Source organism: Girardinichthys multiradiatus, chromosome 18 (genome assembly GCF_021462225.1).
Source record: "Girardinichthys multiradiatus isolate DD_20200921_A chromosome 18, DD_fGirMul_XY1, whole genome shotgun sequence".
Classification (NCBI taxonomy): domain Eukaryota; kingdom Metazoa; phylum Chordata; class Actinopteri; order Cyprinodontiformes; family Goodeidae; genus Girardinichthys; species Girardinichthys multiradiatus.
In genome coordinates, this window is record NC_061810.1 from 15420760 (window position 1) to 15492848 (window position 72089).

The 72089-nt window shown below is 38.1% G+C and overlaps 1 protein-coding gene across 2 annotated transcripts; it reads right to left on the reverse strand.

The window, feature by feature from the left end:
* Nucleotides 1–12476: 12476 nt before the first annotated feature.
* kcnj5 (potassium inwardly rectifying channel subfamily J member 5) lies at nucleotides 12477–51434 on the reverse strand. 2 transcript variants are annotated; one of them, XM_047391468.1, is made up of 5 exons: nucleotides 50174–51434; nucleotides 47835–47886; nucleotides 27926–28005; nucleotides 23170–24043; nucleotides 12477–16141 (listed from the first exon to the last, which is right to left on the reverse strand). In XM_047391468.1, the coding sequence occupies exons 2-5, from the start codon at nucleotides 47860–47862 to the stop codon at nucleotides 15759–15761; spliced, it is 1365 nt and encodes a 454-aa protein (XP_047247424.1). In that variant the 5' UTR covers nucleotides 47863–47886; nucleotides 50174–51434; the 3' UTR covers nucleotides 12477–15758. The 2 variants fall into 2 exon arrangements, with proteins under 2 accessions (XP_047247424.1, XP_047247425.1); XM_047391469.1 differs by lacking the exon at nucleotides 47835–47886.
* Between the last annotated feature and the right edge of the window lie 20655 nt (nucleotides 51435–72089).

Sequence of the window (72089 nt, forward strand, 5' to 3'; positions counted from 1 at the left end):
TACCAGAACAATATCTAATAAAGAACCTTTGGGAAGAGGTGGAATGGGAAATTTGTCTAATGAAGAATTTAAGCAATGCTGAAGGCAGAATGGGGTCCACCCAGTACTAAGAGATGTACTGAAAAAATAGGCCAGTTATTGTATGTAACTCATAAAAATGTGAGCAATAAGAAATGTAAACATCTAGAGAATTTTTAAATACTAATGGAAGCAGGTAATGTGTTATAAGTGTGAAGCGGAGAATAAGAGTCAGATGTTTCCATTTGGCAGAATCACAATCAGGTGTGCGTGGGCGTCCTGTTGTTGAGGACTAGAATAATGCTCATTGACCTCTAAAAGTTTACTTATCTTTAAGAGTTTAAACTCTGTGCACCCACAGTGTCTATTACAGCCTCAGATCGGCACATAAAGAGTTCCCAAACTGACAAGAACACACTCTGTGTTGCTATTAGGTTTCCTTACAAATTCAGTTTGACTGCAGTAAAAATAATTACCTTAAACCACAGTCTTTGATAAATTCACTACTAACATGACATGTGAAAAACGTTTCCATAAAACACAATGTATCAGTGAATGACACTGTGAAATACATGAGGAAAACATTATTCACCTGTCATGCCATTCATAGAAGCAGACCTACAAGTTTTACTTTTCAAATGTACTGTTGTACAGAATCATAGAAAATGTCACTTACTGTCACAAACCATCAAGTCAAATGACATTTTCTCCTTATTCTGTCATGGTTGACACGCCTTTCATCTATGACATCTACCCAGTAGGGGATACGTGGCTTAAGATTGCCTTTAACAGGCGCCATCACTATGCATATGTCAGGAAACGCTTCTGTTGTTAAAGCCATGTGACAACATTGCCACTTCTTTTTCTTCTAATGTTTTAAATTGCTCACTTTGTATTTACTGTATCCTGAACACTGAGTCCTCTTCCTGATTTTTGAAGGAGAAGTGATTATAATGGATAAATAAATCCAATGAATAGTCATGTCTAATCTTGCAAAGCTTTCTCATTTGAAGGTCTGCCTTTGTAATAGATGGAAGACATCCATAATACAAGAAGCCATCCAAGTCTAATTCAAGACCTTTTACAGGTGGGTCTATACACAATTTATGCATATAGACACATAGGACAACAGAACAAAATTGTGACACAAACATGCAAACTCTGACAAAAACAGCAATGGCTGCCAAAATGTTTACAGACAGTGTGATGAAAACGTATTTGCCCCTGATGTTTATCTGTTTTTGCTTTTTTGCCATACTTGTCATGTCATGATAATAAAACAAATTTTAATATTAGACAGATAATCAGAATAGGGACCACAGAAGAAATTCTGGCACACTCTTTTTTGTAGAGTTTTTTCCATTCAGCTCTATTGGAAGATGTATGGAGCCCATAAAAGGACATTGAAGGGTGAATAAATAAATAAAATTTCTTTTGCACACAGGATAATTTAACATGTGCATCAGATACTTTCTCAAGTTCACTGTGTAGCTCACAGGATCTTTCAGAGTGTTTTGGACAACTGCGTTTACTAAATGTGTTAATTGTTTCAGTTTGGGCTGACGTCACTGTTTTCTTCGGAATGAAACTTAAACCAATCTTGAATTGGAGGAAGTATCTGGTGCACAAAAGAACATTATTTATTTTCCCTTCATTGTCTCTTTTTGGGCTTCGGAAAGATGCACCGCATAAATGTCCTATTTACGTTTGTGCTGGAGTCCAGACTTGATCTGTGCCAATCCAAAAATCTTAATTTTAATTTTACGTTTGAGCAATTCAGAGGTGGACTTGCTTGTGTGCTCTAGATAACTGTCTTGCAGCAAAGCCCAAGTGCACAAGTGAGCTATACAGATCACAAACTAATGACTAAAAGTTGTCTTTTTCTGGTGGTTTCATCAAGTACGAAATGTTGCCCGCCTTTGTCTTGTCAGTCCATGCAATTTCTTTTTAATTCTGCCAGATTTTGGCAAAGGTAAACCATTTGTCAGTACTCTTGTTGCTCAGCAGTGTTTTTTTTGTTGTTTTTTTTGCCTTGGAAGGTTCCCATATAACAATGTTTGCCCAGTCTATTTCACAATATTAAATCATGAACATTGAGCTTAACTGAGACAAGTAAAACCTGAAGTACTTTTAGAGAGGTTCTTGGTTCTTTTGTGACCTCATGAAGTCATTGATGTGCTTTGGAGTAACTTGAATGAGTCTCCCACTCCTTGGAAGGTTCTCCACTGTAGTTTACTGGAGTCTAAAGCCTTTAAAATGGCTTTGTGACCATTTCTAGACTAATATAATTCAATGACTTGGTTTATCAACTGGTCTTGAAATTCTTTATATCGGGGCATGATACGCTGCTTTTTGTGATCTTTTGTCCTACTTCATGCATAAATATACAGGTGGGTTAAAAGCAACCTAAATTTCAGTTATTTTGCTAACCCATTGTTGGGTCAAGTATGGACTAATCAAGCCCTGGGTTAAGGTAGCAAGAACTGGGTTACGGGTTTGACCTGGAATGCTGGGTAAGGTTTTAACAAAAAAAGAATGTTTAAAGTCACCAATGTCCACCAATTATGGCTACTAAAAAGTGGGATGAAAGGTCCAATCATTAATATTAACCAATAATTTTGTGTTGCTTTATTAAACAAGCATTTTAATCAAAATGGCAACATTACATTGACAGTGGAAGGAAAAAAGATTTTCCAGGCTATTAACATTTTGCAGGAAGCTTGAGTAAGACTTCAGCACAAAACATTTATTGTCTCCTGAGAGCCATTACTATCATGAGATTTTTGTTCTTCGCTTGATTAGGTAATGTAGAGAGTAGAAAAATGAGCTATGGTAGTTGAGGGATCATTATGCAGAAATCTGCAAACAGGGAGCTGCAGTCCTTGATGAGCCTACCTTTGCACTAATCCACTGAGTCACAAGCAAACAGCCAGAGAACCTCTGTGGACTTTTGAATTCAATTTTTTACTTCTTACATTTTTGACTGGTGTATTTATTGTACTCTATGACCATAATACTAGATTATGAAGTTCATATAATATGTCTCTAGAGTCTCTAAATAGTATAACATAAGTAAAAATGTTGAATAAAGCAATAAATTAATTTGACAAAAACACAATAAGTCCCCCTTTGCTCTTGTAAAAAATTCAACATTTGAGAGTGTACTCACCTCTAGATTACAATTTCAGACTAATTAAGGTGTTTACAATCATTACCGGAGGTTTCAAGGCTTCCTGAAGATAGCATTTGCATTGATTTGAGGAAAAACTCTATGTGTGGCTTAATTAGAAAGAGTGAACAGACTTTGTTTTGTGTTCCCCTAACCAAATCATTATCAGATTTTAATAATACTGTCTAGTTCTTTGGTTGACCTGCACCTTCGCTAACAATTTTTTGAAAAATACTGCAAAAATCAGGTCAAATATTTTTATATGAATCAAGAAGTCCCTTCCACTCCTGTGAAACTTGTTGTAAAGCCATACACTCCACTTTCGCCCACAACGAGTGGATTACATGAAGAGACATGACTTCACAGCATGATGTGGATTGTGGAATTAGCAAAAAAGGCACCCGAGTGTGAGCGTTATTCACCAGGACTGATGTATACTGATGGCATTAAGGGTAGGGGGTTGCACTTTTGAGTGAGTGCAGATATGAACGATGCATTCTTTCTCAGGAGGTTTGTTATAGCTCTTAAAAAACGAGCAGTTAAGCAGCTCATAACTTCAAGGACTCTGGTTACGCGTCTGAGTACAAATCTATGTGAACCACAGGGTTATGGAGCTCACTAACCATATTTACAAAGCAGAAGAAAGCAGAAGCAGAAAAAAACAGGGATTGTGGGCAAAGATTACGGACTTGGCAGAGCGTGTGTTGGAGGCTGTCAGATATGCCTTCCAGAAACTAGGTGCTCATTAGCATCCTTCATTCGTCTAAATATAGTGCTATTCCAATGCTGAAGGACAAACAAACACATCACAGCGTGTGATTCTGCATGTTTTATGTGGTGGCGAGGTGAGGCAGAGGTATTACTGATTTTTCAACCCTGAAATGCTTCATGATGACAAGAACATTTGCAATTTGTAAAACGATCATCAGCTGCCTAGTTGACACACAGTTTATGACCCTTTTGGAAACATTTACTATGCTGCTGCTGACAAAAAGCTGTGAAAATGACTGCAGGCCTCAGTGATGCCAGGGGATTTGGTAAAAGGTCAGAGGCAAAACTGGCTGGAGGGGAAATATGCACTGACAAGGAAGGTTCATGTGTTGAAGATGCATGAAGGCTGTGGGACCTCGAGAGTCTTTGAGACGGATTGGCTGAGTTTGCATTAAAGCAATCCAATGTAGCGAGATTTTACCCTGGAGGTAGTTTCTGACTTAAATTCTGGGAGTGTATATGAGACAATCAGTGAGTTTTGCAGTCTGCTATTAAAACAATTATGAGTAACTTAGGATGGGTGCCGTATGCATTAGGAGTAATAGTACAAAGGAGTTCACAGAAGCATGATATTGACATAACCCAAAGGTGATAGAATCTCTGGACACCAATGCTTCAGATCTAAGCAAATCAAAATGACACAGTTTAGTAAGATCCATATATGCTTAATAAATGTCTCCAATTTGCTTGAGTTTTTCAGTTTGGGGCATATACTGTATATATATATTATGTGCGTCCTTGCCCCCCTTCCTCTCTTCGGCATTCAGCTGTGTAGCCCCTCCTCGACCAACATAACTTATTCATAGTGTGGGTCTATAGTGATGTGATCTAAGCTTTACAAAATCAAAAAATGGTCTCCCTAACTACCTAAACCAAGCCTGGTTTTTTGCTGAAATCTAAATAATCTCCAAGTGGTAAAACAAATAAATATTCAAAACGTACTAATGCTTTTTTGTATTTAAAAATAAAATTAAAACTGGTTTCTATGACATACTGTCAGACCTAACAACAGTAATATAAATTGTTGGCTCAGGATTAGACATTTGATATGTACTGGTAGTAAGCAGAAATGTAAAACGCTGCACAATACTGATTGGCTTGGTTTGGTCTGGACAACATAAATGCAGAGGAGTTGTTCATAATTTATTTTTATACTTCATCAGTTGATTACAGGGATTTCTGTGTACCCAAATTTTGTTAAAATATGAGTGAAAACCCATAATATGTTACTGTGAGTGATCATTTTGCACTTGTGTCTACTCTTGTGCCCTGAACAGTGTTAGTCATACACATTCAGGTAAGAGCTGGACAGTGCTCTTTTCTGTTCTGGTGTTGTTTTGCTGCGTAGGATGAAGAAGAGTCAAAAGTGTTACCTATTTAATGAGCAAGAAAAATAGACAGAAAACAAAGGAGGGAGACAAGTATAGAGTTTGCATGAGGTAATTTTTATACACAGTTGTAAATTGCACGGTCTTCCACTTTTAGCATTTCTAAATCACTTGTTTACTTTACACACTATGGATTTTATTTGCACAACAGTCCTTTTTAAACTAGTGTTGCTGCAAAATTTCCAAGACAACTTTCAGCATCTGACAATTATTCAGTGTTCCTGTGTTTTTAACTGTGTAATAACAGTTTAAACAGCAAAATAAGAAAATATAAGCCAAGTAACATCTGTGCTGACAAGATGGTTATAACTTGGTTAACAAAAGGAAGGCTGCATAATTAGGTTTGGTATTGATTCTGACACTGCAAGCTACCGGTACTTTTTGATCAATAAACTGTTAAACTGACTTCAGGCGTTGATTGTATCTTAACTTTGCATTATCTTTTTTGCAGTTTGCAAAATGTTTGCAGTTTTTCCTAAATAGCTAAGAAACAACTTTGCTATACCTTCTGGCATGCAGAGACTGTCTTGTGCAAAAAGGTATGAACATGTGCTTCTTGATAAAAAGAAAACCCAGAAACAAATGTGAGCTTTTGTGAGAAACTATTGATTTGTCTTTACTACCACTGTGGAATAACTTACATCTTACAGACCTAATTCTGTTTCACCTGCAAGAAATGTAACGCTTTTTCACTCGGTCTTAACAAGTGCAGCTCATGTTACTTGTAACATGTTCCATACAACTATGACCAATGCATTAAAAATAGAAAGATATAGTCCATACTATATCTGTTGCTGTATGAATATTGTGCAGTTCAAAATAGTCAAAGGAAATCTTCTTTACATGTTTTACAGGTATTACTTCCTACGCCTGTTTTCATAGCAATACAATCAATTTCTTGGTCTAATAAACAAATATACAAAGAAAAAGCATGCAAGATAAGTATTTGCTGCAGTGCTCCGTGCTTCACTGGGTTGGGTCAGTTTGTAAAGTGGTTGCAGAAAACTACCACCTCACACTGTGGGGCATTTCTCTTTGCTACAGTTTTAATGTGAAAGTTATGACAGAGGCATCACTAAATAAATCGGCTCTGCATGAAAAGGCAACGACTTAATTTTCAGAAAGGAAGTTAACAATTACCAAAATTGTACCTTTAGGACTAGCTTTTCATATGAGAGATTTAATAACGTATATGTTTCTTTTTAGCTTTTAAACAACTGTACAGTATAAATGTTGATAAAAGAGCTTGCCCTAAAACAACTGTGGATTTCTTTTGTTTTATTCAAGCTTGTGTCCAACCCAAACTACTACAAAGTAAAATAGTAAAATGTTCTGTAAACCTTATTAGAATAAAGTGCGATCCTAGAGTTTACCATCAGTACCATCAGTTGCATTATTTTTGTTTACTTTTGAAAAATCTGCTGTTTCAAAAAAGCACTCTTGCCTATTTTTATAAACAGATTAAGTCTAGCCGGCTCAGTGTGAATTTGCAGCCGTTTTCTGGCCTTAAACATCCTCATCAAAGGTTGCCGTCATCCAAAAACATCAAAGAGCAAACCTCTGTCTTCTGGATGTGAAGAGGCACAACTTTATCTCACCTTGTCTCTTCCTGCTTGGTACATTCCAAGGTTAGGCGAGAACATCCTTGATCATGCTCATTACAACCTGCACGTTTTCTCCTCATACTTCTAGCCACTATATTCAATAATTTTTAAATCCACACATGATAACAGAGCATGTTTATGTGTCTTATAGTTTGCAATGTTTTCACCCTTTTCATACCTAACTGAATGCTGTGTGTTCCTGCATCACGTTCTGCAAATATCATTGCCGCTTGCAGATCTCTGACACTGTTTATCGCCCCAGCTCCAACAAATTTTCAACATGAACAAACAGCAGACTAAAACGTTGTCTGTCACTACGTGCCTCGTAATTGGTTCATTTTGCTCGGTGTGAGATGTATTACATAAGGTTTTGAAACATTATAAATGGTGGATCCTGGGGCATGTTGCTTTTGTTCTGAGGAGTGCTGCTGGGAACAGCGTCAAAGGACAGCCATCACTTCTTTGCAGCTTTCATTGAAAGACTGCAAGCTCTAATATAAAAAGGGCACATAGATTAATGACATACATAAACCTTCTGTTCTGGCAATAGCAGCTCTGAGTGAATGAGGACAGAAAAAGACTTAACAGTCTCAGGTAGGAAAATATTTCAGATCTTAATATGATGTAATTACAGCAGGGGGACCCCATTGCTAAAAAAGAGCTCAGTTGGGTTCAGAAATTTGTTTTTTGATGGCACAAATAGGACAAAAAATTACTGCGTCAGATGGCTTTTAAAACAGCAACAATTTGCAAGATAGAAATACAAGGTGGATTTACCATTGTTTTACATATATATTCCTCTTATTCAGATGTTTGTATTCTAACACAGAAAATATTGAAAGCTTACAATATTTACATCCTTGTTCATCATTTCTCATGCACAAAAGCAGCTGTCTGCCACAGGATATGCTTAAGTCTGACTCACCATTGGGATGTCCGGTTCACCCTTAGAGAACAGATGATTGAAAGTAAGTACTTGTACTCATAGTCTGCTAGAATAATACATTAGGAGACCACTTACTGTTGTTTTTTGATTCAGGGTCAAAATTGCTCCTATTTTATATAAATTCATATGAGTAACAGAAGCGGTGACAGAGGGGCAAGATACATATGATTTGTAAACACTACGAATACCTTGGGTTGTTTACTCCCAGTCACTAATAAATGTTTTAGAGATTACAGTCGACTTGAAACTAAAAGGCTATTTCACCGGTTTATATTGAGTCTGGACTGCAGTTGTGCACCTCTCGGTCAAAATCCAAAATATTTGGCGTAGTCAAACCTGTACCTGATCATTCTACAGTGAATGAGGATTTGTTATAATCCTGTTAAAATGTCCTTAACTCTTTTTGTGAAAAACAAAAGTGATTATTTTTTTATTTATGTGTTTTTTACCCTTAGGACTACCATAAATGTAAGGCAAAAAAACAACAACAAAAAAAACAAAAGGAAAGTAAAAATGCAGCACATGGACTAGTCAAACCTGCACTTGACTTTACAACACTCATTGCAGATTGTTTAAAAAGTTTGTTATCTGTGAAACCTTTTCTCTACTTTGAAAACAAAACAATTTCCATTATTAATATATGAATTAATTTATATAATACATGTATTAATATATTTATACTTCTATGAGTATTTACCTCTGTAGCACAAGGAAAATTAAACTATCAACAGCAACATATGAAAACCAATTTTTTAATACATGGATCCAAAACGGTTTGTTAATGGGTACAAAAGAAGTAGGTAGGCTTGAGTGTTACTCCATATTTTGCCTTAATTTTCCACCATTGTGTACATATGTTATAACCTTTTACAGTGACTTACTGTTTTTAGTTGACATTGACTGAACTTTTATCTGGCTAGCGTTTCATTCCTGTTTTTCTAAATATTTTGGTTTGGTTGAAAAAAAACAAAAAAAAAACAAAACAAAATTGTATCATTAGAATATGAAACAGCCTACTGTAAACACACTCACGTGTGTTCTTCATAATAACAACAATAAATAAATCTCATAGGTAACATTATTATATCTGTACTATATTATGTTATTTCATCAGCAGCAATGTAATAACTGTTTGTTTTAACATAAATTTGATTATATACTGTACATTTTTGTTTATTATTGTTTATTATTATTTTGCATTGACACTGTTATACTATGAAACTGTGGTATTTTTCTGATATCGACCCATGCCTAGTAGGGTCATTTATAAGTAAAATTGCATGTGTTCCTATTCTTTGCTCTTAACCTTATTTTTTCTAAAAACGTTTAAACTAGCAACGGAACGTTGCTAGTTTAAAGCATGAATGGATGTGATAATTCATAATATTCTCATTTGTTATTGTAGATCCATGTGAACTGTCAGGTTCAGGCTGAAATGACAAATGTATGACAAATTGTGTTTATTTACCGCCCACTTCCTGCTCTCTTTTTTTCCACTGCCCCTCATGCTCACTCAGCTACACCACCTTGATGTACCTATTTCAATGTACTGCTCGGTGGATGCGTTATATTCATCATCGTACATTATTCAGATCTGAATCACTGACTGTCATCCTACTGACGATCTAGCTCCAAAGTTTAATGGCTCGGACAAGAATAGCATCGATGGGACACTGCTGTGATTGATTGAACTTTTTTTGGCATGCTGCCTTTATGAAAGGAAAATCAAACTTCCTGTTTTTCATTGTTTGTATTGTGTTGCCACCAGACCAATATAACTGTGAGTTAATTACTAAACTGGTAATTTTAAATTCTTCCCATGTACAACCCCAGCACTGAATCTCTTTTTTTAGATGTTCTTACAAACTCTCTTCATTTATCACATTTTTAAACAGATTTTGACCAAACAGATTGTATTATGGTTGATAAAATATGTGTATCATTTGTTTCGCATCTTTCTCTGTTTTGTAAAATCAGCGGTGAATTTTCACCTGTTGAGAAATTGTTGAGCAGGTATCTCTCTGTTTATCTCTGACTCATTCTTCTGAAGATAGTGTTTACATAAGGAAGTCAAATGCATGATTTTAGGAAGTATTTGCCAAATTCTTTAAAGTGACTTGATAACATAAACATACACTCTTTGTTATAACTGCAAGCTTATAACAAGAACATTTTGTCACAGGGTTGTGGTGTGGACGGATAGGCAGAATGAACAAGCCCAATTCCATTGAAGTCAGGAAGTTGTGTAAAATGTAAACACAAACAGAATACCATGATATGCAAATCTTGTTCAACGTATGTGGAATTGCATACAATACAAAGACAAGATGTTTAATGTTCAAACTCATTAACCTTATTGTTTTGTAAACATTCACTCATTTTGAATTTGATGCTCTCAACACCTTCCAAAAAAGTTGGGACAGGATCATCAGCTGCACTACCTCCTGAGGGACCATTGTTGGTTTTTAGCCTTGCTGCCTACCTTGATGATATTATGGACTGTAAATTATGAAATCCCTAAGTTCCTTGCAATTGTACATTGAGAAATGTTCTTAAACTGACTATTTGCTCCCACAGTTGTTCACAAAGGGGTGAACCTCGCCCTATCCTTGCTTGTGAACTACTGAGCCTTTTGGGATGCTCCTTTTATATTCAATCATCACACTCACTTTCCAATTAACCTGTTCACCTGTTGGAACAGGTGTTTTTGAACATTCCTCGACTTTCCCTGTCTTCTCTTGCCCCTGTCCAAGCTTCTTTGGAACGTGTTGCAACCAATTCAAAATGAGTGAATATTTGCAAAAACATATAAAGTCAGTTTGAACATTAAATACCCTGTCTTTTTAGTGTATTCAATTGCATAAAGGTTGAACAGGATTTGCAAATTATTGTTTTGTGTTTTATTAACGTTTTACAAAACATACAAACTTCAGTGGAATTGGGGTTGTAAGCTTAGGCAAACGAGGCATAATTAGCTCAATTAGGAGGATGTGTATTATGTATATTATGTGCTTTGTCCTGTACAGTCAATGTAATGTCCAAAACCATTCCTTAAAAATGGTATCAACTTCTAAACTTGAAATGAAAATGTTTTGGTTACACAAACAATATTTATTGTGCCAAGCATATTGGTGAAAGCATTATACTATGGGGGTAAAAAAAAACCACCTTACATTTTTTTAAGCTTAAGTTGTCTGTTGTATAATCATTCTATTCTGAAAAAAACTTCACTAAAACGTTTTAAAAGGCCAAAATCAATGAAAATCTAATTCAATGAACTGTTTTAATTACAGCTTTGAGCTGGTGATAAGATCATAAGACTAAGCAGTCTCCCAAACAGATGTCTGTATTGCCAGCATGGGCACTTGATTATGTTATAAAATGGAGAAGCAAAGTGGAAAGAAAACCCCCAAAAACTAACCTATGCCCCTGGCTTCACAGATCAATAATAATAATAATAATAATAATATAATAAAACATATCACAAATGAAGAAAAATGATATATGATTCCATGTGTTTGATGTGTATCTTCTCCACAGGTGTTAATAAAAATTAGACGTAATAGTTAATACTAGCAAGTGTGTGTACATTTTCTACTGTATTTAAACTGATTTAACAATGATGAGTAAGAGAGACACAGATGAAGATCTGTTATAACACTTAAACACAAATTCAGATTGCTTTACTTTTCCTCCCCATGGCTGTCAAACTGGACAAATCATGTTTAGATTTTCAAATCACACTGTGGAAAGAGGGTGGGACTAAAATGTAGAAATTATTTTTAATATCTATTTTTAGTTTGCAAGTAAAACTATAAGAATTGTCAGACTTTATAACAAATACGGCTGTGAAAAGATAAGTTTGCTCCCCCAAATGTGGAGGAGGCAACTGCTAAATTTGCTCCAGTGTTCAGGCACTTATGGTTGCCTTTAAGAAAAACAAAAGTTAAATCCTTTAAAAAAAAGTGTAACTATTCTATCTTCCCTAGAAGGTAGGTTTTGATTTATTGGGGAACGAAATGGACAAATGTGCATGATCCAAAAGTTGTTTTACATTGTTTTGTATGGACAACAGATGTAATTGTGGTTTCCAGAAAAGTTAAATTGCAGCATATTCCTGGTAAGGCGTGCAGGTGTGCATGGATCTATGTAAATGTGGATTAAATCTTTTACACTTAAATCCTTATTAGGGATCCTGTTTAGGTCCTGAAACAGCAGTCATGCAGATCCGTGAGAAATCATTGCCTGTTTAATGTGCAACTTTAAAGAAGTATTTCATTGTCAGAACTGATGCTATCTCTCTGTAGGATGAATAAAAGCATTTTTGCCCGAAGCTTTAGCACAAGCAAAGATTGTTCTGCACTGATACAAGCGAGTCCCTTTTCATGAGACAATGCAGATCTTATCCAGTTTTCAGGTAGCTGTGTTGAAGACACAGTTGTGTTACCCATAGCCATGTGGGTTGCATAACCAGACAGCTGACAGAGTGAAGAAGGTTGCAAAGTCATGTGTCTAAAAAAGAAAACATCCACACACTTTTCCAGTTATTTATGCAAGCAAATACTGAATACAGTCTGTCCTCCTTTGGCCATATCATCGTTTATTCCCATGAGAACACACAGAAAATATATGACATGAAGGAAATGAAGATGATCCCTTGATATCAACAATTGTATTGCTCACCATTGCCAATTAACTTACATATAATAAGGTGCTTAAAAAAATCACAGTGAAAAGAAAGATATTCAATGGACATATATTTCTGTAAAAATAACACTGATTTGAGAGAAAGAATTGTATGCATCAGAAATCTCATTTTCTTTCAAAATATGATAGATATCAATACATTATGATGTAGAAATCACAGAATTTGCATGCCTAGAAAGTACCCTGTATTTATTGTAATAAATTATTTAACAGAGGAGTGATGCTTGATTTTTTCCTGCAAATCTTGTGTCTTCTAATGATAAGGAATAAGAAAACAGTTGTAGGTCATAACTGGCATGCGATTATGGTGAAAAATTGACATGCACTTGTCATTGACATGAATGTCATATTTATTTCAATGACTTCTTCAAATCGTTCCCTTCCCAGCACTGAATGATTATACAATGTCGATGATCTCTAAAAATAAGGCTTGGGTGCACAAGGGCTCCCATCCACATAGGGTCCAACTGTATTATACAGGCCCACATGTATTTAAAGTCAAGTATACATCCATACTCACTCACATTTGGAGACATTTTCCTTAGCAACTTTCACCTCCACCAAAATTTGGGATAATTCAGGTGGATATTTGACCGCCATTCTTGGCAAAATTAGCAGGAATCATTTAAATGTGTTTGTTTCTGAAGGAGAGCAGGCTTTTAAAGACAGTCCAAACATTTTTAATAGGGTTAATTCTTGGGGTAGCAAGTCTGGAAACTTAATAATAGTCTGCTTTGTCCATTTCTAAAACATTTTTGTGTGTGTTTAGCATCACTGACACACACAGTTGTGTCCAACCCTAACCAGTTGTGTTTAAACCTTTTAGGTTCTGAGTGTAGGTAAAGCTGTCTTGGGTTGTCATTGCAGCCATGCAATTTAATCCTGGTCTTGTCTGAGGCATTTGGCTTGTCCATGTGGTTAACTTTAAGTTCAAACCAAGCTTCAAGGACAGGAGCCTCCTTCTTAGGTGGCACCTTCTTAGGCTAATTTTTGGCAAATGCTGCACAAATCTGATTGTTTTGCCCATATTGCCCATATATCTGACTTTTTCATCACATTCAGCCTCCTCAAAAATCTGAATTGTGCCTTAATAAGCAGGTAAATCAGATATGTATCAGATGGCTTTGAAAGCATCCACAGTTAACCTTAAGCCTTTGGAAAGGCCTTCCGCAAGCCCAAACCCACAAATATCCTGCCAGAATAATGCCTTGAATAAAACCTTGTTGATTGTAGAGGTTCAAACTGCTAAGGGACATTTACCAAAATATTAGTATGTATAAATTATAGCCTGCCTATACAATGTGGATAACAGAAAATATACGTGTCATATTTAGCAAATAACCAAACATGAATATTTTTGGAGTGTGTGAGGCAGCAAGAGTATCAGGATGGAACCCCTTCATGTACAGCAAGAACATGCAAACTCCACACAGAAAGGTCGAAATTCAAACCCAGCACCTTACTTTTGCAAAGCAACAGTGCGTCACTGTTTATCTTAGGGAAAACTCATTAGAAATGAAAACAAACCTTGTTTTTAAGCATCATTATAACATACAGGTAATTTTGTATAGCTCATATGTTGTATAATCAATACACCCTGGAAAAAAAAGTAGTTCAAATGAACAATCTAAAGCCCATAATTTAAATTACATTCATACACATTAAGAGTGTATGCAAACGTCTGACCAGAGCAATAGCTGACATGTTATCCTCGGAATCAGGAGTCCACCATGATGTGACATAATAAGTAAAAACCCGGGAGTGATTTGTTGAACAGAACCAAAGTGCGCATTGAACCAATATGTTTAAAAATCAAGTCACAAGGCAAAAGCTAAAAGTAATCTTCAAAGGAAATTATTAATAAAAAGGCAAACAATAAGTTGTCCTTAAAGTCATCTCATTAGATGTTTGATCAGTACCATATTATTTGGGCCCTTTTTGCAGTTTTTGCAAATATAAAGATTTGATTTATAAAGATAAGCCATATAAGCCTAGTAGAAATCATAGTTTATTTTCATTTGCATGTGAAACATTTTAAATATTAATATAGTTTATTGTGTATAAAACTCAGGAAAATTTCAAACTGAAATTGGGCATAAATATTTCCCTTTCTGAAACATTATTTATGCCACTTCTAAGTAGGACTAACATGCATCAGCCAGCAACAGTAGCAGCAGCTCGGTGGTTGGTTGGGTCAGTCTGAAATCCCCTTACAGGAAATTGTGCTTTTTTGTCCTAAAAAAGGAGGCTTGGATTTAGGGATTCAGTGGGTAAAATGGCAATTACAATAACATTTTTACCCAGCCAAGTATTTGACAAAAGAGTCAATGCAGTAGCATATATAGCATTTGTCAGCTTTTGCTTGTTATTACAATTAATTTAAAACTCTAAAAGTCCATACCAAAATAAGGTACTATGAAGATTTTTTTGGGTTAACTCTCTTAGCGTCTTGAAGACATTACACGCAATGAGACAAGAGTTGAACAAACAAACAGTACCGCATTGTTTCCCAGTTGGTGTAACATTTGAGGAACTTCCAAGCTCTTCTTTTGCAAACTAGAAACGCTATATCTTCACTCTTATGTGACAGAGATGCCTTCTAACATTGACAGAAACAGGAAAAAAGTTTTCCCCCATTTTAAAACAAAACAGATACAAGCAAGATTGTATTACCACATGCAAGCTGCTGTCAGACATTTGAGCTTATTTAGGTGACTGTTTTGACAGATTTCTCAATGAGAGTGAGCAGAAGCTTAAAAAAGGCTGAGTTACAACACCTTAAAATGAGAATATTGGTTTATTCATTATAAACTCATGGTGTGCTTTCAGAGCTACCAGCTTCAGCTTACTTTAAACTAACAAAACCTGAACTGATGTGTTATAGCAGTTAGGTGATCAGTGTGATTATAAAATGCCCCAAAACTCTAAGAGTAGATATAGTTATTGTACATGTGTGCCTGTGTATGATTAACATACTTGCCTACAAAACCAATCTATACTATAGATTGATGCTCTTATGGAGAAATATTGCATGAGTTGGAGTCTGGAGACAGAAGTCATTTGACTCCCATAACTGCAGTGTAAATAAATGGCCATTGATTAAAAGAAGCATTGTCTGGTCCAGGTGTGCTGGGGTTTTGGGCTGATGCAGCCCTTTAATCAGGCAGTCCATCAGTGAGGGGAGGCTCCTCAAGAGCAGCAGCTGAGCCATTGTTCTCTCCCCTGTCACCTGAATCGCTTTCCTCCATCTTTTCATCCTGACTTAGTGGATTCAATTCTGACAGGCAGTCTAGGGGGTCAAAAGTTTGTGTTTTGGGTTTGGGGCTTAGAAGCGGGAGCTGAGGCAAAAGTGGCTCGTCACGAAGCTTTGTTATTTGCTCCTTGGCGCTGCAGGTGGGAGTGTTGGTCTCGTAGACATCATGGAAGTTGTTGTAGTCTACTTCGTAGAAGCCCTTCTCCAGAGATAAAACAGGTGTGAAGCGGTAGCCCCACAGCACCTCAGTGTCGAGGTAGGAACTCCGAGCCTGACATGTCATACCTGCCACACATATGGACAGGATGGGTGTTCATGTTGATACGCACATATGAAATATGTAGCACATACACATGGTAACAAAGTTAAGACAAGCACACATGGAGTGGACAAGACAAACATGCAAACACACACACAAAGGAAAGAGAAGAGGCACAACATCAGTTCATTGTTTATATTTTTACAGGAACTGTGACAAAAAAGCCCGGACCTGTCCAGGGTTTCCCTAATGCTTTCACTGTACTGATAAATTGCTAGCAAGAACAATTAAAGGTATTGTGCTTTTTAGTTGCACAGATCCTGGTTTATGGTCAATAGTAAGCAATGCTGTGCATGAGAAAAACATGAACAATGACAAACATAAGAAGTGCACAGTGAATCAAGAGATATTGAAAAAGTTGGAACATGTGACGTGTGAAAAAGAAATCTGGATTTGGCCTTACGTTCGAATGGCATGGTCAACTGCGAGTTGTTAAAAAGGTGATGAATGATTATTTTAAATCATGGATAATCACAATTTAGCAACTTAGTTCTTACTGCATTTAGAAATCTAAAGGATAATAGTAATGTTCTCAAAATGGTAGCGGCTTTCACCAAGGGGCTTCAACATACCCTAACGGGACTCTTAGATTTAGCCATGACAACCAAAACAGTGCTGTCCACATTAAAATATGTGCATGTCTTTATGACCCCAAAGTGTAATTGTCTGAATCTCTGTCGATATATCAAAGTATCTTTAATGTGAGTGATTTTATTTAGCTAATATAAATATTTGGATTAAGTTTTTGAATAATTACTGATTGTCCATCCAGCCATTTTCTGTACTTAATCCTTGCAGGGTCACATGATACTGTTGGCAATCTCCAGCAATCATGCACACACCCACACCTAGGTGCACTTTAGAGTGGGCAATTACCATTACCCTTTGATGCAGAGTATCCATAAAGAACCCATGTAGGGATAACATACAATAATGATATTAGTCAAAAAAACCCTTTGATCTAAAATGTGATTGCTCACAACTGAAATATTTATTTATTTGTGTTTTATCCATGACTAATATTTTGGATAAATTATGGTCTAATCAAGTATCCGTTCCATGATAAAAAAAAACAAAAAAACTACATACATTAAATACATGTACAGTTATAAATACAGCCCTATTAGCAATGCTTGCTAATAGGGCGCACTAAGGGGGCCTCCCGGATCAAAACTGCAAGACAAAAGGATGGACACAATAAATATAAATTACTAAACAAAATGTAATTATCACATCTGTCCACTCATACAATGTGTCTGACCTTGTTGTTCCTGTTTTCACATGGGATGACCTTCTAAACTATAAATAAACTCAGACTTGTCTTCTGTAAGTCCTATTTTCTTCACAAGATTTTACCATAAAATTCTCTTTCCATAAAAAACAAATAGCTTTATTAATGTGTTAAAGTATATGATTTAAAACGCATTTACTTGACTGCGGTTTCCTCTTGCAATATGGCTGACGTGCTACTGTAATGGGATGACTGTTAGTATAGCATTTTGCCTTCAATGCATATACGGTTAATTTCTGATATCCCATACGTATTGCACAAGTTACATAATATTTACATATATGAATTAAGCATTTTGTAGCAAAAAATGGCTACTTCTGTAAAACAATGGCACCATTTTTTTTTTTTTGATTACCAAGTTGTTTATGCTCCACTACATAAATCTGACCTTTTTAGTGTTGTTGCTTTCTTTGACATTTTATAATAAAGTTAAATAACTGAAAAGGATTGTCCTACAACATTTGGATTTTGCTCTAAATATGTCAATAAAACTTTCCAAAAACTTTTATGTTGTATGCACAAAGGTAAACTGAAAACGTGTATTTACATTTGTTAATAAAGAATGTCTTTTCTGTATGTCTTTTTGTTGCCATTTCTCCTGTATATTAGTTCTTGGCAGCGACACCAACTGTTAAGGAGGGGACCACATTGGGTGTACTTATTTCATGCAAAGCTATAAACAGCAATTCATAATTGATTCACAGATTGCCCTCACCATGACTCCTAACTACAGTGTGTTGCAAAACTATGCACACCCCTTTCCACTTCCCACACTTGTCTTGTAATGACCAGAAACTTCAGTGTATTTTATTACGATTATTATTTAGAGATGTAGATTGATTTTTTAGATTGATTGGCCATTCGGATGTCCGAATCCAATATATTTCCAATGAGTGAATTCCCAATATGATGCATTAGAGTTCACACTGGTTGAATTAGAGTTAAAGTTAGCCATTTCCAGTATCATTGTCATGAATAAAAGGATGTCAGAGTAACTGCTGTGATGTATGAAGCTAATTTGAAGGAAACTATATGTTACTTTGCATTTAATTCAGGCTGTGTGAGAGAGAAGATAACAGAAAGGCTAAATAGTGTATAGAAAGTTTTAGTTTAACTGATGCTAACTGCACTAATAATGCTAATTGCTCATATAAAGAATAATGCTGAAGAGAATAGAGATCGGTGACAAAGAAATGTGCATGTATAATTCTTGTGACCAACACAAAAGTGTCTGTAATTGTAAAACGAAAGGAAAATTTAGCTTGGGATCTTAGTTGACGCAGAATATCACCTTTGCCAGTCAGCATCCGCCCGCATGTACTGACACTAAGTCCTGTCGGACAAAGTTCTAACACTCCCGCCTACTTTAAAAAATAAAGTGAATCTTTGGAAATATACACAAACATCATAGCATTACTAAATCCAGTTTAATTTAATTAGCTGTTCAGACATTCCACAGTTTAGTTTATGGATTTTTCTTGTAACCAAAAACAATGTTGCTTTGGATTAATATTGAGATCATCTTTCTTTTTCATGTCAATTTATTGATGTTTATTTATATAGCACCAGCTCAGAACAAATTTCATTTGTTTTTCTTTTTGTTTTGTGGCCTTACCTGAACTCTACGACAAATCAAAACAAAAGCTAATGTTATAGTAAAAGACACAGGACCCAAAAGAAAACAAATTGTGACTTATTTTCCTGGTAATATGGCAAAGTATAATAACTTACTAAAAAAAAAGAAAACACAGTGCCTTTGTTTTCAAAACAATAGCATGGATGCTTTATGAATTCTGGGAAATGGCATTAACCAAGTTTTATCTTCTATGTCAATAATTTTGCAAGGGGCAAAAACTCAGAACCTCCATCCTAAGCTTAGAAGCATGATATAATGAAAACAAAATATTCTTGCCGACAACACTGCGACACATAACATGGCCCCTGGCAGAATGTAGTACTTCTACAACAAACTGCAGCTTAGTTACACATTTCTGGAACAAAGTGTTAGTCTCCCTGCAGCTAAAACAACTTCCTACTTTAACTTCGAAGATGACTAATACATTTTTCTTTTAAACAAATGCTGTACCATTTCTGGCTTGCTAAAACAATGAAAAACATTGGACGAAGTACACTGCTGCAGTCGATATTTATGAATCAGTTGTAGAGATTTATTGTTTTTCACTTGATTTCATTAATCGTTATCTTAATAAAACGAAAAGAGGCGTAAGGAATAAAGCTGCGGCACAATAAAACACGTGCATTCAGAAAGGAATATTTTGCTTTGAAAACAGTAACTTTTACTCTGTGAGAGAGTCTGTGAGAGCCGAAATTCTCACTGGTTGTGAGGTGATCAAATACAACAAAATTAAAAGAATTAATCAAGTAAGGAGGACATAGTTCATCCAAAATAATATGGAAAATAAAAAGTCAAATCATATTGGAAAAAGAGTTTATCACATTTATGGTTCTGTATGACTTCAAGAAAAATGTTGTGGGGCGATGAAGCCATAAGTACAGAATGGAAAAGAATGATGACATTGCTAATGTAAAGCACATTGATATTGGTTGAGTTGCATAAATATATATCAAATATGTTTTGTTTTTTTTAAAGAAAAGGAATAATAATAGCTGGGAATCTTCAAGTTCTAAGGTTTTCAGTATGAGAATATCTTGAAATGAACAATATATGATTAATGAAAGAATTACTTTTTCTTAAAATCTTGAAAATCCTAAATTGATCTTTTTGAATGTGTTCTCAATAAACAGGAACATAGAATTTGCTGGAATCCTTGAATTATTATTTTAATTTTGAGTTAATCACATTTTTCACTAATTTCCCTAAATAGCAAACAATAATGTTAAAGAGTTGCTTCTTGCATGAGTGAATTTTGGTTTCAACATTAACAGAGCTATATTATAATCTTGGTAAATAAAAATCAATTGTAGGGTTCCTCGAGGGTCCATTCTCAGGCCACTGTTGTTTAACATCTATATGATCCCCTATCTTAGATTATAGATTACTACAATATCTCTTACCACTTGTATAATGATGACACACATCTGGATATCTATGTGACCATAGTGCACAACAGTCACTGACTCAGTGTAAGCATAGTTTAATGAGAGGATGAGTAAGAATTCCATCCAGCTTCTTGTAGACAAGATAGCAGTAATTGCTATCTTAATTTATCTTATAAAGTATTCATTTTAGTTCCAAAATTGAAGGGTAGAGATCATCGCATTACTAGATGTAATGGAGCATACAAAAAACTTTGGTGTTGTTTCGGAAAAAAATCTAATTTTAACAACTACATAAAGTCTGTTATTAAATAATCTTACTATTATTTAAAATGTTACCAGAATAAAGGTTTTCCCATCAAAACGAGGCAGAAAAACAGGTGCATGCATATATTTTCAATAGGTAAGATTACTGTCTTTACTGGTCTCTATAAAAAAAATCAACCAGACAGCTTCTGATTATCCAAACTCTTGTATTTGAATTTGGATTTGAGTTGGCTTTTAAATTTGCATTTTAACATTTTTTTTCTTTTATACAGTGCTTATGCTTTATTTTCTTTTTGTCCTTGTCGATCTCATAGTACTTTGGGTTTCCTCGTGTATGAAGGGTGCTACATAAATAAACCTACCTTCCCTTGCTCATATACAACCCTAACTGCACATTTTATACATATACAGTTTACTTTCAATTGACTTTTAGAGTTTATGAAACATTTTGCGATAACTATTCCTTCTGTGGTTATGTATAGCCGTACAGGGTCATTTAAAGAGTACAAGTGTATGCAAACAAAAGAGTTTTTAAAAATGAAAAGTAGGCAAAAAACAAAAATATTGTCAAAAAGTCCTACTAAAAGTTCATGAGGGCAGCCCCTTGCTGTAATATTATGTGGGGTATTTTTAAGTTATCAAGACCTCCTAAAGATCTTTCAGTTTCTCTTTGGGCTTTCACATCTTTTGTCAATTTCTTGAACTTGACCACCTTTCAGAGAAATATTTTGCTTGCTCACCATCTTAGCACTGACACATAAACCCTTCAATACACAAACAAAAGAAGGAACTGAACTATATGTGTTTACCATTGCTGACTTTACACAAAACAAACAACTTAGCAAATGACTGAATGTTGCAAAAACATACGTTTTCAGTTTTTAAGTTAAATATGCCAAAATGTATAGATAGAAATTTTGCAGATCTAGGTGCAAAAAACTTGGTCTTCATTTAGTGCAATGCCGACTTAAAAAAAACCTAAACAACACAACATAAGTGAAAAAATGGCCTGACTGATCACTTACTATTTTCTGGAATCCATGACTGAATTCAACTCTTGATGCTGTTGGTGTACTCGTTCTGTCACATAATTATCTTAACGTAACAAATCTGGGTCTTCCCTAGCAATCCGTGTGTTTTACAAGCTTTACAATTATTTTCACACCAAAGGAGACACTGTATTGATTGCTTGTCCATGTGGGAGAAAGCAGCTGAAACACTAGTCTTTAAAAATGACCATATTAAAACGAAGTGCTAAGTTATTGAAGATTAACAACAACAATTCTTTCTACAGATTTTCTCTGCAGATCATTAACTGGAACTGAGTCAATTCATTAAAATGTCAAAACAGAGAGTGAACATTCTAGCGCCACAGCTTTGCATGAAGACATCGTAAGCAGGGCCAATTTTGAAGTTCATTAAAGGCAAGTTTTTAATAGTCGGAAAAATGTTTAGAAACAAAAGAAAAAGATTCAAGGAAATGTGTTATGAGCATATTAATGCTGCAGAAAGTTTGGGTAGGGCAAAATTCAAGCAGATATGTATTGGCTCTCAGCAGAGGCAAAATAGATTGACATTGGTGCCAAACAAAATTATCTTTAAATAAAAATACTAGTTATGGCAGAGGAACAGGATTTGAAAGCAATGTCCTCTACAAATAAGGAAGTAGCTTGCAATATCTAACATAAGAACTAGGAGATGCATGCTCATTTAACTTATTAAATTCTCCTTTATGCCAAATCTTCTGCTAATACAATTTTATTCTCCTTGTTAGCATGGAAATACAGTTTTGTACCTCCTAAATAAGATTATGTTTTGATGTTCTTTACTGCTTACAGCAACAGCAGCAGCTCCTGATAATATGTGCCCTGTAAATGTAACCAGCCAAGACCTCAGGATTTACCCAAAACAAAAACCTTGTAGTGTGGGTAGCTACACTTCATTCATTTTGAAATAAACAATATCAAAGACACAACCTTTAAGTGGCAACAATGGGGATGAGGGCTGCAGTTAGCACTGTGAAACATTTGCAATGCTTTGTAGATTTTATTTTTATGCCCCATTTAAAGAAATTGCATAAAAACCTTTAGACTGACAATTGAAGAGCAGCTGTCAGCTTATAAAATACCAAATCCTCAGCAAAAGTTTTATTGCCTCCGAACTAAATATCTTAATATCATTTATGCTTCAGTTAGAGTCAATTAGCCTTTTGTCATTTTCAAAACGTCACCATTCAAAATCTGTAGAGCTTCTTTACCTCCTCTTCATTTCCAACTATTTGTCCATCCATCCATTCATTATTAATGTCACATATTACTCTTTCCTTTATTCTGTAAATAATAAATCATTATTCATACTTGACATGCCCTCACATTCTGCTTTTCTCCTTTTATGTTTGTTTTCCCACATTATTCTTACCTGTGGCTTCAACCATGCCCTCAAGGATAACAACAATCTCGAACTCCTCTTTCTCCATTTGCGCCATGGACATTTCCCAGAAGGGGCTCTTTTCGTTGATCTCATGGGAGATGATGAGTGGTGACACCAGGAACAGCCGGTCATCCCCTGTGTCAAAGCCAATGTTTATGTCAGTCTGGTTGAGGGGGATGAACTCCCCCTCTTTGGTCTGCTGCGAGCGGATGAGCTTCGCTCTAATTGACGCCTCCACAATGTGAGAGTTCCTCAAGTCCCCCACTCGAAACATCAGGCACATCTTGTTGTCCCGCACCGATATGACAGCATTATTCGAGAACATTAGAGTCTCGGCACGGTTCTTTGGCTGTGAAATCTTGACAAACATGCACCCCACCATTATCGCATTAACAATAGATCCCAAGATGGCTTGTACCAAAAGCAGTACAATGCCTTCAGGGCATCTTTCTGTAATTACACGATAGCCATACCCAATGGTGGTTTCTGTCTCAATAGAGAAGAGAAAAGCTGAGACAAAACTGTTGAGGTTCTCTACACAAGGCGTCCAGCCCTCCTCATCACCATGCACTAGATCTCCACGGATGAGTGCAATCAGCCACCAGAGAAACCCAAAGAAAAGCCAGTTGACTACATAAACCAAGGTGAAAATTAATAGACTGAAGCGCCACCGTAGATCCACCAGAGTAGTAAATAAGTCACTGAGGTAACGATAGGTCTCTTGCACATTTCCGTGGTGAACGTTGCACTTGCCATCCTTCTGCACATACCGCTGACGTGGCTTCTTTAAAGGTTCGGAAATCAAGTGGGTTCGCTCGGTTGAGATCTGAGGTTCCCGCAGATGTTTTGGGAGTTTCTTCACCTAAGATGGAAAAAGAGAGAGAACAAACAGAGGGTCAAACAAAATAAGCATGCACAAACAGCTTGAAATAAGATATTTCTCAACACTTGTTTTTTTACTTATTTACTTTACATCCTTTGAGTTTTTGCACTAGAGCCATGGTTCTCAAACTATGCTACACGTACCATAGTTAGTACTTGTGCTGCCTATAGGGATATTCATAACTGTGATGTGAAATTAATCAGCACAAACAGCCAAAAAGAAATGTGAAGTGCTGCAGTGCTAAGTCTGAAAACCAGTGGGATTTACTAATGGAATGCTTCATGACCAGCTAACTATTATTAATGAAGTATGCATATCTTTCAAACACTGTAGTAACACATACAGTACTATGTTTGTGAAAACAGATACAAATCTTTAAAAGTTCAATTAAGCCATTTTTATGGTGGTTATCACTAACATTTCTATGTAAAGCAGCCATATTGGATTTTGAGGTCAGGGTGGGGAAAAAACGTCTGACTTTCCTACTTGGAATGATGAACATCAGGGACCTTTCTGTGAACTAACAGCAAACTTGGAACATTCAACTTCCAAGCAAAAATGAACATATAATTAAATTGGATTCCTTAAACACTCTAGCAGTCTTAGTAAATACAAATGTTTGTTGTTGTTTATGTTGTTTTAACGATACAACTCAATAAACTGAAAATATTATAGTATATATTTGAAAATGTCTCCTAAGATGGTGGCATTATTGACAAAAGTGACAAATAATTTTAGAACCATTGCACTAGAGTTGTTGATGTTAGCCTGTTTTATGTAATTTGCTCTCAGATACTTTGGGAAAACCGCACAGATCAGATCTGGCTGTCTGTCAGCAACACAAATGCAATCAAGAGCAGTATCAAGAAGTTGCCTCCTTGTTCTGGTTTCCACTGGTTGACATTGCAGGTATGCATTGTATATGACCCAAACTGAAACAGACTAAGGACAGAAGAGCACAAGGACACCAAGGTCTCTGTCTGTGCTGGCCCTGCTCCAGCAAGGCGGTCTGGCTCCACAGCTGTGTCCTGTCTCCCTCTGTGTCCCTTGTGTTCCCTCTTTTTGCACGCTAAGGGACACTAGTATGAACAGATTTTCTATCCTTCAATAACAGACACTTATGTTATCGTTAAAATAAGTTGCTTTTATAAGCATCCGTGCTTTTTTGTGGAGAAAAATTTCATTTTCCACGAGGGTTAATGAAAGTAGTACAAAAGCTTCACACTAGTGATATTTAAACAAAGGCTGACCTTATTTTGATTTTCTGTCACAGAAGCAAATAGTAGTAAACTAAAAACAAACACACACCAAGATATAGCCACTTGCACTTCTCAATCAAACCAATGACAAAGTGGAATTTCCAAACTCCAAAATGTCTAGTTATTTCAATACATCGCTGCTAATTGGACACATGTACTCTGCAGTTCTCCAGCTTTATGCTCATATCATTAGGAGACTTCCATCATGCTGTGTTCATACTGGCCTTTATGGGCTTTCCACTGTCAGCTTAGCAGGCAGTACAGTGTTCTTGAAGTGCCTTTGATTGCAGAGCCCACAGTTAAAGACTGCTAGACAGGTTTATTAAAATTAGTTTTATTGACACGTCAGGGGGAACTTTCACTGCTATCCTATGTTTAATTATGCACATTCAGTCAGGTGTGGGTGTACAGTAATAATTTTGTCCATATTGATTTGAAGTGATCCTTGTTTAAGGAACATTTTAAGGAAAAATTGAAAGACAAAGCTTATTGACCTGCAGCATTTTGATGAGATTGGATGAACTGATATTAAACCATAGGGACACTGGGTAAATGTAGTAGATTCAGAGCCAAGAGGGGGCAGGAGATATTTTGTGGCGCCATCATATGGAAACACTTTTTATAGGGTTTGTTATGAGAAAGTCTAAGCAACATTTCCTGCAGTGAACTTAGACGGCATGTTTGGCTATTTTTATATTAATTTGAATACATGAATGGGCCATGCTAATCACTGCAGAGCTATCGATGCCCTGAATAATAAGGTTTTCTTTACTGACCAGCCTGATTATCTTAATTGGGGGGTAAGTTAGAGGACAATTTTAGGTTGTAAACGTAAAATGTTTATATTAAAGACAGGCTAATTTTGGGGTTTAATACTTTCCTGTTAAACACATGTGCATTGCAATACATTTTTTTTTATATAAAACACTTATGGATACCTCAGTTACTTTTCTACTGAAATTTTATACATGACTGATGTGATTACTTCAAATAGTGTGTTAATATGTGCTACACAGAATTAGAAAAATACTATTTCAAAAAGTAGAAAACAAATTAAAATGCTACTGATTTTATTGTAATATCAATTTAATTGCTGCTCTGTAAAATGCACTTTGGCCAAATGGTATTTATCGATCATACCATGTGACGTAACTCGGGTGGACAAAACCTATCATGGCTCTGTTACATGGCTCCTTTCCCTTTCACTGTCTGTTTGTAGGTTATCTTGTCCATTGTGCTTTACTTCATACATCTGATCTATGGAATGCTCTGCCTCTTCCATTTCTTTATTTTCTTCAACTTCATTATAACCCTCCATATTATCATTAAGACTTTTCTGTTGCTTTTTCTTCTTTTTCTTCCTCCTTATGTCCTTGATCGTCTTTGCCAGCTGCCTTGTTACTGCCCTACAGCCCAAAACTTTGAGAAAAACTGAATATGCCACCCATCCTCATTAGGCACATTAACTTTAAACATACACAGTAATACTGTTAAATTTAAATGAACTGCTCATAATGATATTTAAGAATGTTTTCTGCTAAAATGTATGTTTTGCTGCTTACAATCTCTTTTAACCAGCAAGGAAAGGCAACTTTTGCTTCAAACTTTTGAAATTGAAGTTAAACTGTTAAAGTTTTGTTGCATAAAAGAGTTTTTATAATTGTTCAAGAGACATATTATGGTTTTATATCTTATCTTGACTAATATTACCTCTGAAGATAAATGGCAATATGTCATCATAACAATATCTAAGTCAATACGTTACACAGTCAGCCTGCAACTAAGGTTATATGTGCATAAATACAGCACTGTTGGTAATATTAGTAATATTATACCGTCACAGAAATTAGCCATACAGCTCCATTAACATTGTACTTCTTACATTCACTTGGCAATATAACTTATACCACTGTCCTTTTGTTACATTTACACTGCACTGCTCTGACTGCAGCGTGAGTGTTGTGTCATGTCATGCTTCATTCAAATGCAATAGAATATGAGATATTTGCTTCCCCAAATATGAGATAAATAATTTTTTTTAAGCTTCCAGCAGGTGGAGTAAGCCTTTCTTTAAGGATAGCACTGTCCATGAAAACAATGCCATTCATTTGGCTGGTCTAATTGAGTGATAGAGATAGCTGTCTCAAGCAGTACTGCCTTTTGTAGTCAGTACCTGGGGTTGATGGTCCATAAACAAATTAATTAGCAGCCTCACTATAGCAGGAGTAAGTGGAAGGTTCTTTTTTTTTCCTTGTCAAGACTTTTTGATCAGGCTTGAATAGGCACCAAAAGTTTCAGTTAGCTGAGGAATGAGTGCAGATAACAAGCACGAGTCCACCATCTGTTTTAGGCAAGCATTGGATGTCTTTTCTTTATTATCCTCAGTGCTAAGAAAACCGAATCAAGCATTGATCAGAGTATTGAGAACATTTATTACAGTTTTTCAATTGGTACTTGTTAAAAAACACACCAGTTGCATATTTAATAGCTGTTTCTAAAGTTTCTTTACAGCTGCCGGTCAGGTTTACTTTCCCGTTTTCATCATCTTATTTACTGCAGTAAATTATACCTTTCTGCAGAAAATGGTGGGTTTGCAGTTTACCTGTGCAGGTGTAGCCCCTATCTCCATGTTGTGGTCCATGAGGACTCGAGAATCTCCTGCCATCCTCAGCTGAAGCTCCCCTGAGGAAAATGAAGTAGGTTAATTCATTTAGTTGTTTTTTTTTTATTTTAGAGTGTTTGAGAGATTGAAATTACAGGAAATGTTTGTTTTTTTTACCAATTACCAGTAAAACCAACAAATAAAACAGAAAATTAGAAACTAAAGTCTTATCAAAGCATTTTTGAAATAGTTATTTTTCTATTAGACTGTTCAATCAACCAATCAACCAACCAATATTTTTCATGATTAAACTCTTGTATACTTGTATATTAATATTTGTGCCTATGCAACACAATTCAGCATTTTTTTTTAGTTTTGTAATGGGTCGACATTGTCCAGCTGATGAAAACAGAACTAAGAGACCCGCAAGAAAATATTAGCAAATTAAGTTTTATGTATTTGCATTTGTAGTGGTTATATTATTTTGTCTGCAAAGTGTATAAAAGTGTTTTTTGATACAACACACATGTAGGTAACATGGTTAGGTTGCTGTTGCCTACACTTGCAATAGACTGTAACATTAAAATATGGTCAGACAACTAAAATCAATAAAATGTTCAAAATCTATATATGTTAAAACAGTGTTTACACAAATTAATGCGTGTTTCTCTAAAACAGCAATGTATGATTGACACATGTATCATATATGCAACATGTGAAAAATTGTGGTTTTGAAACATATAATAATATGTGAAACCTGTTCAAATTCCCGTTAAAAACCTGTTGGATTACACTTCTTACTGGTGTAGGGTGTGTACAATAACAAATACCACAGACAAACCCAGTTGTAATTATTTAATCCTACCCTGTTTGATAACATGTTGAGAACCTGTTATATTTTTGTGTTTTCAAAATAATTATCATCATCTTCAAACACCTTTGAAGACTTTTCTTATGAATTAATGTCTTTTCATGGTACAAATTTAAACAAAATCATTAATAATCTCCTAAACCTTCCTGTTGGTCCTGTTCTTGTAGCATATGCTACCTTCAGCCCATTTCAAAAATAGAAATACCCAGGTTCTAAAAATACCAGCTGGGAACCAGTCTGAAGCTACAGCATCATGGTATGGGTGGATAAAATAATAAAGCATTCATATTCAATAAATTAGAATATGTGTTCCAATGAAGTATGTTTGTCAGCATAAAAGTGCCTTTTGAAAATAACAACCTTTAAGTAGGTTTTAAACATACTTTTGAGCCCACATTTCTATATTAAAAATGTTTTTTATTGGTCTTATGTAATATTCTCATCTTAAATGTTGTTTTTATTAGCTGTAAGTGAATCATAATGTAATAATTAAGAGAAATAAAGGTTTGAAAACATCAGTATTTGTGTAATTAATGTCTATGATGTGTTACATTTAGTATATAAACATGGTAGCATGAAAAACATTAACCATGAAAAGTTTCAAAAACCCAATTTTCAGCTACAGCTGGAATCATAAACTCCTGATAACATCCAGTCTACTGTCAGAACTGGCACCATCTCCATTTTACCACAGGCATGGACTGTAACTACACCTCCCAGCATTCATTGCAGCTCTGACCTCCAATCAGAAGCTATATAAGTTCCTGCTTGGAGAACGTCATTGCTTCTTGCTGCCACTCGATGAAACGGAAGTACATCTTGTCATTTGAAGTCAGTTACAACTTGCGGGAGAAGTAAACTTTCTTTCTTTCCAACAATCCTTTGAATAAGAGCTTGGCAAAGCTTGAAATCCAGCTGTCCAGCAGACAGCTAGATTTGCCATCTATCCCAATCGAAGATCTAGATTATAGCTGTTTGCATTTCAGTTGTGCAGAATCCAACTAGGGATTCTCCAAGGAGACGTCTCTGCCTCCCTGTGTTTTCGTTTTCCGGTCGACTTGCTGTTGTTCATCATATTTTCCCATCTTTGCTGAAGAAGGAGAAGCTGACTGTTTCTGATCCATTCATGAAAACATATGCTCGTAACCTCGTTTCTGACCGGGAAAAGGCGTCAATCAAGTAAATCCGTTTCTTTTGTTACTTTTCTCGTAGTGTGGGCAGGATAAAGTAGGTTAGAAGTAGGATGATCCAGGATCGTCTGTGTTTTAATTCACTGGGCTTTGAACTATATGTGACCAGCCTTTAAGCTGAATACTTCTATGCAAAGTTTTATTGAATGTTGGTGTTTTCACTATGTGGCATTTTATCTATGATTCCTTTTTTCCAGTTGTCTGCCTTTATGGTTGTAAGTTTTTATGTTGTTGTTTTCATTCTCATTACTATTAATGGCTTTGCTCACCTTAGCCAGTTGTTTTAAAGTGCTGGATGAATCAAAAGATGAATAAAATGAATAAATGAATGCACCTGCAACCATGTAAGGATTGCGTGAACATAGAAAATGGATTGATGGAATATTCATTTTACCCGAAATGTTGTTTATATTTCCAGATTACAGGTCATTCCTTTGACCCAAACCTTGGTAGCCTTATCATTAGACATGTTTATACATAAAGGTTCAAACCAATAATTTGGGTTGCATCTATTAAACATGTAAAAAATCCAGTAGTCTTTAGAATATTTTACCATATTAATCGAGTAATTGGAGATACACCTGCCATACCTGATAGAGCCAATAATTTTCCCTTTTTTTAAAGACTTTTTTGCAGCACTAGTGGCCTTCAATTTTTTACTAATTTCTCAAAGTAAGCAGACTGGAAGCGAGGTGGAGAGAGAGGGAAGACATGCAGCACACGTCAACGCGGCCAGGACTCGAAACCAAGAGAGTTGCATTGAGGACTGAATCCTCCATATATAAATCTACTGCTACGCCACACGCCACACCCCCAATCTTTTTTCTGCCAGTCTCCTACTTAAATCTACAATAATAACTTTTCCTCCCTTTTGTGTTTTAGAACTATGCACAATCACATCCAAGCCCAACTAGGATAAAAAGCATTTACACTTTAGCAACTCTTTCCGGACAAAAACAGTCACCATTGTTTTGTATATCTTTGTTCTAAAAATGAGATCTTACTATGTCTGCAGTATCAAATTACAGGTTTTTGCCTATTTTCAGAAGTTTGGACCAGTATATAGAGAGAACACCCTAAAGTTCAGGGTTTATCCTGCACGAGTGCAATCGTGTGGTCATCAATACCCCCAAACCTAAACCATTTGCCTCTAAATCCTTCTTTAATTAATAGATAGGTGAGCTCCTCATAGATATTCAAAGCTGAAATGTAGAAGCACACAAACTCATTATTCCTTTATAAGAGCATCTCTGCATGTTTAAATGGGACCTAATTTCCCTTGGAGATTGTGAAAAGTCTGTAAATAAGAAGGTTTCAACGAATCAATCTGGAAACCTAATGTTGAAACATTATTATGCTAAGCAAATTTGGTATAATGAAAAGTATGTTCACTTTTGCTCTGTTTGATATAGTGTCAAACCTTTGGCTATTTGGACCTCTTTTTCATGTTATATCCCAACTTCCTCTATCACACTTAATGTAATCAGAAGCATGGTGCACAACTGCAATAAGTACCCCCATGAAACATTTCAATGTGAAAAACGTGAACACTGCAAAGTAGGCATGACTATGCAAAAGTATTAAGGCCGAGATTTTGCCTTAAATTCTTATAATTTAAACGAAGCTATTGTGTCATTCAAAAAATTGTGTTACCCTTAACCATAAAGAGGCGTGCATTTCTTTTTTCAGTAGGTCATTAGTTATTCATGTAAACAGCATATGGAGGATAAAAGGATCCAAAGCATCTGCTGCAAGGTGTGATAAAATAATAACTGAAAAGTATTCTCCATAATGCTCATTTACCCTGACGGAGCAATTAGCAAAGTATGCTAAGCTGCTAGTCTTGTTAACGAGATTCACATACTGTCAAGTTGCAAAATGTTTACACTGTAAATGTCAAACTAATCACTGACGATTTGTTACACTTACCTACACAGAATATACTATCCTAACAAGCGCTCGCAGATTTTGTTTTTTCTATTATTTGGATGTCTCATTAGACAGGGCTTGGGCTTTCGTTACTAAATCCTAACCACACAGGGGAGAAAAAAGGGATTTACCTCACAATCTTTGTAGTAAAATACCCACACAACATGAATATAATGAACCAAAAATGTCTAAATTTGATCTCATTAGGACTATCATATCACGGTGCTCAGCATAAACCAAGCATTGCATCACATGGGAGATGACCCAGCATCCACTACTGGTTAATTTGCCAAGATGGTGAGGCAGACTCAGCTGCACTGTTTTTAATGATGTAATATTCCCAAAGAACAGGCTCCTCATTGGCAGCCTTGTCAGTCCTTTCAAGTACATGTGCCCACATGCACAGATACAGACATGGAACTCTCCACACACCTCTCACTGTGCTCCAATATGTTTCTCCACTCAGCCCAAGCGATTACTGGAGATGTAAATATAAATATTCTCTCTCACTGAGAATCCAGGTGCTTTACATTTAATGTTACATAAAAACATGAGTTTGGATATTGTCTTTGTGGTTGTTTTTAGCTCCACTGGAGCGTTGAGATAATGTGCTGACAATTTGCTCTGTAGTCAGAATATTTCTCTTTTTCTCAAAAAGAGGTATTTTTAGACATCTTTCATATGTAACAGCAGATGTAAAATGGGTCATCTCAGTCATGTGGTATTTTTAAAAGAAATGTTTGTGTTTCTGAAGGTGTCATATAAAACCCTAATTTTAGCATCTGAATGCCATCAGATGGCCCAAGGTGATCAATTTAGAAAGCCCCTGAACTCAGTGTGAAAATCATCTCCCAAATTCGCCAATCAAACAGATGGATACACGCGGCCTTGTGATGGAGTAAGCAAATAGATACTTTCATCGCTGTATCCTGACCTCAACAACTTCTGACATTTCTCTGTCATGTTTCGTTGATGTTATTCTATTTGATCACTGACAGGCGAGGAGAGTGAATGCAAAAGCTTGCAGAGGTGGGAGAAAACACGTCACAGCTGAGCTCCACACAGGAATGTAATGTTGACATTGATGGCCCAAAGCAAAGGGCAGAGCGACGTGACAAGCATCCGAGCAGGGCAGGGTCAGACAGAAAGACAAGCGGACAGCAGGGGCATAGGATGTACAAAAAGCTATCTTAAAAACTTCACTTAATACATCGCAGGGGTTGCAAAGTCTCCGATTTTGACTCATTTTAGGTCTCTTCATAAATTAAACATAGCTGCATGGGAAATTTGTGAACTTACCAACTGATATGTGTTTTCAATAAGGCTGTAATTGCCATGTCTGTTCATGAGACTCTCAACAAGCCCAAATGAGAGGTGTTCGTACAGAGATACCAGATGGGATGTTTTATCTCCCAGCTTTAAGAGGGTAACAAGCATTTATCTTGTTACCAGAAGAGTGACAGGATGCTTTAGCTGTACTGTGTTTGTGTCCTGATAACCAAAGCACTCATTGTGCTTAAAGCCAGTGGGTAGAAGCAAACCACAGAACTTGTTTCCTAAGGGATAACTTCACCACATTTCTTTCCTTATTTGCTGACACAGCATGCAGTAAGGCATCATCTGAACAGAGAACAGCACACTTCAGTAGAAAACCTTTTCTTTCTTCTAACCACTGACAAGTGCTATAATTTTTCCCTAGGGCCTGTAATGCTTCCTTGATGATGCTTCCGTGATTTAATAAAATACTTTTGCAGAACTCCAATGCTCAGTGAGCTGCTTTCTAATTAAGCCAACTCGTTTATTCCAAATTTATTTGTTTTTCTAACTACAACAACAATAAATACCAAGAAACACATTAGTTGGTTGAATTATTACTCTGCCCTCATGAGCATATATTGGAAGCAGTTTCATTCTGTGAAAAACTTTTCTTTTCTTTAAACATCCTGTTTAACATTTAATTTTTTTCTAGTCCTAATTCAAAATAAAAATAATTAAGATGCAGTTCAAATTTTAATAAAACCACTATAGGAAAGAACAGTATACTGGTCCTTCTCAAAATATTAGCATATTGTGATAAAGTTAATTATTTTCCATAATGTCATGATGAAAATTTAACATTGATATATTTTAGATTCATTTCACACTAACTGAAATATTTCAGGTCTTTTATTGTCTTAATACGGATGATTTTGGCATACAGCTCATGAAAACCCAAAATTCCTATCTCACAAAATTAGCATATTTCATCCGACCAATAAAAGAAAAGTGTTTTTAATACAAAAAACGTCAACCTTCAAATAATCATGTACAGTTATGCACTCAATACTTGGTCGGGAATCCTTTTGCAGAAATGACTGCTTCAATGCGGCGTGGCATGGAGGCAATCAGCCTGTGGCACTGCTGAGGTCTTATGGAGGCCAAGGATGCTTCGATAGCGGCATTTAGCTCATCCAGAGTGTTGGGTCTTGAGTCTCTCAACGTTCTCTTCACGATATCCCACAGATTCTCTATGGGGTTCAGGTCAGGAGAGGTGGCAGGCCAATTGAGCACAGTGATACCATGGTCAGTAAACCATTTACCAGTGGTTTTGGCACTGTGAGCAGGTGCCAAGTCATGCTGAAAAATGAAATCTTCATCTCCATAAAGCTTTTCAGCAGATGGAAGCATGAAGTGCTCCAAAATCTCCTGATAGCTAGCTGCATTGACCCTGCCCTTGATAAAACACAGTGGACCAACACCAGCAGCTGACATGGCACCCCAGACCATCACTGACTGTGGGTACTTGACACTGGACGTCTGGCATTTTGGCATTTCCTTCTCCCCAGTCTTCCTCCAGACTCTGGCACCTTGATTTCCGAATGACATGCAGAATTTGCTTTCATCCGAAAAAAGTACTTTAGACCACTGAGCAACAGTCCAGTGCTGCTTCTCTGTAGCTCAGGTCAGGCGCTTCTGCCGCTGTTTCTGGTTCAAAAGTGGCTTGACCTGGGGAATGCAGCACCTGTAGCCCATTTCTTGCACACGCCTGTGCACGGTGGTTCTGGATGTTTCTACTCCAGACTCAGTCCACTGCTTCTGCAGGTTCCCCAAGGTCTGGAATTGGCCCTTCTCCACAACCAGGCTGGGAGTTTTAAAGGCCTCAGGAATCTTTTGCAGGTGTTTAGAGTTAACTCGTTGATTCAGATGATTAGGTTCATAGCTCGTTTAGAGACCCTTTTAATGATATGCTAATTTTGTGAGATAGGAATTTTGGGTTTTCATGAGCTGTATGCCAAAATCATCCGTATTAAGACAATAAAAGACCTGAAATATTTCAGTTAGTGTGCAATGAATCTAAAATATATGAATGTTAAATTTTCATCATTACATTATGGAAAATAATTAACTTTATCACAATATGCTAATATTTTGAGAAGGACCTGTATATATTCACATTTTGTCATTTACAACAACAGCTTTAATGTACTTTTATTTGGATTTCATATGATAGACCAACACACAGTAGAACAAAGTTGCTTTAATCTAAATCTGAAAAGTATATCGTGTATGTATTCAGCCCCCCTGGGTTAATACTTTGTAGAGCTACCATTTACTGCAACCAAAGATGCAAGTCCTTTGGAGAAAGTCTCTATAAGCTTTGCACATTCAGAGATGGGACGTTTTGCCCAGTCATAGCTCAAGCTCAGACATGTTCGATGGAGAACATCTGTGACCATCAAATTTATGCAACAGATCCTCTTCTAGATTTATGTCTGAATGTTGACCACTCTAACTAATGAATATGCTTTGATTTAACCCATTTATCTGTATCTCTGGCTGTATCTTTAGCAGCATTTTATAGTGCAAGGGGGGAATCTGCCCCAGTCTCAAGTATTTTTCAAGCAGGTTTTCTGCCAGGACTGTCCTGTTTTTAGTTCCATCTATCCTCCCTTCAACTCTGATGTAGTCCTTGTTAAAGAAAAGCATCTCCACAGCATTATATGTACAGTAACATGTTCAATTGATTAATTAAACAGTGCTTTGTTATATGTTAAAAACTTTGGATATTATTTTCAAACCTAATTTATTACTTCCAAGAACTCCATAACTTCATCCTTGAACTGTTTGTTTTGATTCTTTGGTCTTTATGATGCAATTTGTCTACTAATGTTCTCTTAAAAACCCCTGAGGCCTTGACAGAACAGCTGGATTTATACTAAGGTTAAAGTACACAGAGCTGGAGTCTATTTACTAACTAGAAAATTTCGGAAGAAAGTTAGACGGGGCCTGCCTCTTGGTGCGTTTTGCTCCGACCAGAGCTTGCTATTTTTTTTTTATGTCATTGTCTATGCTATTATCAGCTTAAAATATTACTAGTAACTCTGGAAGACTGAGGCTTTTATTTTGAAATTTTCAGTAAGGCTTATTTTAAAAGGCCAACACTGGGTGAGCTCCAACATTAGTGTGAAGCCCAGTCCTGAAAAGATCTATTGTTTAAAATGCAAAGGCTTTTATTTTGTAGAACATGTTTTGTCTTATTTTGAAAGTCCAGCATGGTTGTACTTTCAGGTCTGGGTTCGTTCCATTAGTTAAGTAGAACCCGCTTGCTATTTAAAAATCATTTTCTATGCAATTGTCAGCTTACACAATTCATAGTAACTATGGAAGGTGTGGGCTTTTATTTTGGAAGTTTCAGTAAGCCTGTTTCAAAGGACCAGCATAGTCCCATTCCCATCACTGGGGGAGCTCCAACAGTAGTGTGAAGCCCACTCCTGCAAACATCTATTGTTTAAAGGCTTTTATTTTGTAGATCATGTTTTGTCTTATTTTGAAAATCAAGCATGGTCGTCCTTTCAGGTCTGGGTTATTTCTATTAGTTATATAGAACATGCTTGCTATTCTAAAACCATTCTGTATGTTATTATAAGCTTTAAATAATCATTAGTAAGCATGGAGGGTTGATGAAAGAAATTGGCCTTTAGGGTTAATCACAGTTGTGTGGATGTTGGAACAGCAGTACATGGTGTTTAAGTATCCCACAGAACATGGCCGCCATGTAGTTGCCTCCTATGAAGATGGTCAAAGGGTTAGGGGTCGGGTCAGGTTTAAGCCATAGAAATGAATGAAAATCAATTAAATTTAATGCAAAGTCCTCAGAAAGATAGTAATCCATGCAAGTGGGTGTGTGTGTGTGTGAGTGTGTGGGTGTGTGTCCCAGTGTGAGACACAGAGAGGCAGAAAGAAAGACAGAATCACATCCAGACATATACCGTAGGAGATACACAGAGCTATAAATAGAACAGTCAGGAATGAATCAGCCAATCAGCAAAGAGCGTCAGTGTAACTTGACACCTGCTGTTTCTCACTCACGCAGCACCTCACTCTGTGTCTCCCCTGGTCTAGGCATTATAACATGGAGGCGCATGCTCCCGAACGACTGGCCATAACTCGGAAACCATAGGGGCGATCGATGTCATTCTTGGACCGTTTTTATCAGAACGGACAGGGGAACATCAATATTCATCCTTTATTTTTGAAAATATAATAATAAAGGCACAACACTGGGTGAAAAGAGAGGGAAAATGGAGAAAAAGGCAAAAATTCCTGAACATGCTCCCGAACAAAGTCTAATATCTCATGGTATACATGGTATTTGAAATTTTTTTAAACTGTGGACGACAGCTATCCCTCGTCCCCAATCATGGAGATTTTCATAGCTCTATGTCATTTACAGTATAAAATAGGAGGATGGAAAGACATGGTGTCACTCATGGATTACTGTTATTGAGAATACATGGGAGAAGGCCTACAGAAATCTGCTGACTCTTGGCGATCGAGGGGGTTTTGACAGAAAACTATGAGACCTAGAACAATGTTGAAGTTATTGTGTGAAAGCAGAGGCCCGGCCCTACAAACTGACTGAAAATTGTGACTTTAGAGCGAAATCTGTGGCCGTGAGTGCCAGTTAAAAATAATTTTTTCCTGAAAAAATCCCCTTTGTACACTAGTTAAACTGCCATCTGCAGAGTGTGATTTTCTTGCAAACTTTGTGTCGCTTGGAGTGTAATTTTATAGAAACCGTAGCAGTTATCAACAAACCGTTTTCACTTCCGAAAAGCCGGCGGATTTTTCTACAAACTGAAAGTCAAACTGTGTTTCTAGGCAAAAGTATGGCGATACAGTAGAGCCTCAAAAACAGTGAATTTTGAGGATTCCTCCACCCCTGACTCCATTAATTCCTATGGGGATTTTGGGGTGGTGGTTTTTCGTTAATTACGTCGCCACGGTAACTCGAAACGCCAATAAAAGTAATAGCACACCTCCCGGGACCGAGCCGGACGTTTTGATGTATATATTGTGGGGGTGCGCGCTGCGGTTCGGGCCGCATTAACGGAGATAGGTTACTATGGCAGGCCCCAAATAGGTGACTTCTGAAAGCAAGGGGTTGCAGTGGATTTTATTTTGGGTTATTAAACTAAAAGGGCTTAATATAAATGCTCACTGTGCTTTCCACATTTTCATTTGTAAAAAATAATTTTAAACAATGCATCATTTTCCTTCACTTCTGGATTATGCACTGCTTTGTGTTGGTATATGACTTAGACTCCCAATAAAACACCTTGAAGTTTGTAGCTATAACATGGAAAAAGGTGAAAAAGTTCAAGGATTATGAGTACTTTTGTAATATGGGTGCAACCGAGAGATTTTTGTGGTTGTCAAAGGAGCAAGTGTTTTTGTAGAATCACTGTAGGAGATAAGTATCTATAGTGTTTGGGTCATTATAGCTTCTCAGTTCTTCATGTTCATGGAAGCATTAGAACTTTCTAAATCCATTCTATCCTTTCCTCCATTCCTCGCCTTGAGCCATTATTACCAGACCTGCCATGAATATTTCCCCAGCTATCTCTGCTCACTTATGACACTATGAGGTCGCTCGGTCAAAAGACTAAAATCATCCCCAGCTAGTTTGGCTTTCGGCCCAACAAACACACAATCAACTCTCATGCACCCATAGATCCACGTACACACACTCACACTTACATCACTCAACCATTTTCCTGTTATGCCTGATAGCCAGCTTAGTGTGAGGTGTGTCCTTCTCATGTGTGACCTTCTCCTGAATGACACGACACTCCATCGAGACGCTCGATTCGCAGTGGAGAAACAATCTCCCTAATGTACCTCCATGTCTCTCCTTCTCTTTCTCATGCACACATTGACATCTGTCTTTCTCACTCCTCCCTGTTTCATCTCTCTGTCTTCTAATAATAAATTTTTTATACATCAGTGGAGGTTAGGCACCACAGCTTGCAAAGGTCCTCTTCTTAAGTTATTTTCCATTGCTGCTAAAGGGGAAGGAGAATTATTAAAATCCCAACACCTACAGGAGCTAAATAACACCCTCTTCAACCACGCTGACCTGCAGTGTGAGAGACGACATAGAGATAAAAAAGACTTGTGGTGTGAAACCTAGTTGGTGCACATGCATTCCCAAACTGCATTTCACCTTGTTGTTTCTAAATCAGATTTAAATAGTTACAAGGTACACATTTTCTAGATTTTACTTCATTTTAGGTGTAGATAATTAATGCACCGCTTCTTGTTGCGAAGGACAGATGGACAGGAGAGGAGGGCAGAACAGGGAGGCCATGTATAAATCTGGCAGGATGGGGATGCTGAGTCATGTAGTATGCAGTGACTACTGGGGGACCCAAAGGTCAATTGATCCCTATTAGAATTATCTTCATGCTTCATTGTGTTTCTGTACTCGTTCCATTAAGCAACCTCGTTCTTCTTCCTTATGGCCAGCACATACCAACTAAGAATGAAATGAGATTATGACCTGTCATTTACATATTGGAAATCTTCAAGCCGCTGTATTTACCCTTGCAGCTGAGTAATCGGCACATTTTCTACTGAAGTGCGGGTGATAAACTTAAAGCTCTAAGACTGGCAGAAAAGAATAGTGTGTCAAGTTAAGCCCCCAGAATGAATGGTCAGATTTGGATGTAATTTGGTACCCATGCAGAGTGGCAATGGCTATGTCAATGTTTGATTTGCATGTATTGGCACATCTAGAACCAGAGTGCAGAAGGGGTGGCTTCATACATGAAGCAATAGTTATCAGTCAGTCGCTGAAACATCTGTCAGTCAGACAAAGCAGTTAATAATTTCACCAGGATGCACTGAAGATGAATTAGACATTGAGGTAGTTTGATAAGGTTACATTTTGGGTATGCATCATGTCGGGTGGTCATATTTTTTTTATTTCGTGCATTTGAGACATTCAGCCGTTGTTAAATATTAGGTTATGAGTACAGTATGAGTATCATAACAAGGGAAGTTTGTTGTATTGTGTGGCGAGAATCCCTATTACATCTGAACCACTTCGAAGTGAGCCCCTTTCACAAAACGTCAAGGTGATTTTAAGGCACCTTTTTGCCGTCTCTATGTGTTTTGTGAAGGAACCAATCCACTGACAATGACAGAAGTCAGCCTGCCCTAACTTACAAAGCAAGTTATTGATGTATGGTTTGGGCAACCTGCTAGCCACAGGATTTAAAAGTGTAAACAAGACTCAGATATCATTTCCAAGAAGACTAAGAAGATGACTTATATAATTGAAATTTAAAGCATTTGCTCAGCCAACAACAGGATCACTATACTTAGTTCATCTGTCATTATTGCTTTTTATTGTGAAAGGATTGGTTTGGGGGTCTTCCGCTGAAGATTTTATGTGTAAATGTGTGTATGACAGCAATAAAACATGACACCTATTGTCATCTGACACTGCTAGCTTTACTTTTAAAAACTCACATCGGCGTTTCCTCTTGTGATTTATGAATGGCCAGAGGCAGCTCAGACGCAGCTCACATGGGTTTATGACAGAAATGTTTTATGTGCACCAACTATTGAGCAAATTAGACCTTGGTTCTGGGCTTAAAGCTGCAGCAGGTAACTTTTAACAAATATGTAAAAAATATTTTTTTACAAAAGTGTCACTATGTCCTGACAGTATAATATGAGAGATTATCTGTGAAGAAAATCAAGCTCCTCTGGCTCTTCCGAGTGGTCCAACTACCATTTGCAAAAATACACTGCTCCCGGTTAGCAACAAACACTCAGAGCCAGGATGAATGTCTTAGCTGTGTCAATCACGGTCATATACGCGCTGGTCCCAAAGTTCCCCCGCAAGATTGAACATGTGCGGCAACTGTGCTAATGGTGATATGCTCATGATTTGAGGTCCAAGTTTGTAGCCAAAGTATGGGCAAGCCATATTCAATGTAAAGCATATCCTTGATTTTTCATCCCTACCAGTGAATGTGCCACAACTATTTATCTGCCATCATCGGTGGCCCTGCCTACTAGCCTGAGTGTTAACAGCAGGCTCTGCTGTGGAAGAAGGGCTGGAGCACAACAGAGACCAAGGGGGAGGGACCTGTAAGGTGAGCTTGTTCACTTTCTGGCTAAGACAACAGTTTCTAAGAACTCCCTGCTGGAGCTTAGACGTGGTGTTTAATTTCTTCTGGCAGTGAGCGCAACTTCTTTTAAATATTGAGCATTTTGTAGCATTTTATTTTTTAACTGCTAAATATTTACTTTTTAAAAAACATTTCCAGAAGGCATATCAGAACAACTTTAGAATTATGAATGGTCTGCAGATTGGGCCAAAGCTTGAAAACAACTACCTTTTCAAATGAAACTGGGGATTGTGTCTATTTTTATTTTACCTGCTATGTGAATGAACACCAAAAGGGTACAACCCAATTCCAAAACACTTGGGAAGTGTTTTATGTAAATAAAATGTTAAAATTGTGATAATTTGCAAGCTCATATTAATTAAATAAATTATTACTGTTTTTCTCAAAAGTGGTATAATTTGTATTTTATGTATTTCATGTTTACATAACCCATTGTGTCTAAACTATGGGCATTTGTGATGGCCAAATCATTGCATTCTGTTTTTTTTACCCTTTACATAACTTTCAAAGTCTTTTAAATTGGGATTGTAAGGCAATGCATTTTTATTTGAAATTTTACATTCTACAATCTGTATTATTGTTAAATAAACATTATGAGTTAATTACATTGTTTTATTTGAATTCTTTAAGACCTTTAGTTTTTTAACACAAGTAAGGTACTATCATGTTCAATAAAAGAATATTTAGTTACAGTAAAATCAAGAGCTCAGTTTGCATTTAAGATGTTTTTTTTACAAGTCTGAAAGAAGACCAGTTATGGAAGAAAAACAGCCTAGGGTATCTAAATCAGTTTGTTTTTTGTCTGTTTCTTTATGCCTCCCTTATTGATTCAGCTGCAATAGAAAAACATATTTTTGTTTAAACCCAAAGAAAGAGGAAGGGAAAATTCCCTCTATGCACTATGTGTGAGGCAGAATGTACACATTTTTAATGATGCGGATCAGAACATTTTCCCTTAAAACAAAACACAAAACAAACAAAAAAAACTTTCAAGTATGAATTGCTACAAACTGACATGTTAAGGCTGCCACTGTGTTTGTGCATAGATGTTTCAAAGCATCTATCTATTATTATTCCAGCTAGTTACAGTGAAAGGGGGGGGGGAAGTTTCATTTTTTAATAATATAAACCAAACAATGGTAAAATCTGCTTTCACTTATGAGATGATGTCTTAAGTGCATGCATGCTATGAATATAAAACATTAAGCAACACAATGATCCCAGAGGAACTGGGTGAACCTAAACATTTATCAACTCACAATGTTAGGATTTCTGACATTAGGAGGAATCAACTTTCTCATTAAATTTCACTAAGCCAGGTCCAAGAAAATAGCACTATAACCTTTTCTATTTTATTTTAGCTATCTGCAAGGTAATAAGTCATTGTCTATTTTCATAAAATACTAACCAAGGCATAACATACCTCATGTACTGAAAAGCATTTTCACAAATGTGAGTTCTGTTGTTTGGAGGATATACACTCCAAACCCAAATAAAGCAAGCACTAGTCACACTGGCATCCTCAAAAATTAAAGTTTGCTTTATGCAAGCCATTCTTGGCCAGTCAAGTTATAGCAACAGTCAGGCAGGTGGGTAGGGAGCTATGTCCTTTCGCCTAATTGTAATCCTAATTTTTGCAAAGCCTGGCATACACAATCTGATTTCAAACGTTGTGCAAGACTTTACCATGTCACACTATGCAAGGTGAATATGATAAAATCTTAAAATACAGAAGATGCCAGACTGCACTGGTTTTAGCAGAATCACATAAGACATGTCTGACAGAAATATCAGTTGGACAATGAAAAGACTGCAAGTTACAGGAGATTCTTCTTATTGCAGCTGGACTCTGAAAAGACTTAGAGGATGATGAGGACAAGCAGATAGCTATGGAAATTTGTAGGTTGTTCTTGATCAATTTTAAGTGTTCAATCAGTTGCACTTGTGACACCACGGCTCACTGATTTCAGCTCACAGATAAATAATTCTTTACAATTTATTCACAACAAACTATTTTGTCTTAGATGTATGATAATCGCAATGTGTGAGCCAGTCTTTATCTTCATGGGGGTGGTACTGAATGATAAACTGGAGAGGTCTGCCAACATAGACACAGTGTACAAGAAGAGACTGAGCTGTCACTTTCTATGACAGATACTTAAATGTCGACAGTGACATGCTGTGTAGTGTTTTATCACACTGCCAATGAAAGTTTACCGATCTATGCTGTTGTCAGCTGGGCTAGTGGCATGAGAGACAAAACTACCAGACATCTCGACAAACTGGTGGAAATGGCCAATTTTGTGATAGGCAGGGATATGGAGCTGCTTAAATAGTTGTGGAGCAGCAGTAAATGAGGTTAGTTATATTTTATAATGGAGAACAGTAAACACCCCCTGCCTGGACAGAAGAGCAACTGCAGTAAGAAGCTTATCCCCATAGCCATATGCCTTTTAACAGTAACTGCTAACATGTTTTTCTCACATTCATATTATTTAAATGTATTTTTAACTAATATAATGTACAGTGATTAGAAATATATTCATTCTGAGATGCACAGAAATTCATGGGATGAATGTAGTCTTTTCTATTGTATTCACTTGTAGGACAGTGTAAAACAAGTGATGACTGAAACTGACAAACCATCTATAGACATATGTATGGCTCAACCAAACCAACGAAGGTATGTTAATTGTAAAGGTTACATGAACTTAAAAATCATCAAAATGTCAACTTGATAAGGTTGAACTCAGTAGTTATGGTTGTGTAATACCATATTTATTTTGCTACAGTTTCTGCTGAGCATTTGTAGAATTTCTTATTTGCCACTCCTACTGTAAAAGAGAAGAACAGACAACTCCAGGAAAAGTAAAAAAGGAACTCTGTCAGGACCATTGCATGAACATACTCTCATCGAACAGGGACAAATATTTCTTCCTACAAGGTTATGTGAAGTTATGATCAGTAGTTAAACGTTCCCTTACCTATCTGAGACAGATGTTAAATTGAGCTGATTGTGTTCAAAGCAGCTTAAACAGAAAATGTTCATATCCATGGCATACCAGTCTGTATTAATGACACTGATATGGCTGTCACAGTTTTTTCAGCCGAACACCTTCTGTGGTCCTACTCCGAGGTTAAGATAGTCAATACTGCTGATTTTTAAATCCGTTTCGTCAGGTACAAATTGTTAGTCTGCTATGTGCTCGCTTAGAGTGGAGTAAACTTTGAGACTTTGCATTCATTCGCAGAATGACAATAAAGACATTACATTCTGGTGCTTGCAGGACATTATGCCAATTACTCTAATGATTAAAATTAACTGATTGGATTGATAAGTGAATCAGGTGGATTGATACAACCAACATAACATTAACAAAGTAACACATAAATTGTGCAGCTGAGTAAACGGTGACAAACTTACCAACAAGCGACTTTTGTGTTACCATGCTAAAGTTATTTTGGTTGAGTCTACTGAGATTATTCACAAAAAAACTATGAGAAACACAGAAACCTTCAATGCCACTTCAGAAATGACAATCTAACATACAGTACAGACCAAATGTTTGGACACACCTTCTCATTCAAAGAGTTGTCTTTATTTTCATGACTATGAATATAGTAGCTTCACACTGAAGGCATCAACACTATGAATTAACACATGTGGAATTATATACTGAATAAAAAAGTGTGAAACAACTGAAAATATATCTTATACTCTAGGTTCTTCAAAGTAGCCACCTTTTGTTTTGATTACTGCTCCGCACACTCTTGGCATTCTGTTGATGAGCTTCAAGAGGTAGTCACCTGAAATGGTTTTCACTTCACAGGTGTGCCCTGTCAGGTTTAATAAGTGGGATTTTAAGCCTTATAAATGGGGTTGGGACCATCAGTTGTGTTGTGCAGGAGGTGGATGCAGTACACAGCTGATAGTCCTACTGAATAGACTATTAGAATTTGTATTATGGCAAGAAAAAAGCAGCTAAGTTAAGAAAAACGAGTGGCCATCATTACTTTAAGAAATGAAGGTCAGTCAGTCCGAACAATTGGGAAAACTTTGAAAGTGTCCCCAAGTGCAGTCGCAAAAACCTTCAAGAGCTACAAAGAAACTGGATTACATGAGGACCGCCTCAGGAAAGGAAGACCAAGAGTCACCTCTGCTGCGGACGATAAGTTCATTCAAGTCACCAGCCTCAGAAATCGCAGGTTAACAGCAGTTCAGATTAGAGAACAGGTCAATGCCACACAGAGTTCTAGCAGCAGAAACATCTCTAGAACAACTGTTAAGAGGAGACTGTGTGAATCAGGCCTTCATGGTAAAATAGCTGCTAGGAAACCACTGCTGAGGACAGGCAACAAGCAGAAGAGACTTGTTTGGGCTAAAGAACACAAGGAATGGACATTAGATCAGTGGAAATCTGTGCTTTGGTCTGATGAGTCCAAGTTTGAGATATTTGGTTCCAACCACCGTGTCTTTGTGCGGCGCAGAGGAGGTGATGGGATGGACTCTACATGCCTGGTTCCCACCGTGAAGCATGGATGAGGAGGTGTGATGGTGTGGGGGTGCTTTGCTGGTGACACTGTTGGGGATTTATTCAAAATTGAAGGCATACTGAACCAGCATGGCTACCACAGCATCTTGCAGCGGCATGCTATTCCATCCGGTTTCCGTTTAGTTGGACTATCATTTATTTTTCAACAGGACAATGACCCCAAACACACCTCCAGGTTGTGTAAGGGCTATTTGACCAAGAAGGAGAGTGATGGGGTGCTGCGCCAGATGACCTGGCCTTCACAGTCACTGGACCTGAACCCAATTGAGATGGTTTGGGGTGAGCTGGACCGCAGAGTGAAGGCAAAAGGGCCAACAAGTGCTAAGCATCTCTGGAAACTCCTTCAAAACTGTTGGAAAACCATTTCAGGTGACTACCTCTTGAAGCTCATCAACAGAATGCCAAGAGTGTGCAGAGCAGTAATCAAAGCAAAAGGTGGCTACTTTGAAGAACCTAGAATATAAGACATATTTTCAGTTGTTTCACACTTTTTTGTTCAGTATATAATTCCACATGTGTTAATTCATAGTTTTGATGCCTTCAGTGTGAAGCTACAATATTCTTAGTCATGAAAATAAAGAACTCTTTGAATGAGAAGGTGTGTCCAAACATTTGGTCTGTACTATATAACACACAGCATAACTTTGTATTCCACAGATGTAATCATTTTATTTAGTCTTTTTTAAATTACTCAACTAAGCTAAAATAAGGAGGTCATTTGACTAGCTGCTGTTCTTTTCATCACTCTACAATCTCACAGCAATATGTAGTCTCTCTACTATGTAGTGACAAAAACTTCACAAGCTGTACTTCAACGTATCCAAACCATCCCTTTAGGGTACCACACATCATTTTATAATGATTAGATCATTTTACAGCTGCTGAATTCAGGTTAAGAGGAAACCAGAAAACAGTCTTGTCTTTGCGTTAAGATTTGAGATTAAATGTCTGTCTGTTTGTGTTAAAATATTGGGTCCTGAATAAACCAGAGAACAAAATGATCATCCTTAATCCAGTCATTTCCCTCCAGGCAGAAGGTGAAGCATTGTTTGTTCTGCATGTGGGCAGGAGGGACAGCCCATTTATTGTTGAAACTGTATGCATCATGCAGCTGCAGGTAGTCTTCGTGCATTGTGAAGCTGCATCCAAAACAGATAAGGCCTGTGGTACAAATCTTTTGCAAAGTCATCACAGATGACACGTTTAAATAGAACTGACACATCGATTTGCATTTTCTTCAGATTTATGAGCACATAAACACTCTTATTTTCCTTTAGTAGGGAAATGATTGTGTGGGAAATCTTATGCTGCCTGTTTCATTAAACAGCGCAGGATTGAATTGAATACACAAAGTGCAAGACTGTGACTTTTAAATTCAGCTATTTATCAAGTGTGGAGGTTCTAGCTATCAGAGTGCGAGAGTTGCAAAGACAAGTGATTACCATTTAGATTTTTTAACGTTATAAAAAACACACTATCTTTCTGCAGCACTCTGACATGCGCACATCATTTTCAAAGCTTTACGTACAAAAAGAAGAAAGAAAAATCTTCACGTCTGGCTAGGCTCTTGACACAAATGCGCTGCTGCGGTATGTGAAAATGTAGAGCTGCCTAAAAAATGGAGCCTTCTGCACACCTTCTGGAGACACATACTGTAGACGAAGAAAACAGATCCAATTAATTATTCACAGTATCTTTTCTCTTGAGAATCTCCTCTGATCCAGACGAGCATTATATCTGGCCTTTTGCCCCATTTTGCTCATGCGTTTGGGTGATCAAAGCTTGGAATACAGGAAAAGGAGGGGACCTAGGTACACAACCATCAGCCACAGCTACAGTGATAGTACTGATAATAAGGTCAAAGGGTTATCTATCAAAAACCATCAGATCTCAGCAACTCACTGTGTCTTCCTTCCAGATAGCCAATCATAGCTCAACCAGCAGCAAGCAGCGTCTGGGAAGATTGTAGTAATAAAAGTAACTTGGGGAAATAGACAGGTTATATGACAAGGGACAAGTATTGAGAAATCATTCAGTCACTTATCTTTTCTTTAGCTATAGAGGGTTTTAGTTTGAGAATGTGGATAAGTGAAATCTTTGTTAATGCTAAGGACAAAGTTCGAAAGAGATTAGAGTCCACACAGTGTGAGCTAAATAGCGAAACCCCTCTGACATTTCCTTTGAAAAACAGCATTGGAAAACTGTTATTGTAAAATTGTATCTTGTCAAACCAAAAAATAATTTTCAAAGATGATATCAGCATATGTACACAATTTGTTTCTCTTTTCACAAATAGTAATAAACATTATTAAATCTCAAGTTTTGTTTTTAAGGATTTCTCTTCAATATAGAATACTCCAGCTAATGTTTGACCGTAGAAAATATTGAAGATTTTTCAACTAGAGATGAACAAAAGCTGCTCAGACTCCTTAAAAAACACAGACTTTTATGAGGAACCAAATTGTAAGCTAGGACTAAGATACCAACTTTAGCATCAATAGCCACCCATTCACAGCAACATTCAGATTTATTTTTTTACAGTACTAACACTGTGCATACCACTGGGAGCACCAGTTCTCATTGACTCATTGAGCAAATCATTGATGAGCTTCTTATTTTATCCCAGGACTTTCTACTCCCTCTGCCCTTGAGAGACAGCCATTTCAAAAGGTTCCACTGTATGTACATTTCATTTAACAGCAGAAAATCAGAGAAAATTGAGCTGCAAAGGGGACATTAGTTCCTTTTTTTGTCCAGATTTCCATTTGAGGAGGCAAACTAAAAGAGCAGGTCATATTTAGTAGTGAGTTTCCCTCATGTAAAGAACAAGTAGAGAAAAAAACCCTTAAATACATTCTTAGCAGTTTGAGCTACTGCTTTATTATTCCTTATCACACCTCATCACTTTTACATGAGACAGGTTTTTATCTTGTCACAGTTCTCACATCAGAACCATGTGAGTTACTGTACTAACAGCACGGTGGTCGCTAAAGCGTCCTATAATGGATTAGTGTGCTAGGAGTTTTTTAGTCCTTTTGGCTTGTGCTAAAAATGTCTCCACATAAACAGCTATATTGGCTTGAGATTGTAAAATTGTGACAATGAAAATTGTGGTAAAAAATAATAATCCTGAGCTGTAAAAAATATCTAATCTTAAATTAGCTTTGATTTCCAGGAACTTTAATTTTATTTTGTTTTGGATGCCATCAGTTCACATTTGAATTGACCCACCTCTGAGTAACAAATAATTCTCTGAGTTACTTAGTTTTCCCAACTGATTTTGCTAAAACTGCTGTATTTTTGCATGTTAGACACTAACTGTGCATAAATACTCCAAACAACCCCACTTGTGATACTGAATCACTTCAAGGCGAACATGCTAAGGAAGTTGATTTATGTTGGAATTATAATAAATTTCTCTCCAAATCCAGTTTGGAATGTTAATGAAAACTGCAAACAGCCATGATGGCATTTGCCTCTTTATGTTCCGCTTCTGTAACACGCTGGAGAAAAAAAGAAACATGCTGTGCTCCATGTTGGTAAGTACAAGCCCCCACCCCCCCCTCCTACTGCATCACACAGACGCATGCAAACTGATTTGAAGCAACAAACACATCACCGTTCACTTTGGGTTTACTCTTGCTCCTGATGCTGTGCTCGTGAAACTCCTGCATTGCACTGAAACAACTACAGCACAGCACCTGAACAGGGACAAACAGCAGGACTATTGACAGGCTCCTCTCCGCTTGCGTCAGAGATTCATTGCCTTTTTACCCTGCCCCCGCCACGAGAGCGAGTAGATGCATACACATGATCTATGTAGCTCTGCAGTGGCATAAGATAAAAAGGGCAAGATGAGATGATAAGGGCTCGAACAGATGGAGGAGGATAATTCAGGTACTTTTCTTATCAACACATCCTTTCATTTTCCTGCTCTCCTGTTTCACAGCTACCTGGTATAATCTCATTCCTCCTCTTGCTGTTTGTGACTGTCTTGTTTGATGTTCACAGTTTTTGATCCCTCATAAGGTGATGCACACTTTTTATCCGACAAGTAACTGGGGAAGGGATTGGAGAGATGAAATGCAGCATGCGATGCCAACTGCAGTCAGATGTAAAGGGGGGCATCTTGGATGTGGTGCCACAGTCGGATCATGCATCAGCAGCTTTTAAAACCTTTCCGTTCCTATTTTTTGTCCCTCTTTTGGATCATTTTTTTTGGCTCAACAGTAGAGGCTTACCTTCAGGTCTCTGCAGGAGTAACTGGCAGGTTCCGTTCAAGACATTTCACAGCTGCTCTTCTCACCAGGACTGCACACTCCTTCCCTGGCTTTGTTCAATCAACAACAGCCCTCCTGCCTCCCGCCTGCCACCCAGCTCCTTCTGCTCTTCACTGCTCTCTGTCTACTTCTGTGCAAGAGGGGGGTCTGTGTTCGTGTGTGCGAGGGAAAGAGAGAGAGAGAGAGAGAGTAAGAGAGGCGGAGTGGATGGGAGAGGAGATGTGAAAGATGTTATAAGCTGTGTTTTCGCTCGGATATTCTCACTTTTCCCACCCTCGTCTTTTAGGATTTGAACCCTGTGTGCCTTTTTTTCGCTGCTGCAGGGGCTTACAGAAATCGGCCCTAAAAAGTAAAGTACATGGATCATGGTGTGATGAAGGGATGAGTGTTCATGTGTGTTGGGGCTGCAGACAGGGAATAAGTGGTATTGAAGAGGAGGCTGCCATAATCAATTGCACTAAAACTGCAGCTGAAGAAAAGCCCCCAGGGTGTGAGAGTGATACAAATGTAAACAGAGAAAGGAAGAGGGGAGGAAGAAAGTGAAAAAAACAATTAAATTATAAAGACAAGAGGCCATTGGATTCAGAATTTCACATCATGAGTTAATTGCAGAGATTTTGAGTCAATATCACAAAAAACTACATTTATTTTGCAACTCTGAAGCCTCTTTTAAAATCTGCCTCATAACAAGTGGGAGTTCTATTTGTGGAGCTCTATTTGTGTCACAAATGTCTTGAATTGTTCACGAGCAAAATCAGCAACAGTCCTTTTACACTTCTCGAACTTCTGTTCTCCTCGTCCACCCCCGTAGCTTTCATAGCATGATTTTTCATCTGTTTTACATGGGACACCTCCCTGGAGGTGGCCATCGTCTGAACTATTTCTGCCAGTAACCTCATGTTCTCTCTCTATCGATGATATACTTGCTGCTGGCTCATAGCTCATACTCTCTCTGTTTTGCCTTGTTTCTCACCTAGATGAAGCCACTAAAGGAGCTACTGCTGCCATTCACGCTTTACTTTTTCTTTAACATAGAAAGTATTCTTGGAACGGTAGTTCTGTGCTTTTGGTGTGCATGCTTAAACCCCCAGTCGGATGTGGCAGATGGTTGCTAACACTGAGGCAGGTTCTGCTGAAGGTTTCTTCCTGTTAAAAAAGGAGTTTTCCTTTCCTTTGTTGCCACATACAGGTCCTTCTCAAAATATTAGCATATTGTGATAAAGTTCATTATTTTCCATAATGTCATGATGAAAATGTAACATTCATATATTTTAGATTCATTGCACACTAACTGAAATATTTCAGGTCTTTTATTGTCTTAATATGGATGATTTTGGCATACAGCTCATGAAAACCCAAAATTCCTATCTCACAAAATTAGCATATTTCATCCGACCAATAAAAGAAAAGTGTTTTTAATACAAAAAACGTCAACCTTCAAATAATCATGTACAGTTATGGACTCAATACTTGGTCGGGAATCCTTTGGCAGAAATGACTGCTTCAATGCGGCGTGGCATGGAGGCAATCAGCCTGTGGCACTGCTGAGGTCTTATGGAGGCCCAGGATGCTTCGATAGCGGCCTTTAGCTCATCCAGAGTGTTGGGTCTTGAGTCTCTCAACGTTCTCTTCACAATATCCCACATATTCTCTATGGGGGTCAGGTCAGGAGAGTTGGCAGGCCAATTGAGCACAGTGATACCATGGTCAGTAAACCATTTACCAGTGGTTTTGGCACTGTGAGCAGGTGCCAGGTTGTGCTGAAAAATGAAATCTTCATCTCCATAAAGCTTTTCAGCAGATGGAAGCATGAAGTGCTCCAAAATCTCGTGATAGCTAGCTGCATTGACCCTGCCCTTGATAAAACACAGTGGACCAACACCAGCAGCTGACACGGCACCCCAGACCATCACTGACTGTGGGTACTTGACACTGGACTTCTGGCATTTTGGCATTTCCTTCTCCCCAGTCTTCCTCCAGACTCTGGCACCTTGATTTCCGAATGACATGCAGAATTTGCTTTCATCTGAAAAAAGTACTTTGGACCACTGAGCAACAGTCCAGTGCTGCTTCTCTGTAGCCCAAGTCAGGCGCTTCTGCCGCTGTTTCTGGTTCAAAAGTGGCTTGACCTGGGGAATGCGGCACCTGTAGCCCATTTCCTGCACATGCCTGTGCACGGTGGCTCTGGATGTTTCTACTCCAGACTCAGCCCACTGCTTCCGCAGGTCCCCCAAGGTCTGGAATTGGCCCTTCTCCACAATCTTCCTCAGGGTCCGGTCACCTCTTCTTGTTGTGCAGCGTTTTCTGCCACACTTTTTACTTCCCGCAGACTTCCCACTGAGGTGCCTTGATACAGCACTCTGGGAACAGCCTATTCGTTCAGAAATTTATTTCTGTGTCTTACCCTCTTGCTTGAGGGTGTCAATAGTGGCCTTCTGGACAGCAGTCAGGTCGGCAGTCTTACCCATGATTGGGGTTTTGAGTGATGAACCAGGCTGGGAGTTTTAAAGGCCTCAGGAATCTTTTGCAGGTGTTTAGAGTTAACTCGTTGATTCAGATGATTAGGTTCATAGCTCGTTTAGAGACCCTTTTAATGATATGCTAATTTTGTGAGATAGGAATTTTGGGTTTTCATGAGTTGTATGCCAAAATCATCCGTATTAAGACAATAAAAGACCTGAAATATTTCAGTTAGTGTGCAATGAATCTAAAATATATGAATGTTAAATTTTCATCATGACATTATGGAAAATAATGAACTTTATCACAATATGCTAATTTTTTGAGAAGGACCTGTACATGCTCACTGTGAATGACTGCTGCAAGGTTATTGACTCAATGGAATTGACTAGGTTGTCTTAGATAGAAAACTGTTTTGCCAACTGGCATAACAAAATGAACATCATTGCATTGTGTTGTAATTTGGATCCAATTGAAATTTCTGAAATTTTATTTCAATCTGTAATGTACTGTGAGTTCAAACCAGGACAGGACAAAAGCCTGGGAGCAGTATAATGATTTGAAGGCTTTAATCATAAAAAATGACAAACAAAATACAGGATAGGCACAGGGAGAACAGGATAAAACAACAGGAGGAACCAGCAATGAACAATGACAACTAGAAAGCTTGTATAGCAGATGAGAAGTGATCAATGTCATTAGAACCAGGTGAGTCTAATCAGGGGAATGTTGAACAGCTGTAAGAGAGGACTGAGCAGGGGAAAAGAGGGAAGGAGACCCTACACAGATAACACACTGGGAGCTGAACCAGACATAAAGGAGAACAAGTCCAACACTAAAAACAGAGGTCTAAACTAAATGCACAACCAGAAAACCAAAACAATTGAAAGGCGAAACACAAGAAATTAACTAAACAAGACCTAACCACAGTAAAGAACACAGAGGAATACAACTAATCTAGAAAAATCCAAAACAACCCAAAATGTCAATGTATTTCTCTGTATATAAACTGTGTATGTTTATTTTATAAAGAGCCTTGAGATGACATTTATTGTGAATTGGTGCTATGTCACTAAACTAAATTGAATTAAATTGTCTTTTGGTGTTCTTTTTGTGATACACAGCCTGTCAAAAATATTCAACATTGTTTTTGTTAACTAAAAATGTGTATTTATTTTACTTTAAATTAATGTGTTTCACCAGTATAAAGTAATGCCAAACTGTAAAGTGGAAAAAAATTTAAAGATCATTTTCAAGGATTTTTTTTATCAATAGAAAAAAATCAAAGGTGTGTCCTCCTTTACTCTGTTTCCCCTAAATAACGTCTGGTGAATCAGTTGTCTTCAGAAGTCACCTAGTTAGTAATTAGCTTTTTTTTTTAGAATCAAACTCAATTTGTTCTGTTAACCCCTGAGAGGTTTGTTAAAGAACTGAAGTAAACAAAGGTTAACAGAAAGAGAAAGGAACACATCAGACAGGCCACAGTTGAAATTGTAAAGAGGGTTAAACAATAGTTAGGTAATGAAACAATATCCCAAGAACTGTTCACTACATGGCCCCAAAATGGAAACAGATTAACTGCCAAATGTCAAAGACACAGGCTTGCTTCTAAATTGGCAAATCAGACAAGGACAGCATTAATCAGAGAGTCCCATGGTAACTCTGGAGGATCTACAGAGATCCACTGCTTAGAGAGAACAACAATTAGTAGTGTAGTCCGCAAATCTGGGCCATTGTTCTGTCTGCAGTTTGAGACAAGAGAAATTAGCTCTTCCATCTCTGACATAAGGATGTAAGCTTGGACACAACAAACCATTGTCAGATGACACCAGAACTAAACTACGTGCAAAACTCTGTGTGTTGGGAAACTAACACTCCACATCAGCCCGAACACAACTTTACCAATGTTAAGCATATTGTAGGCAACATCATTCAGTAGTGATGCTTTTCTTCAGCCAGGACAGGGAACCTGAGAGAATGAACTGCTTTGTACTGGCCTACCCTGTAAAATCTCAACAAAACACATAGAGATTTGGTGGTTGTAAAAAAAAACATAATGTGAAAAGGGATTTAATTTTATTTTACTTAAAGAACCATGTTAGTTTTAATGTTTACATAAATTTATTTACCTATTTTGTCGGAGCTTGTTCTGAGTCCCCTGTGCAATATGCTTGATAACTAGGGTTCTTATTTTGTGAATCCTTCTCACTTTTGAAAGTGATGAAATTTCAGAGTATGATTTTAAATATATAAAACAAAGTAAAATTCAAACTACTGTGCAGCATAGACTCAATAAATAAGTAAAACTAAAAATATATAGTTTTAACATGTATTAGGCTAGTAGATGAACAAAAAATTGCTTTAATTAATATATATTTTTTATTTAGTTTTTTGAAAACTGTGTTCATGATACTTTCAAGGAGATTTCAGGTTTTTATTCTGGAAGCCAAAGACTCCAGCTTCCTCCTGGCTCAATGTGAGCATCATTGTGCTGATTATGTCTGAATACTCAAATCTATTGTGCAGAACACAAAAGGAACATACATTCAAATTAGTTTATCTTTGCGCAAATCACCTGTCATGTTAGTTTAATTCAAATTATTTCCAGAACTGTAACTGCAGTTCCTAACAAAACAATCACATCAGTCACGATGGTGACCTCGCTCTCCAGGCTTTGATGAAATTCAGGAATTTATCTGGCATAACAGCCAAATGGATTCTGTGGGGTCATTTATTCTTTATATTTTAGTTTAATCATCTGTGCTTGTTTTAGATTCAAACGGCTGAAGTTTTTATGGGAATTTGTTAGATGGTTTCCCCTAATAATGTTCAGCAGGGAGATGCATGTTTGAGAACATCAAAAAGATGAAGATAAGAAGAGGCACAGCAAGTGGAACATAAGCATTTTTGACCAGACGGCTCTTCATGTTCTTCCTGGATTGATCTTAAAATGTGATTTATGGCTCTGCAGCCCTTCCTTAGATTTCTTCCTATTGCATGTACTCCAGTAGCGAAAAGCACACTGACACTGTAGGGATCTACGTCTTCCTTTACAAACCTCAAGCCCTTGTGGATCTGTTCACTCTGAATCACAGAACGATTAAGGCTGCAACAATGAGGATCTTGATGATTGGTTTTGGTGATAAGAGATCTCGGTCACATTCCCACTAGTGCCAATTATCAAAATGTGTTAACCGCATTAAAAACTAAAATTCAAGTCTTTTAGAATCAGCTGCGTTGATCTTGCATTGGATCAGCCCATTTATGCAACTGAGCTGTTCAAATTCAGAGCATATGTAATAATTTATCCTCCTGAAGTTACTCCACTATTGATCAAAGCCCAGCGGCTTCCACTTTATTGCCTGCGATGTTCGCTCTGTGTGGAAATCCATTCAGATTTTTCTATACAGCTTACATTAATCACACATCATACACAAGTAGATTGTCCTGGCAAATAATATATAGGCTTAGATAAAAAAAACAAAAAAACTGTGTTTATCATTAAGGCTGGTTGGTAGCAAAATAATAGGTTCCTAACTAAAAACCATATGAGTTACTCATTTACCATTTATATGGTATTGAATGAGAATGTCAAAAGTCACCAAAATTCCAAACCATGAACTCTCCACCAAAGTAATCCCCAAAGAGGCTTTACCACCAGGTACAGAATGGATCATTTCAGAGGAATTAGCTCTCCCTTCTCTGGCATAAGGATGTTAGCATTAAGTTTCATTTATCTTAATCATCTCTGCCTCCCCTGCCTCTAGGATTCCTCTTTCCACCAGCAAACCCACTTAGGCTCACTTTAATGCTCACTTTTCTTCATTCATTCCAATAGACTATATCCTCATGGCTCCTCCTGATTCAGCATCTGTCATTGCTTATAACACAATAATTAAGTGCACTGACACAAATCAGAAACTAAAGAAGAATCAGCTGACAGACATTGAATTTGTCAGCACAACCACCTTTAAAATAAAACCAAATTTCTATAAAACTACAAAATCAAGTTCCAAGTTTTAAACTTAAAACTATATCTGGATGATAGTAGCTAAAATAAACTCTAGTTTTGTAGACTCTAGCACAATGTTTCAAACTATGCTTTCACATACAGGGAGCAGGTTAGTGCTTTAAGAACTGGTATAAAATGATCTATTTCCTTGGTGCTGGTCAGGACTCTAGGAGGAGCATGTTGCACAAACCTTTTAGTCTTACAACCTTTTAGGGTAATAGTAGACTGACTAAGTAACAAACTTTGTGTGGTTGCTGAAGTTTAGATCTAAAAATGACATCAACGTTTCTCTTTAGCCCTGTTAAGTCTAGATGAGTGCTGATCTTTGTCTTTGCCTTTTGGGGACCAGAAACAGTAACTTTGTTCTAAGCCGCATTAAGCTGAAGAATATTCTGACCCATTTCTCATTGACGTTATGGACACACTGACTCAGTGACTGTAGTGGACTACTGTCATGCAGTGACACAATTATAAAGTTGTTTGTCATCAGGAAATGTTGCTACTATATATTTTATGATATGAACGAGGGGTATAATATGTTAAATAATAGTGGACTGAGAACAGACCCAGATATATAGTTACCAAATGACCAACTATATAGTTACCATATGTAGTTACCAAATGACATACTAAATAAAGTAGCACCTGTCTGCCAAAAAAGATCTGAACCACATTAACACAGTACCATACCATACCATACCATACCATACCATACACACCCTTTTCAGTCTATTTATTAGTTGGTTATGGTCAACTGAATCAAGCTCAGCACTGAGATAAGGCAATACCAAGACAGAAGTTCTAGACCCATTACTGTTAGGATGATCATTTAAGACATTTAATAATGTAGTCTTAGTACTGTGATGTGATCTAAATCTTATCTAGATTTCATCATGAAGGGATTAATTTGTCTTATCTTACACATCTTAAACATTATACAGGATATGTGCCTGTAATCAGTTACTATTGATGCATCTAGAAGATCAACAGATACACCACCTAGGTTAAGGATAAAGCTATACAGATGTTTATAGCAGGTTTAGGTTATACAACAATACTTCCTAACGGTTGAACATCTCTCTGAGCATTTGTTCAGTCCATCATCGGAAATAGGAAAGACTATGCATAGCACTGCTGTAAATCTATCAACGTTTGGCTGCTCTTTTAAACCCATAAGCTGCGCAAGGAGGACAAATGTGTTAACAGGACAGCTATTAGTTGTGAGAGATATAAAGACACCCTTTTATAAAAGTTTCGGACAGGTGAACTTGTGAACTTAAGGGGGGTCAAGGGGTCATGGGGGTGGGGGGTCATGGGGTCAACAGGGTGTTGCCGAGGGGCATAACCGTGCATGATGATTAGATGTCGTCATTAGGGGTGAGACCTTAAATGAACCAATTAAAATACAGGGAGTGTTTAAGGGTGTTATTAATTAATACATCTAAAAAAAAAGAAATACATGCTTCCTTTATACTTTAAAGGTATACTCAACTTATTGCTGGCCTGTCACATGAAATCCTAATAAAATGAACTTTGTAACCTGACCGAATTGTAAGTTAATTTTGCTTTACAGCAGGACCCATTCGCTGAATATGTGAGCCAGTGCGAATCAGTTCAAAATAGAAAGACCTAAAAGTAAATCAGAATCAGAATCAGAAAAGCTTTATTGCCAAGTACGTTTTTGGACATACAAGGAATTTGTTTTGGCGTAGTCGGTGCAATACAGTACAAATTAAACAGTATAAACATATCTACAATATAATATAAATATATGTGCACAGTTTTAAGTGAGTGAGAGTAAATATAGAGCAGTATAAGGTGCAAGAGCAATACAACAGTGCAGGTGATCATTGTGCAAGTATGGCAGTGCAAGTAAAGCAGGAGTCCATGCCGAGCGTTAATGTAACGCATAGAGTTACAGATTACAGGTGTCCTGTCAGCACAAAAGGGGGGTGTGGGGGAAAGGGAGAGTGTCAGGGTGGTTTCCGGGCTTTGTTAACCAGGCTGGTGGCAGATGGGAAAAAACTGTTCTTGTGGCGTGAGGTTTTGGTCCGGATGGACCGCAGCCTCCTGCCAGAGGGGAGAGTCTCAAAGAGTCTGTGACCGGGGTGGGAGGGATCAGCCAGAATCTTCTCTGCCCGCTTCAGGGTCCTGGAGGTGTACAATTCCTGGAGTGACAGTAGACTGCAGCCAATCACCTTCTCAGCAGACCGAATGACACGCTGCAGCCTGCCCTTATCCTTGGCTGTAGCAGCGGCGTACCAGATGGTGATGGAGGAGGTGAGGATGGACTCAATGATGGCTGTGTAGAAGTGCACCATCATAGTCTTTGGCAGGTTGAATTTCTTCAGCTGCTGCAGGAAGAACATCTTCTGCTGGGCTTTCTTGATGAGGGAGCTGATGTTTGGCTCCCACTTGAGATCCTGGGAGATGATGGTTCCCAGGAAGCGGAAAGATTCCACAGTGTCAATTGTGAAGTCACAGAGGGTGATGGGGACAGGTGGGGCTGGGTTCTGCTTGAAGTCCACAACCATCTCTACTGCCTTTAGAGCGTTGAGCTCAAGGTTGTTCTGGCTGCACCAGTCCAACAGATGGTCCACCTCCCATCTGTACACAGACTCGTCACCATCAGAGATGAGTCCGATCAGGGTGGTGTCGTCCGCATACTTCAGAAGCTTGACAGACTGGTGACTGGAGGTGCAGCTGTTGGTGTACAGGGAGAAGAGCAGAGGAGAGAGAACACAGCCTTGGGGGGAACCGGTGCTGATGGTCAGGGAGTCAGAGACGTGCTTCCCCAGCCTCACGCGCTGCTTCCTGTCAGACAGGAAGTCAGTGATCCACCTGCAGGTGGAGTCGGGCACACTCAGCTGGGAGAGCTTCTCCTGTAGCAGAACTGGGACGATGGTGTTGAAGGCAGAGCTGAAATCCACAAACAGGATCCTGGCATAGGTTCCTGTGGAGTCCAGGTGCCGGAGGATGAAGTGAAGGGCTAGGTTGACTGCATCATCTACAGACCTGTTGGCTCTGTAGGCAAACTGCCGGGGGTCCAGGAGGGGGTCGGTGATGTCTTTTAGGTGTGAGAGCACAAGGCGCTCAAAGAACTTCATCACCACAGAGGTCAGGGCGACGGGTCTGAAGTCATTAAGCCCTGTGGTCCTTGGCTTCTTGGGAACAGGGACGATGGTGGAGGACTTGAAGCAGGCTGGCACATGACATGTCTCCAGTGAGTAAAAATGTCTGTGAAGACTGGAGACAGCTGATCAGCGCAGTGCTTCAGGCTGGCTGGTGAGACAGAATCCGGACCAGCAGCTTTCCGGGGGTTCTGTCTCCTGAAGAGTTTGTTGACGTCCCTCTCCTCGGCGTGGGTAGGGGGCTGGTGGGGGGGAAATTAAGGGTGGGGGAGGTGGGGGTGGTGGATTGTGGCTGCAGCTGTTGGGGGGCGTCGTGGGGGATGGTTGCAGGACTGTCCCTTTGTCTTTCAAAGCGGCAGTAGAACTCGTTCAGGTCGTTGGCGAGGCATCGGTCGTTGATGGAGTGGGGGGCTTTCGGCTTGTAGTTGGTGATTTGCTTGAGCCCTTTCCAGACAGACGCAGAGTCGTTGGCTGAGAACTGGTTTTGGAGCTTCTCAGAGTACAGTCGTTTGGCCTCTTTCACTGCCTTGCCAAACTTGTACTTAGCCTCTCTGTATATGTCTTTGTCCCCACTCCTGAAGGCCTCTTCCTTATCCAGTCTTAACCTTCTGAGTTTAGCTGTGAACCAGGGTTTGTCATTGTTGTAACTCACCCTGGTGCATGATGGTACACAGCTGTCCTCACAGAAGCTGATGTAGGAAGTCACAGCCTCTGTGTACTCGTCCAGACTGTTGGTAGTAGTCCTGAACACATCCCAGTCTGTACAGCCTAAACACGCCTGGAGATTCTCCACAGCCTCACTGCTCCACTTCCTTGTCGTCCTCACAACAGGTTTGCAGAGCTTTAGTTTCTGCCTGTATGCAGGAATCAGGTGGACCATGATGTGATCGGATTGGCCCAGTGCAGCACGTGGGACGGCGTGATAAGCGTCTCTGATGGTGGTGTAACAGTGATCCAGAATGTTGTCCTCTCTGGTCGGACATTTAATAAACTGTCTATATTTGGGGAGTTCGTGGGTGAGATTACCTTTGTTAAAGTCGCCAACGACGATTACTAAGGAGTCCGGGTTGGTCCGCTCCACACTCAGTATCTGGTCGGCGAGCATGCGCTGTGCGACCTAAAGTAGTGATGCGTCTCAAGGGCATCACTCAGACGCATAAATGCAGCGAGAGGGTCAATTTTGACAGCATCAAAGAGTTTGTTGAGGTCTGCTTAGCAGGATCCAGTGAGGGTGTCATCAAAATTCCACAGCACACAATCAGGAGGGATAAAAAGAGATTCCGCCTAAGAAACGCAACATTTCTTAAAACGTTTTGGTTGGTCTATGATAAAAGACGTCTTTTTTCAGACGGGACAACTCAGCCTTTTGGTTATTAGAGCTTAAGAAGAAGAAAAATAAATAATAAAAAAAAGTCACATTCCATGGATTTACAGGAGATCGATTTTGATCCTAGATTTAGAACGCCTTTCATGTTTGATTGTAGGACCCAGCGGCTGCGGGAAATTTTTTTTTTGTAAAAAGGGTTTTGCAAAATTGTAAGCATGTCATGGATGTTGTTCCAGAAAATATTGTGTGGATTTACACATATTTTCAGCCCATGTATGTATTGCAGAAGATGAATAAAAATATTACATTTGTGGAACAATTGCCTCATTTGTTTGAAGATGAAAACCTGTTCCCTCCTGATGAGAATTATCTGGTTATTCTAGACGATGTTATTGCCCAAGCCTCAGATGATGAAAACTGTAATGAAGGTCTTTACACAGTTTCGTCACCATTGTAATATGAGCGTCATGCTGTTGACTCAGAATGTATTTCATCAGGTAAAGTACAGTTGCACCATTAGCCTGAATGCTAATTATATGGTGTTGTTTAAGAACCCGAGAGATAAACTGCAGTTGAATATACTGGACTGACAAATGTTTCCATCTCAAAAGGGTCTCTTCCTGGAGAGTTTTGAAGATGCAACGAGAGACGCTCATGGTTATTTAATCATCAATTTCACACCCACCTGCCCAGAACATTTCAGACTGAGAACGGGCATACTTCCTCACCAGTGGCCTGCTGTGTACGTGCCCAAAACAAAGTAAATTATCATGTCTGCGCGTATAAAAAGGAATGTCCCCTTATTCAGAGCTCTGTACCAAGCCGCTCCTCAGAAACGTAAAGATATTCTCGCACACTGCTCACCTGACTTTCTTTAGGCTCTGTGTGAGTGTTGTGATTATGAATCTGAGAATATTATTTAATATTTAATATTTTAATAAATAATATTTCAGTTTGTTAAGGGTTGTCCTGTGAATACCAGCCCAGTAAGGCGATGGTATTCGGACAAAATAGAAAGGTGTGAGTCGAGCTCTGACATTATTGAACAGCAAAACTCTGCACACACATGGAATGAATTCACACAATTTCTTAAAATACAAGAATTTATTAACAAAAATAAGTCAACTCAAAATCAAACATATTTCAATCAACAAACTCTTTACTATGCTAAAACAATCCAACTAAACTACCAAGCAGAATTAAAGAATAATGAAGACTATGTACAATATAAACAAGTTGATTAAAGATGATTGAAAACCATGATCGAAAGAGTGATGCAACATTACCATGCAATGTTATTTATGTTTGAGAACCAAGGATTATCTTGAAGAATCTGGAGGTGGCGTGAAGTTAGTCTTGGAACTAACTTAGACAATCATTCACAATGCAAGATCAGATAAAATATTATTTTAATAAAATAATGTTTTAAGAATGATCTACAGAACAAAACCAACCCTCTGGATGACTAATTCTCAATGGGGTCTCATTAGCTGCCTTTATTTATTAAAATAATATTTAAAGAAATATTATTAAAGGAATATTTTGGAAAAGAGCTAAATCTTTCTGGAGAAATGGGGCTTAATGGTGTTTACTTAGTTATCAGATTTAGTAAAATAATGTTTAGGGACTATTATTTACTAGCTTAAAACTAACAACCTTTCTGTTAAATATTATTTGGCAGCCAGCACGTGTCCTTACCTGTTAGCAGTTGAAGTTAACAAAGGAGGCTGATAGCTTAGCACCAGAATCAAAGACACACCTTTAAAAAAACCGTCAATAAAACGGTTAAAATGCATAAGCACGGACGGCGCGTTATGGCCGATCTTCTGTGTTTAAAATCAGCCTTTAAATAAAGTTTGTCTTAACTTTAAAAACCCACAAACACAAAACACAACCTGAACACGTATTCTGCTAGCACCAAGATAGCTGAGTTCAACACAAACAAAACCAAACTTCATAAAATGAAAAACATTTATATTATTTCAATCTAAATCACTTCTATCTCTCTTATTCTGCCCAAACACCAAACCTTAAACGTTGACTAATTGAACAGTAAGTAAAGAAGGTACCTGTTTTCTGCTTTCAAGCTAATCCCAAGTTTTACGTTTAAAGGCACATACTGTAAGTTTATGTACTAATATTATTTTATTTCATATTTAGACTTTGCTAAGAGTCGAATTAATGCTGTATACTGTTAGAACGTTTTGAAATCTGATTAAGTCACATTTGGAAATATTTTGGGAATATTTAAGTTGACATAATGGTTCTTTAAGTTACTCTACTAAGCTACTCTTAAAGTTTATATTCTACTTCTATTACAACCCTTTATAAGATATTTACCTTATTTGTAGTTTGAAGATAACTTTCAGTTTACATTAGACTAATTCACTTTATTGACAAGTTAAGTTAAAAGCCATTACTATGACTGAGCCAGGTGACTTCTCTGTTGAGCCTGAAGTTAGTGCAGACCCTCAGTTGCACTCTGAAGAAGAACAAGCTACTGTTCCTAATGAACAGCAAGAGCAAAGACAACTAAGAAGAAGTCAGAGTGAAAACGCTCACAGAGAAAGGAAGAGAAATGCAGGATGAGAGGGTTCAAGGACTCCAGCAAAGATTTAACTATAACTATGAAAAGTGGAGAACACGTGCCAAATCATCCAAGCAACCCCTGTCTCAATCAGACACATTAAGTGAAGACTTACGTAAGGACATTATTGGTGATGTTACAAGCTTTGTGCAGATGTTACAAAGGTATATGAAGAATTACATAAGCTTACCCCACCGGATCAAGCAACACGCCGCAGAGTAGACCTGTGCGTGGAGATTTCAAACCTCATTGTCGAGAAAGCGACTGATCGATTAGACGGGAAAAAAGAAGAGGATCAAGATTGGCCAGATGCAGGCTCCTTCTTTCAGACAACAAACAGCAAGTTGAGCTTCTTTAACACAAGTAGGAAACAGTCTGAGCATTCAAGCAGATCCTCTGTTAAACTTCAAGAAGCAGCAGCAGAAGCAGCTGCAAGTCAAGCTGTTCTTACAGTGTTACAAGAACAAGAAAGGGAACAGCAAGAAATTGCTCAACTTGAAGCAGAGGTTAGGAAAAAGGCCGTAGAACGAGAAGCACTGGTCAAACAAATGCGCTTAGAGAGAGAAGCAGAATAAGTTATGCTGAGGATGCAAAGAGAAGCAGATGAAGTTAAGTTAAAGGCTCAGCAAGAAGAAGAGTATGCAGAGCTGCAGAGAGCTTTAGAAGAAAAGAAAAGAAAAATTCAGCACTTAGAAATGGTTAAAGATCTTAAAGCAGCACAAGCGAGAATGCAGGTGTTTGACCAGAGAACTGTTAAAGAAGAACACAGGGTAGATGTAACAAAAATCAATACAGAAGTTATAGGTGATACACATGTAGGTTTCCCATTTCTGCTTGAACAAGTTGCACCACAAGCTATGGCCACACCGTTAAGTGATGGTACGTCAGCTCTTGTTAAAGTGCTAGCAAGTGCACTAAGCGCAAGCCGCATTCCCATTCCTGAGCCTGCAGTGTTTAGTGGGGATCCCATAAGATACAGCGACTGGAAACATTCATTTGAAACCCTGATTGATCAAAAGAACATCCCGGATAAGGAGAAGATATTCTACCTTAGGAGATATGTGAGTGGACAAGTTAAGAACGCACTTGAAGGATACTTCCTGCTTGGAACAGAATCCACATATGCTGCAGCATGGAAGATTCTTGACGAAAGATATGGAAACCCATTCACAATTGCAAAGGCTTACAGAGATAAGTTACAAGCATGGCCAAAGATGACTTCAAAGGACAGTTTTGAGCTCCGAGACTTTGCGGATTTCTTGCATAGTTATGAAGCGGCAATGGTTCATCTGAAGTCCTTGGAGATTCTTAATGACTGCAATGAGAACAGAAAGATTCTTTCCAAGCTTCCAGATTGGCTTGCTGCTAGCTGGAACCGTAAGGTCATGGAAATAGAAGAACAAACAAGTCAGTTTCCCACCTTTAGCCAATTTGTTGCATTTCTAGCAAGAGAAGCTAAGATTGCATGTAACCCGGTTACATCACTGCAGTCACTGAAGCAAGGTGAGTCTGATAAAGCAGAAAAGCCAAAGCCCACAAGACAGAGACAAATTGGAGCTAAAACACTGATGACAATTTCCCAAGAAAGGATATCACTAACGTGTATATTCTGTAAAAAGCCCAAGCACAGTCTACACAAATGCAGAAGTTTTCTGGAGAAAGCTGTGGCAGACAGTGTTAAGTTCATTCAGTCAGAAAAGTTGTGTTTTGGTTGTCTTAAATTAGGTCACTATTCGAAAAACTGCACCAACCGCAACATTTGTGAGGAGTGCAGCAAAAGGCATCCTACTTGTCTTCATGAAGATAGAGTCAAAACTAAGGAAGGAAATAAACAAACAGATAAGTCAAACATAAATACTGAACCAAGTCAGAACAGTGAAGTTCAAGAGCAAGTTATAGCCTCGGCTACGACAAACAGAGTTGTAAGCACAGAAAATAACACACAAACAGCTGCAATCATTCCTGTGTGGCTGTCATCTTCAGCAAAGCCTAAATAAGTCCTTGTATATGCCTTACTGGACTCACAAAGTGACACTACCTTTGTACTAAGTGAAGTTGCAGATTCACTTGGAATAAACCAAGAACCTGTCAGATTAGAGTTGTCTACTATGTCTTCTAAGACCACAGTTGTTCAGTCTTGCAGACTTCAAGATCTCCAAGTTCGTGGGTTTAACTTGAGTAAGAAGATAACTTTACCTCCAACGTATACACGAGAGTTTATTCCAGCTAACAAAGCTCACATTCCAACTAACGAAACAGCCAAAGCTTGGTCACATTTGGAACACTTACAATCAGAAATCACACCTTTGCAAGATTGTGAAGTGGGATTGTTGATTGGATACAACTGCTCACAAGCTTTACTTCCAAGGGAGATTGTCTCATGCAAAGAAGATGAACCGTACACTCAGCGCACAGATCTTGGTTGGAGTATAGTCGGACAAAGTAACCCCTGTTTGAACTACGGAGATGCAATTGGAATCAGTCACCGCATTATCGTCAAGAGTGTCATTCCAGAACTCAAGCCTTCTGTTACGCTTCAGAAAAGTGTTCATTATGTGAACAGAACAAAGGTAAGAGATGTTACTCCTTCAGACATTGTCAAGGCGCTAAAGGCAGATTTCTCTGAAAAGGCAGTCGATGATAACCCTATCTCGCAAGAAGATTTGAAGTTTCTAACCAAACTTAAAGGGAACATCAAGAGAAATTAAAGAGGTCACTATGAGATGCCATTACCATTTCGAGATGGCAGACCCAAGTTACCTGACAACAAAATATGTGCATTTCATCATCTGAAGTGTCTGGAAAAGAGACTTAAGAAAGACAAAACATACTACATTGACTACACTAATTTTATGAACGACATAATCTCAAGAGGTGACGCAGAAAAGGTCCCTGACGAAGAAATAGACAACAGCCCTGCCTGGTATATTCCACACCATGGGGTTTATCACCCACATAAACCAGGGAAGATCAGAGTTGTATTTGATGGCTCTGCCAAATACCAAGACACCTCTCTCAACGACCATCTGTTAACCGGTCCTGACCTGACGAATACTTTGGTGGGTGTTCTTTGTCGTTTTCGTAAAAGTTCTGTCGCATTCATGTGTGATATAGAACGAATGTTTCACCAATTCCATGTCACAAAGGAAGATCAGTTTTATTTAAGGTTTCTTTGGTGGGACAAGGGAGAATTGGAAGTGACACCATCGGTCTACCGAATGAAAGTTCATCTTTTTGGAGCAGCGTCTTCTCCAGGCTGTGCCAACTTCGGTTTGAAACACCTTGCGGCCCAAGGTGTAGATAGCTTTCCAGAGAACGCAATACGCTTCATACAGAGATACTTTTATGTTGATGATGGCTTAGCAAGCTTTTCTACTGAGAGTGAAGCTATTCAACTTATCAAAGACTCAAGAGAGCTGTGTTTTACAGGGAAGTTAAGACTTCACAAGTTTGTGTCCAATAGTGAGAGTGTTATGTCCACTATTCCAGTTGAAGAGCGTGCCACAGTTAAGGACCTGGATATGTCTCTTAGTTTGCCACGCATCGAAAGAGCCTTGGGAGTGGATTGGTGCATCACATCAGACACTTTAAAATTCAGAGTTCAAGTCAAGTCAAACCCATTGACAAGGAGAGGAGTACTTTCTATTGTAGCCTCTATTTATGATCCCCTTGGTTTTATTGCCCCGTTTGTCCTCGTAGGCAAGCAGATTCTCCAGCAAATGTGTCGGAATAAGGTCGGTTGGGATCAAGAGCTTCCTGAACATTTAAGATTCCAGTGGGAGTCTTGGATCAAAGATCTTTCTGGTTTAGCTGACATACAGGTCCAAAGATGTTTTGTTCCATGTGATTTTGGACAAGTCAAAAGCTATGAGTTACATCACTTTGCAGACGCCAGCGTCAATGGATATGGTGCATGTACGTACCTGCACCTGCGAGTCATTAGCCAAACAGATCAAGTCCATTGTTGTTTAGTAATGGCCAAGTCAAGAGTCACACCTTCTAGTGTCACAACTATCCCTCGACTCGAACTTTCAGCAGCAGTTGTTGCTGTTAGTTAGTGATTTACTCAAAACAGAGCTTGAAATCCCAGACATGCAAGAGTTCTTCTGGACAGACTCAACCGTCGTTCTTAGCTACATTAATAATGATGCCAGAAGATTTCAAGTGTTTGTAGCTAATCGCATTCAAAGAATAAAATCAAGCACACAACCAGAGCAATGGGCATATGTTACATCAGAGCACAACCCTGCAGACTATGCCTCTAGAGGCTTAACAGCAGAACAACTAAAGTCCTCTGATTGGTTCACAGGACCAGCCTTTCTCTGGGAAAGGAACCTACCTGACAGAAATGTCAAGGTGGGAAAGACCAATGACCCGGAACTTCGCAAAGTCTTTGTGTGTACTACAGAGGCTAAAGAAGAGTTAACTATTCTTGATAGATTTGAGAAGTTCTCGGAATGGTCCTGATTGCACTTGCAGTTTTGAGGAAAAGGGTCAAGGAATTTAAGGGTGAAATACAGAAGAGTGAAAAGGGAACAAGTTTAGAAGAGAGAAGAAAAACAGAACTGTTTGTCATTAAACTTGTTCAACAGAAAGCTTTTGCTGAAGCAATAAACAGTCTGAAATCAAAGAAACCAGTATCCAAGACCAAAAATCCTGAACTGTACAAGCTAAGTCCATTTTTAGATGAGGAAGGCGTACTCAGAGTCGGCGGACGCTTGACTCAAGCAGTATTACATCCACACGTGAAGCATCCAGCAGTACTCCCAAAGGACAGTTATATTTCAAATTTATTGATAAGACATTTTCACTCTAAGGTTCAGCACCAAGGTCGTGGAATAACTATGAATGAACTGCGAGCTAACGGTTGGTGGATACTTGGAAGCAGCCGTGCAGTTTCATCATACATCTTCAAGTGTGTCAATTGTCGCAAGTACAGACGGAAAACAGAGTCTCAAAGTATGGGAGATTTACCAGTAGACCGGACAGAACCTACACCACCCTTCACCTATGTAGGCATGGATTGTTTTGGTCCAATTTTCATCAAAGATGGACGGAAGGAGCTCAAGAGGTATGGGCTCATACTTACATGTCTATGTTCACGAGCCATACATATTGAAGTAGTAGAAGACCTAAGCACAGATGCATTCCTCAATGCTTTGCGAGTGTTTATTGCAATCAGAGGTAATGTTCGGCTACTAAGATGTGACAGAGGAACCAATTTTGTTGGTGCCCAGAGAGAGTTTGCTAATCTCTTAAAGGATATGGATCAGGAAAAAGTGAAAGTACTTGGATGTGAATTTCTCATGAACCCCCCATCAGCTAGCCACATGGGTGGAGTGTGGGAAAGGCATATAAGGACAATCCATAGTATTCTTTCAGCTGTTCTCGACCATTCAATGAAAAGACTCGACACTACATCTTTGAGAACTTTGTTGTACGAAGTTATGGCGATTATCAACAGCAGGCCACTCTCTGTGGAATATTTGAATGATCCTACAGGCCCCGAACCGCTGACACCTAACCACATCCTAACTATGAAGTCAACCATTGTTCAACCTCCACCGGGAGAGTTCATGAAAGAAGATTTGTATCTTCAAAAAAGATGGAGAAGAGTACAATATTTGGCCAACGAGTTTTGGATCCGTTGGAGGAAAGAATATTTACTCAACTTGCAACCAAGACAGAAGTGGAATGCACACAGAAGAGATCTGCAGATAAATGATATAGTGCTTCCACAAGAAGAGCTTGCACCACGTAACGAATGGAAGCTAGTTAAAGTCACAGCTATCTATCCTGGAGCAGATAATAAAGTGAGAAAGGTTAGACTCTTAGTTAGCGAGAGTACATCTAACAAAAATGATAAACTAGTGACGAAAACAGTTTCATTAGAAAGACCTATACATAAGGTTATTGTTTTGCTAGAAGCAGAGTAATGTTTATTTTATTTATTTTTGCTGTTCAGACTCTGTGTCAGTTTGAATTTGTGTTATGGAAATCTCACTTTTAAGAGTGTGAGATTTGGTGGGAGTGTAACTGCCACATCTCTATTTCTACAAGTTTCTGTGTATTTTAAGTTAATTTTGTGAAGTGTCACTAGAGGGCGCTGTGGTGTCAGAGTATACGTGTGTTGTATAGAGATATGTCAAGAAGAAAACAGCGATCTCAGGAAGAAAAGGGGAAAGAACGCAGAAAGAAAAGAGCATGGACAGAAAGGTTTAAGAAAGGAAGTAAAACCAAGAAGAAAATAGGTTTTTCCTAATTCCTTACTCGGTACTCAGCCAACGAGGTATTTTGTCTGTTTTTATGCTGTAAAGTAGTTTATTTGCTAATTGTCTTTATTTTTAATCAAGCTAATTATTGTCTTGTCTGTGTTTTAGTTTTCACGGTGTGTTTTGAATCTATACCAAGATGGCTTCAATAAATTCATCAGTTAAGAAAACCACTTGCGTCTGTCTGTACCTGGAGGAATTACAGTTAGCTTTCAGCTAACCTCCGGAGCAGTTGCTAGAAGACGGCTCGTTCTGTCCGCTGACCACACTGCTCATTACCACGGGATGCGGCTCCTGTTGTCGTCCTCTCAGACCGGAAAAACCGCTCCACTCGGCTTAGTAGAGACAGCGTCTCTATGGGGAATCCTCTGGGACATAGGTTGCTTCTGCAGGCCTCAGAGACTTATACCTTAATTTGCTTATACCTTAATTTCCTCTCTTTATGAATGAAATCACCGGGTACACAAACAGTGATTCACTCGTACTTAACTTTGCATATGATCACGTGATCTTATGATCTTGGATCCAGTTTGAAGAGTTTATGTCTTTTTGCCTGCGAAGAGACATTAGCGCACTGTTTCCCTCCTATCCCGATGATCACCGGCAAGATGACAAGATGTAGCAAGAGCGGTGCTTTTATTTGGACAGTGACATCACAGGAAGTCCACAGTTACCCCGTTTCCTGGCTGTGCCGGAAGTAGGTTAATGCAATTTATTTTGAAAGTTCCAGGAAAGTCTGTACTGGCCTTTCACGTTGTAACCATGGCTGTGGGTCCCAACAGTGAGATTGTTCTGAATATTTCAAAATGTAACATTAAACTATCTCCTTCTCAACACAGACAATTGAAGAAGCAGAGAAAAATCATCAGACTGTTGGCCGATAAAAGAACCGATATAAAACATAAACAGTTGGGTCTCAAAAGTCAAGGAGGTGGTTTTATTCTCCCCATCCTAACGGCTCTTGCCCCTTTGATCGGGGATCTAGTGGCTGGAATCATCAGGAGATAATGTCTCTCAGAACATCGTAAAAGATATTTCTCATTTCCCGTCATCAATTCAAGCGTCTTACCCAGTCAGAGACGTCAATCAGACAGATGGCCGAGGAGAATTTGTATGTAGACATGAGAGCGATATTAAACGAGCCCGGTTTGACTTCTTATGAAACAAATCAAGAAATATGAAGCACTTTTGCAGAGGTATCTGACTCTACTCAAGCAAGGTGTGAAAGAAGAACAGCGGGTGAGTTTGGCGCTGCACCGTGACACATCAAGCGAAGTTCCTGAGCATGAGCGGTCTCAAGAAAAACAAGGCCCAGGGCAGGACCAGGCTCCTTCGGATCAGGTTGTTATGGATGTACTGAAAAGCCTACCGAAGCATAACCGTAAAAATGCTGAGTACATTTTGAAGAAATTATCCGAAAGAAGTGAGAGTTGGACTTCACGAGGTGAATTTGTATATAAAGGAAATGTTGTGAAGATGTCCCACATGACTGACCTGTTGAAGAATCTCATGCTTCCATTTAAAAAATCTGGAGCACCGCTACCCCGAGGATAGTCAGATTTTCTACATACCTTGTCAGAGGTAAACATCCCCATATCTTCAGTCATTAACCCTTATGCTCGTGATGAATATAGACGGTTCAAAACAGAGGGAGAGGGATCATCTATTGAAAGCACTGAAGCACCTCCCAGCATTAAGCAGAGAAGTAGAAGAAGAAGAAGGCAGATAACTCTTTCTGCCTATTGGTCAAGATCCGAGCAGAAAGATCCAAAAAATGCTGATGGGAAGCCAAAAAAGTCTCTTCGTAAGACGACACTACCTCCCCGATGGATTACATTTTCACCATAAACCGTTATAAGAAAATGAAACATGTAGCCTATTTCTTTTATTCAATAAAATCTTTATTGATTATATTTTCAAGTCTAGCGTTGTTCTCTACTTCACACACTGACATATGATGTCATTAGACAAATATAAAATTATAAGGAAAACAAACAATGAGAAAAAAAAAAATATGACAATTTAAATTCCATAACAATCCAGAAAAATCTCCAAAGAGCATGTAGCGTGAGTGAAAAATGTAGAACT

Coding starts and splice junctions, on each gene's coding strand:
- kcnj5 (XM_047391468.1), bottom strand. CDS start 47,862: ATGATTGGCTATCTGGAAGGAAGACACA. Junction 28,006..47,834: donor CTATCTGGAAGGAAGACACA/GTGAGTTGCTGA, acceptor CATTTTCCTCAG/GGGAGCTTCAGCTGAGGATG. Junction 24,044..27,925: donor TAGGGGCTACACCTGCACAG/GTAAACTGCAAA, acceptor TTTCCATCTTAG/GTGAAGAAACTCCCAAAACA.